The sequence below is a fragment of the Lytechinus pictus genome, chromosome 16 (genome assembly GCF_037042905.1).
Source record: "Lytechinus pictus isolate F3 Inbred chromosome 16, Lp3.0, whole genome shotgun sequence".
Taxonomy (NCBI): domain Eukaryota; kingdom Metazoa; phylum Echinodermata; class Echinoidea; order Temnopleuroida; family Toxopneustidae; genus Lytechinus; species Lytechinus pictus.
In genome coordinates, this window is record NC_087260.1 from 12,145,688 (window position 1) to 12,206,635 (window position 60,948).

Here is a 60,948-nt window from a genome sequence, read left to right on the forward strand (position 1 = left end):
CGGGTATCTTACTAGCTAAATTTGGGCCAATCTCTACAAAAAAGTTATTAAAGTGGTCGGAAATTTCTTGTACATTATCAATAATTCTGTTATCGATTTGTATCTTAGATACATAATTTTTTCTTTTCATGTTTATTCAATACTTCATTTATAATTTTCCATGTATTTCTTGCGTCTCTTTTACATTTCGTGAACTGGCAAGAAAAATAATTCTTTTTTTCTCTTCGTAATAGCCCTGTCAGTGTGTTTTGGTAATTTAAATATCTTGATTTATTATTCACTGTTGGCTTTGCTTTATATTTCAGAAAAAGATTATGCTTCCTATTTATACATCTGAGTAAGCTAGTTGTAATCCATGGAGATCTGGGGCTTCTTTTCCTACTACGCTGATTAGATTGTCTTACCGGGAGACATTCATCAAATAAATTAGTCAATTTATCCATAAAATCGTCAAAACAATTATTTACTTCAATCATATCATAAATATCAACCCAGTCTAAGTCTATTTTTGAATGTGTTAATATTGCCCTCAGAAAAAAAATCGTGTGTATATTTTAGAAGGTTGTTGAGTCTGTTGTAGAATTTGGAAATTTGCAAACATTGGGAAGTGATCCGTGATATCAGAGATGACCACTCCAGCGTGTGGAATGGGATGACTATTGGTAAATATGTTGTCTATTAGAGTGGATGAGTGTTCCGAAATACGAGTTGGTTAAGATATAAGTGGAATAAATGATGACGTAAGGAATGTTCCATAGAACTCCTGAACAAAGGAATCAGAATCATATTTCAGTAGATTAAAAAAAAACAAAAAAAACTTTCAATGTAAGAAATTTGGTGACATCAGGTGGGTGTTTCATGAAAGTTGTCAGTGCTATTTAAGTAAAATCCTTGCTTTTGATTGGCTGAAAAGCACTGGCCTCTGACTGTTACTATGGTAACTGTCGGAGAAAGACAACTTGTTAGTGCTGACAACTTTCATGAAACGGTACCCAGTTGGTGTTTCTAGAGTCGCCACACCAAGATGTGTTAAAAATTACACCCTACAGATTGAACAAAACACCACAGAGTGTAAAAGTAACAACCAAAGGTGTTGCTAAAATATCTCTGGTGTTTACAAACACTGTATAAATTTAACACTGGAGTCAAATAACTGATGATGATGATGTTGATGGTGATGATGAAGAAGATACTACTATACTACTACTGCTGCTGCTGCTGCTACTACTACTTCTACTACTACTACTACTACTACTACTACTACTACTGCTGCTGCTGCTGCAGCTACTATACTACTACTTCTCATGGGCGGAAATCCCAGGGGGGACAGGGGGACGTGTCCTCCCTACCAAAAATAGTAGGGGGGACACAATATCAAATGTCCCCCTACTATTTTTGGTCTCTTATGATGGAGAAAAATACATCACTTCAAAATCGAAATAATACATGTATTTTGGACTAAATGACCTTATATTTTGGGTGAAAACCCTTGTCTTTTTTTTTGCTTGTCAATTTTTTGGGGGGTTAAAATTACCTTACATTTTTTATGACAACTTTTTTTTTTGGCTTGTCCCCCCTACCTTTGGGTACAGATTTCCGCCCATGCTACTACTACTACTACTACTACTACTACTACTACTACTACTACTACTACTACTACTACTACTACTACTACTTCTACTACTACTTCTACCATGAAAAGTGCCGCGTGGCAACTGCACCAGTCGAGAACAATATCTCATTCAGACAGTCATAACAATATCAACCTGACTTGTAGCGTTAACCAGTGAACTCAGATAATTGAAAGGCAAAGAACTGTAAAAAAAATAATCTGGAGCGAATGAATACGGACTAAATTTCCATGGTCTTTCATAAAATTAACAAAATTTATCATTTTGATATGCACGAGTGTGATTTTTAGTAACAGGACAGTCTGCGCATGCGTCAAACGCCTCTATGCGTGTAAAAGCATGATAAGAGGAAGATATTTTTTCTCTCAACTTTTTCGGAATTATAAAAATTCATTTCTGGATTCGACGGTGCACTGTACCTGCCAACGGCCTCGAAGTTGTAACGAGTATCATTTCGTTAAATTTATTATTTTTTGGCAATATTTCTGCATGATCATTGTTTAGAATGTAAACAATTCCTTTTCTGTTTTGTTGACATTAATCATCAGCTCGGATACACGATGTCTCTTCTTTATCGAATATCCGCTTTCATCTTCATATCTGCATTATCTCCGTATGATGGTCTTTGCAGTATTAGTGAGTATATCCCTTTTTATGACAAAAATATCAGAATAAGTTTAATCAACCTAACCGTGATGTGAATTTAAGAATAAAACAAAATTGAGAATCGTCACCTACAAAATGTATAGAGATGCTATGTAGAAATGAATTTTCGTCTCTTCTTTCCAAGGCGTACAGGGAATAATTTCCCCTATGCCAAAAGTTGTTAAGGTCAAAATAATCTATCAACGTGTATTTGGAAAAATATATTTTTTGTTGGTATTTACATTTTTATTAATAACCATGATAATTGTGATTGCATTAATTTTAGTGTGAGATTAGATTAATTAGGCACACTTGAATGGTGATAAATTCAAAAACTTCTTCCGTTATGTAAACTTTTTTCCCCAATGACTGGTGAAAATCATATTTCAAAATTGCCCTATTTTAATGTTTGTCAGTAGCTGCAGGATGTTCCAAGAAGGGATGGTTAAAAAATAAATGCAAAAAACACCTCGGCATTTGGAAGGAGGCCTGGTAAACATTGCAGAGGCAAAAGTGGCAAAGGCAAATGTGGCTGCTTTAAGAGCAGAGGCAAAAAATGGTAGAGGCAAAATGGCGGTCTAAGTAGAACTGACAGAAGTGAAAATAGCACCTTACACTCACAGGCAAACACATTTTCATTGCAAACCCCTGTGTATAATAGGTAAATCCTTAGAAAAGGAAGGAATCTTTTATTTATGAGTGCTAGGAGGGGTTCATATCATTTAAACTATAGATATAATGTTACTCCTGCCGTGTTGACACCGAGATTTTTAAAGTAAAATGAGAAAAAAATTAAAAGAAATTATGTTAAAAATGCTTTAATATTTTCTTATAATAGTACAATTTATTTTCTATAGATTTGTCAGGATTTGTAAGGAAAAGCTCACCTGGAAAAGAAAAATCAGAGGCAGGCAGTATATTTCTAATGGGGACAAAGTAGCTCCTAAGTGAATTCGTATGGAAGAAAACAAAACGAACAGCTGCACAACATTTGCCATTAAAAACACATCTTGACTTCTTGTTTTCATTTTTAATTTCTTTGTTATCTAAACAGGGGCAGTCGATCGCCCACCTCTATAGCTCCGCCCCTAAACATAACGATTTTGTTTTTGAAAATGGAAGAAAATGAATGTTTATTTGAGTTTAAAATTGAAAAAAAGAAAGAATAATGTTGAAGAGGTAGAAAATCGGGACACATGTCAATGGCAGTCGCTTTGAATTCGTATTAGAATAAATAAAGTGCTTCAGATCCTGGTCGATAATTAAATCTTGGGAAATCTGTATAATCACGCATTATTTTCGCCCATCTGCTCGAAGATAATGGGAAAAGAGGACAAAATATATTTTCATATCCCATTCGATAAATTACAATGCGCCATTAATGTTGTTCTATACAGCACATCTATTGTTAAAATTGAAAAGAGAGTGATAATCTAATTATTATTCTGATTAGGGAAGTAGAGCGATTGTAAGCCGCCATATCACATCGTCATCGATATCGGTTTGACTCATCAAAACTTTATACAACAAGCCTTTACTTTTTATTTTTTTTAACAATCGGAATATTCAAAGACCGTACTGCTTTGTTAAGCGGTTATTTTTGTTTCTCACATCCCCATCAATATAATAGGCACGTTAATTACATAGTGATAAATATTGCCATATATTATTATAACAACAATTAAAATAACTTCTAGCAGATAAACATGTATATGAAATTTGCAATTGAGTCATTACAACCCAAAATCGGTGCCCTGTCTTATACGTAACAGTATATGAGTTGTTATCTACGGAAGATATGAAAATACCAATAGTTCAGATTGGATAATATCACTTTGGATTCATCTTATCGATAAAAAGCAAAACAAAAAATTATAATGATGCTAAAAATCATTTAACAGATAGTTAAATGGCGTATAGAAATATTAATATAATTCATGATTATATATACTTATTTCTTTTGTATTGTCATATTGTATACATTGTACATTCATATGTATTGATTTGTATGGTTATCCTTATATCTGTGTAATGATTTCTATGTTGATAAATGGAGTTTAGTCGAGATGGAAATAATTCAACTTGGAACTTGAATAGTTGTAAGATGACATTTGTGTCAAAATTCCTACAATAAGGGGCAGGGGCATTTCTGAAGAAAAAAAAAGAATACGAAGAATAAGGAAGAGAAGAGGAAGAAGGAGGTGGAGGAGGAAGAGAAGAAGAAGAGAATAATAATAATTATAGAATAAGACAAGAAGAAAAATAAGAAGCAAAATAGGAAACAATAATAAGAAGTAGTAGCAGTAGAATGAGGAGCAGGAGCAGAAGAAGAAAAGAAGAAGAAGAATAAATAGAAATAAATTAAGAAGAAGAAACTAAAATAAAAATAATTTGAATAAAATTACTTTCAAAACATGTAATTATAAAGGAAGACTTCCTTCATCAAGTTTGGCAAAAATACTTTGCTACCGAAGCAAAATAATGCAATTAATATACCCAAATAATGACGAATATGTGTGTAAAATTAATAAAAAGTGAGACCGAGTTCCATCCGAGTACTTAAAAAAAAAATGCTTGCTTGAAAAACTGAATATTACGGGGAATAAATTTCTGAACACCGTAATTGATAGATGGCATCAATATCGTAGGCCTTGAAATCATACCAACACAGGCATGTAAACTAATAAATCATTACATGACTATGCACTGTGTGAAAATCAAGGGCGGAAATCTCACCCCAAATGTAGGGGGGACCAGAGGTGGAAAATTTGGAAAGTAAAAAAAAAAGGTTATCACCCCAAATGTAAGGTCATTTCGACTAAAATAAATTTGACAAGCAAAAAAAAAAGGTTACCACCCCAGGTCATCTCGTCCAAAATACATGTTTTATTTTAATTTTGAATGATGAATTTCTTTCCGTCATAAAAGACCAAAAATAGTAGGGGACATTTGATATTGTGCCCCCTACTATTTTGGGTAAGGGGGCGCGTCTCCCCGGTTCCCCTGGGATTTCCGCCCATGGTGAACATAAATAAGGTTATTAGAACACGGCAATTACATATCTTGTCTGTGTATTGAGAAGCATTCCACTATCTATGTCAGTTCAGATACTACATAAATTGGCCTTTCACACAGTTAAACGACCACTCTCTAAAGCACACCGCACACGCACTTACACACTTTTCCCAACCCACACACTCATACGTAATTATGAACTAAAATGCCTCAGCCACACCAACGAAGTCAACTACAAACCGACCAATGATATCCCATTGGAAATAACGTAATAACTATGATCGGTCTTGGGTTGGTTTCGTTGGTGTCACTGAGCTCGGGAACGAGGCCCGAGACTGAAGCATGATAGGTGTGAATGACAAACGCTTGGTCTGGTTTTCAATTACATTAAGTAATCGAAATGATTGAAATGAATTACATTGCACGTGAGATGCGATTTGCACCAATGAAATTAAAAGGCCTTGCAGAAGTCCAGGAATATGCCTAAGGTGTGGGAGGACGAGTCAATTAAATTGACAACTTTCTCAATAAAAGACATTAAAGCTTGAACAGTACAATGCTTATCTCTAAAACCAAACTGGAAGTTAAAAACGATATCGTATTTTTTTTTCGGAAAAAATTCATTCTGGTAAAAATTAATTTCTCCAACATTTTTGAAAAGTTGATAAAGAGGATATCGGCCGATGATTACCAAGTTCGAGTTTATCACCTTTTGTATTAAAGGTATAATTGTGCTAATTTCATAGTGTTGGGAAATTTACCATGCGTCAATGACATATTAAATATGTGGACCAGTGGCTCTACAATAAATGGAATGATGGATTTCAATATAACATTATTAATTCCATCATAACCAAAACTTTTTTGTTTTCTAAATCAGTGACAAAATCAACGACCTCTTGCTTGTTCGTAGGAAGGAAGGAGATGGAGTTAGGATTGAAAGGGCCTAAACAATCGGTATAGCTTATCGTAGATGGATGAATATTTTGAGCAAGATTGTCGCCAATCGAGCAAAAATAATTATTGAAAATGTTTGCTATATCGTTTTCAGTCTTCGACAATTTTATCATTAAATCTAACTTTCTGTACCTCAGATATTTTACTACTCATGCATATTCATCGCTTGTGTGATTTAATACTTTCCAAGTATTTTGCATGTCGTGTTTAAATATTTTCAAACGGTAAACAAAAAGGTTTTTCTTTTTTCTTAGCGAATAATTATAGTCAATGAATTTATACAAGATGTATATTTTACTTTTAATGTCTCTTGTAACTCAGTCACAGTTCCTCTATGGCGAATCGAAAACAGCCGTTTTATTCATTTTTATTTAAACCACCGATATGCAGCTGGTACAAAAAAATAAATGTTAAAACGGCTGTTTCGACTCGCCGTATGGCCACCGTAGGGGAAATGTGACTAAGGTATTGCTTTGTATTTATAAAATAGATCATTCTTTCGATTAATCGAGCGTAAAATAGACTTGGAGATCCACGAGAGCTTGGGATTTTTTATGAATTCTTTTAAAGCCTTTGTTTCGGCATATTAATGTTTAACTTATTGTTTAAAATGTATAAAAGGTGTCATATGCGCTATCGGCGTCTTCATCATTATTTGGATGACCAATTAGTATTCTCAAGGTTAAGATCAATTCGCGCCAAACTCTCAGCATTGACCTTCTATTTATAATTTAAGGAAGAAAATTGTTATTAGTATGTACATTGACCCAGCGCCAACGGGTAATTAATTGCAATGGATAATGATCAGTAATGTCCGAAAGTATGATATATTTATCAGAATGTGGAATAACATTTTTTTTTAATATTGTCAATTGAGGTAGCAGATTGATTAGTAACACGCGTTGGTTTAAAACAAGTGGCGAGCAAGAGGCAGATAAAATTAAAAAAATTCTTGAGAAAATTGTTATGTTCATGGTTCAGCAAGTCTATATTAAAGTCTCCCATCAGGAAAAAGTCTTTATTGTCAAAATTGATATCTCTTGGACAAATACTGTAAGGATTCTTTCACGTTTGTGCTGGGAGATCTGTAAACAATACCAGCAATTATATTCTCATGACCAACAAGCATGATTTCAATAAAGAGGTATTCGACAACATTGTTATGAAGGAAATTTCGTCTAAAATGTTTAGGTTTTAAGATTCGTTGATATAAAAAGCCACACCACCACCCGATCTATCTTGCCTGTATTTTGTTGATGAACTCATAATCACATCGAACGGGTAGGTTAGAATCATGATAATTAAGCCAAGTTTCTGTGAGGCCGATCAAAGAGAAAGGGTTAGACATGGGGTATCTATAAGTGAAAGAAAGTAATCAAAATACCTATTTAATTTTCTGATATTCAAATTATGAATGGAAAATGCATTGTTTTGAAAATCTTTTGAAATATTAGAAAGTTGGTTAATAGTAATATAGTTGGTAATGCTACGTCAACGAAAATCAAATTCCAAATTTGCGGATGAAATGTTATTGGTATTCGTGATCAGATTATAATTTGCAGAGGTTTGAGATGTATGATCACTATGTGTATGTAAGAAAAAAAATTGTCGTCACTGAGCCCTTGGAATGGTAAGGACTGCCTATTGCATGAGTTAGACAAAACCTTTTTCTCATTATTTTTACAATAAATAAGTGTTTGGTGCCGCAATATCGTAAAATAGCCTTAAAAACGGACATATACTGAAGCTTTTCAACATGCAGTCATCGGAGTAAAATCGCGTGAATGAACGCTCGAGCATATTAATATATAATAGAACCGAAACTAGACAATGGCGAGCCATGATTGCGTGGCTCCGATGAGTGCATGTCGAAAAGCTTCGGTATGTCCGTTTTAAGGCCATTTTACAATTTTTACGATGTCTAATCATATTTTGTAACTTTAAATATCCACGCTCATATCGAAAAAAAATTATCGAGTGAATGCGCATTATTCAGTCATGGCAGATTCATATTCATAAGTAAATAATTGAGGCTAATGAAATAACGCCAAATATCAGAAGAAAAATATATAAAAGCAATCATAACATTTAAATACTCAAATACATGTAAGTCATGATTGTAGGGTATGATTTCAAACGGCTCTTAAAGTGTAAAATTAAAAATTGTCACCATACGCCTAAATCATCTAAAATCTATAACATGTGTAATACCAATCACATCTAGATACATGTATTGTCAGTGGTATACATAAAACAACGTTGATATGGTAAATCGGCATGACAATATCCACCTGTAGCAATGTATTAAGGACGATGCATTATATATATTATATTATTATATAGTCTGGGTCCTTATTTTTCATCAGAAATCGTGCCCAGTTCAGTTGTCATCGAATAATAGACGAAAAAAATTAATTTAGATATGGAACATGATGACATTGAGAAATAAATTAAGCGATCTCTGTTATCTAAAAGCCAATTCTAGCAAATATATTAATGATTATTTCTATAAAAAATCAACATATTTATGGTGGTCATGATGGTCAAGATGACCCACATAGTAACCACAGAGTTCCTCGGCTATGCAAGTATGTCATTTATAGTAAATGTTTCAGAAAACTTAGATGATTTGAGGTTCCTTTTCTGTTGCAGAAAAAGGTAAATTATCTTGTACTTAGCACAGCCTTTAACTTGTCCGATACACACTAACAAATAGGGGTGCAAGAAAGGTGCAACTTTGCGGAAAAAGATACAGAGCGACTATTCGAGCATAGTTGCACCTTTCACTCGCCACCGCGCCTGCGCAGGCCCGCAGCGGGTGGTTAGGGTGCAAGTTTGGACCTCGCGTATAGGTTCCTGTCATACTTCATCCTTATCAAAATGCTCTCAAAGTTGAACCTGCTTGGCAATGAAAACAAATACTTTTTCTTGTATGTGTGTGTGTGTGTGTGAGAATGTGCGTCTTGTTTACGTGTAATGACAATAAAACTATATTTCTACTGGCGCCATTGCTCCTAAATAGTGTCGTATATAGTTAGAAATAAATCACTCTGAAAAAGTTTGTTTTAATATATATTGTTTTAGATATAGAAATGTAAAGCAATTGGTCAACTTCCTGCTTCTCTCGTAACAGTGTTCTTTAGAAATATTAAATCCTGGGTATTGTTTCGGACAGGCCCACAGATCACTTTGTAAAAGGTTGCACATCCTGTTTGCTTTTTAAACATTTTTTGCCCTTTCGTTTCCAATCCAGCTTTTTTCAAGCAAAAACTTAAAAGTCAGGGAAAGGGTTATATAAAGCGTAAGAATGAAATGAGAGTTTTTAAATCAATGAAAGGCAAATAGCAGTGATGCAGGGAAACTAGGTCTAAAATTAATCCAGTTCGCTGATATGAGGTCGAAAATTGACGAAAAGAAAAATCTGTTTTTTCTGTAGAAGGAGGGAGGAAGACAAACACAATTTCCACTGCGAAGAAATTGGTGAACAAGTCCCACTTGGAACTGAAGACCAGCACGGGATGAGCGAGTCATTGCCTTGGTTCGGGCCTTTCCACTCTTTCTTCAAGAGAGAACGAGCCGGCTGATTAAGAATTCTGAAAACTTATCAAATATTCATTAAAAATGTAAAACTAGTAAACAGGGAAAACTGGCGAAATTCGCCGGTCTGTTTCTGGCCCCCAAAAGCAATTTACTTCGGGAGAAAGAAACGACTAAAAAGATGTCGGCAGCTTCTCCAACCAGTTCAGGTTAATGTAGAAAATAAAATGTAAATTGAATAGAAGATAACTTGATGTGAAATGTCTAAAGCAATATAGTTTCAATGGAAAAAAAATGAATACTGATTGATGTCTATAAATATTTCTTGAAGCCTTTAAAATATTGCTTGATAATTTCTTTTTAAAGTACTTTACCGCTTCTTCTCCAATGACCAATGCTTCACAAAAGAACTTAGAGAAAGTAAATACGCAAGGCATACACTAAATCTTAAAATAATATTGTAAATAGTCATCAAATAATAGTTATAAAAAATAAGTTGATAATTTTGTGAAATAGCAAATCCATTAAATTCATTTAATATTCGTCGGCGATTCCCCGTCTTGTTATATCCTGTCATTAAATATTACGAAAAATTCTTCAAAGAAACTTTAACAATTACATTATCAAACTATTTAAAAAAGAACCGATGCCCAAGAAACGAAAGGAATGACGCACAAAATGTTACAAGGAATTTTTTTTTCTCATTCAGATAAATGACTTGTTTTTATTTTGAAAAAGAAATCTCGCGGAAATGTAAAAATCTTGGGAACAAAAATAATGATATTTCTGCAGCCATTATTATCCTGACGTGATCCAAAAAGCTAGTTACCAAAAGTGACTCTAAATGACAGCCTTCATTTTCTTCTCACAGACGAAGGCCTAATGAGGATGGTGTTGTGAGGCAAAAAAATAAAAATAAAAATATCTCTAATGTCAAGTCAATACGTAAGTCAAGCGTAAGAAATCTTATTCACCCAAACTTTTTTTAATGCCTGCCAGGAAGGAAGAAGCAGTAATAAGCAATTTATTGTGCCTTCTGTCCTTTCAAAAGAACCATGAGGATTTCTTAAGATGTTCGTTGACGATGAAAACCGGATGGATTTTACGAGAATTCATGCATGATAATGTAGCTTAATTACACTTCAACCATATCGTTTTTTCTCAAAAGCAGACGAACTTTATGATAAATCTGGCTTAATCATTAATTTTATGTTTTCATTGTTTACTAGAATATTATTTTGTTATTGGACGTTTCTATCTAAAATATCTATATACTTCAATTGTTGCTGTAGACTGATGTTTCCATTACATATTTCACTGTTTATGTTTATATATTATGTTTTTTACTCTGCAAATCTTTCTCAATTCAGCCACTGGCTGCGATGAAGTGATAATAAAACCTTCAATTTAATTCAATTCAAGAATTCAGTATGCATATTCAAACCTTTTCAATTTGGTTAGATTTCACATCATATTATGCATAAGCCCAAATCGATATTGTAATACAACCATCCAGCGTATTTTTCCTGAAAGAAAACAATAGAAACACATACAAAATACCTTATTCAACCTTTATTCTGCATTTTAAAACTGGTATCAAACACGTCGTATTTCTTATAGATTTCAAAGACGCCGTAGGTTGTACCGTATACAATAATACTTAATTGAATCGGGTCTTCATTTTTGCAGACATCGAGACTTAAAACTCAATTCCGGTATGGTTTTTTCAACTCCGGAATGAATTTTGAAAGAAAACATTTGTCTCTCCGGCAACAATGGTAGCGATCTATGGGTTACTGAACCCAAAGGAAAGCGTGAACTGCTGTAAAGGTCTATAAACGATAAATCCTATTACAAACAGGAGGAAAATTACCATATTGGCGCCGCCTTGAACCCTAAGCCAAGTACGTTTTATATTGATTTCTTGGTGTAGTTCATACGAAAAAGTACCAAAGGAATAAAATGAATGAGATTCAATTTCATATTTCGTCTTTCGACAATCAATTTCATATATCTTCATATTTTCAAAGTTCTGCGAAATGCATAATAGGAAAGATCAGTAAATAGACACAATTCAATTAGTGTATTCCCTATCCAATTATTGGTTGAAAGCCGAAACTAAATAGGAATCTCATCTAATAAATGTCAGAAAAGGTGAACTTAAAAGAGATATCACTTAACTTAACAGTATAAGTATTTAAAGGAGAATCCAGCCTTGGCCATAAAATGTTGTGTTGGGAAGGAGAAAAATTAATTAAACAGAAGGGTGAAAGTTTGAAAGAAATCGGACAAGCAATAAGAAAGTTATAGCTGCTTTAAAATTGAGATCACTAATACTATGTAGATTTCAAATTGGCAACTGAGTAAGTAAATTATGACAAGGGGCAAGGACAAATTTCCCATAGGCCATGTACTTTATTATCAGGGATTTGTAGTTTTCTCCTAAGTACCCATTCCCCTGGGGCAGTAATCTAAATATAACCCAGGTAGTATATTGTTTTATGTCCTCATGAAAGAAAAATATAATTTGAAATAAAAACTTTTTGGAAAAATGACAATTTAGCCATAATATGTATTTGAGTACATGGAAGAGTAGTCCTTGCCTTACATCACTATGACATCCCATATGCGACCAATTTGAAGTCTCCATGGGTATAGTGATTACCAATATTTACAACTTTTAAAAATCAATAACTTTCTTGTTGTTTGTCCAATATTGTTCAAACTTTCACCTATCAACTTGTCTGATTTTTTTTCCCCATATAATAACAAGTTTTTATTTGGGTTGGATTCCCCTTTAAATCGTCTTTACGATATGCGATTGGACAGTTTTAATACCGATATATTCCTTTCCATAATTGTTGTTCTTGGGGGACAACTTTAAAGCTATAAATGTATAATGATAATCCCCTTTTTGTGTTTTACTTGTAGATCTAAATTAATTTGTTTTATTTTGAGATCTTGTAATTGTATGTACATGCTATTGATTTCTATGTATACACGGGAGTTCTGAATAGGGGCCATTGACTGAAGTACGTACGTACATATACCTACTACAGACCAAGACACACATTATTTTGTAAATTTCTTCATTATTTACCTTTACTTGGCTACGACTGCTGCAACGGGCAACTCTGTTACAATTATTTCAATACAGAAAAAGCAAACAATGCACAGCTCATGCCATGCTGATATTTTTACTTTTGTCTCAGGTGAAAGAATCGTGGACATCGATGTACCAATCAACAGGTCTGTGTACATCACATCCCCAGACTACCCAGACAACTATACCACAAACATCCGTCTTACATGGCTGATCAGCGTTGCAGAGGGCCAAAGTGTAGTCTTGTTTTTCAGCCATTTTGACCTGGAACCAGCCTACGACTACATCAAGATCGGTTTCGGAAATGTTTCAGGACTCGAAGAGACTCGGTTGATCACAGTCTCTGGGGATTCAATTCCTTCGGATATCAATACCCGGCATCGGACAGCATGGATGGAATTTGTATCCGATTCCGCTTCCGGTTTTTCCGGATTCTCAATTGAAGTCTTTGGCAAAGGTATTTTGAATTTTTCGTATAACATTAACTATACAGGAATAACCGTCTTTTTTGCAGACTTATTTAAAAAAATTTTACTTCCCCAGTGTAGGCCCTATAGCCAACTTAGTTCAGCAGAACTAACAATTTTATAGACTGCGGAAGCTTTTGGTCTAAAAAGTGACCTTCTATTCTAACCATTAAAAAAAACCAATTGCTATATAAAATTATCGTTTGCTGTTTCAGCACTCGTGATATGCACGTTCCGGTAAATTGTGACTGAAACAACTGAGGAATTATAATTAGGGTTTACAAACCTGGATCGGCTGAATAACCTTCAAAATCGTGTTAAATTATTGGGATTTCGATTGACTTTCATTTCCAAGCAGAATGATCATGAAAATTAGATACGATGACCGAAATACAACGATTGTTTGATCAGCGGGCAGGACGTCAAGGACAAGTCATTCCAACCTGTCCGAATTTTGTAGTAAGTTACCATAGAAATTCATTACACCTATGCCTGCAAATCGGCTAGAAAGTACACATTCAATATTATTTCTAGATATCATTCTTTAAAGGTTTCAATGGCTTCCGAGATTTCATGAAACACACTGTCTTTTTTCCCATTTGGATAATGTGCGGGGTCTTTCTAACTCACCAAATCTTCATCTCATCTTTTCCCTCAGCATGTTCTGACCATTCTTAATACATCGATCACATTTGCTCTACGGCGGTCGTAGGGCGAGTCGAAAACAGTCGTTTTAACATTTTATGTACGAGCTACATATAGGTGGTTTGTATAAAAATGAATAAAACGGCTGTTTTCGACTCGCCGTACGGCCACCGTAGAGCAAATGTGACCTAGGTATTAGTAACACTTTATTCTAAATAATATCTTATTTTGTTTGCCGTCCTGAGCAACTGCGTTTGGTGAACATTGCATTCTACTTTGATTCGTGGCTTTTCATAATGTTATGTTTGAATACTATAAATCACCTTTATGAATCCTAACAAAGACTTTCATTGATAGGAATATGTGGTGGGTCGGATGGCACGGAGGTTGGGAGATTTAATCAACAGTTATAAGCTATAAGGAATAGGTTATATAGCTAGCAAATATTATTTAGAATTGATTCCGAATATTAGGAATCGTCCTTTGATTAATGAAGAGTAGGCAAATCACGTGATGGAACATAGTGTCACCCATCAATCTGAGAAGTGCTCTGTGTCTCTTTGTCCTATCTCGGCGGACAAAAAAGTGCGTTGAACCATGCACCAACAATTGTGACCATGTCACCATCGCAGGGGCGGATCCAGGATGGGGGCACATTTTCCTGAGGAAAAAATTGACAACCAAAAAAAACCCCAAAATAAAGGTTTTCAATAAAAAAAATAAGGACATTTCGTCCACGAAACAATTTGACAAGCAAAAAAAGAAATCTTTACTTTCAAAGGGGGTGAGCACACTTGTGTGCCCCTCAAAGGGGGGGGGGGGCGGCTTTGCTCCCCCTGGATCCGCCAGTGCAACATCGTATACATTGATTTAATGTGCATTTATACACACGAGTCCACGACACGTGTATGTATGCCTTATTTGAGTTTTTCTTTTTATTTAGCGAGATAAATATTACCCTTTTGCCTTTAAAGTTAAAGTTTCTGATGCGTAGCTCTAATCTAGTAAATCACACCCAGGCGATGATATGAAAATTATTCAAAATATGATTACTCTCTCATCATATTCACTTCGATAATGAATATCATACACCCTATTTGTCCAAAGAGGTACATTTATATTAAGGAATTACATGACAGTGATATGTATCACCTGGTTCGAAAGTAATCTTTTGCCTTAAGTCCATTTCAACAAGAAGTTCATTTTAATCAATGGAAGAATATCAACGAAGGATGACCTTGGAAATTTCATCGAAATCGGATAAAAATAATGAAAGCTATATGGCATCGTAAAGTTTAGTTTATTTTTACACAACAGTAACATGTTCATCCTTGAGCTTTACCACATGAAAGATGTAATGATATCACAGACTCACTATCTATTCATTTCATGGTGTGTTTACTAGAGTTGGTGATGACTTCCATGAGAAATCGAACACATTTTGACATTATCGATGACATAGAAATATTTGGTATTTATATAAAAAATAAAAATAAGGGGAAAACAATATAATTTGTATAGGGTGTATTTTGCCATTTTGGGTTCCTCAATTCCATACTGCCCTTGATGCGTTACGTCACTATTTGTTGAAAATACGTTATAGTTGGAATTGTCTTACCTTTCTTAATTTGCATCCGATTTTGATGATATCAAAAATATTTGCTTGCTTGCTGTTTCTATACTTTATTCAGCTTAACTTGTTGTTGGGATAGACTTGACCTTTTATCTATTTCCCATGCAAGGACTTTCTCCTTTCCTACACTCGACCAATTGGAACTTAAACATGACCTTTTCTCCATTTCCATCTCTTCTAGTGGAGATGGTAGATTTTCTTCCCGAAGACATACGGAATCAAACAGATGGACGTTTGTTTTTACAATCACCCAACTACCCAGACCATTATCTACCCAATACTCTGGTTTCCTATATCATCGAAGCGCCAGAAAATTATTACATTCTCGTCCGTGTGTTGACACTTGATACTCAAAGGGGGTAAGTATTTTGTATATTATAGGAATAGGAATAGAGGAGATAACATCCATTTAATTATAATAATAAAAGCCGGAATCATAAAGCGCCTTTGTCTGAGGATACAGAGCGCTGCTATCATTACCCGGACTTTAGCTGCGTTGCCTATATAGGCGCTCAAGCATTCGAGGAAATTCCTTCCTACCGCGGGTACTCATTCACATCACCTAGGCTGAGTGAGTGCAGCATAACGTCTTGATGTAGGAAATCACGCCATGGCTGGTAATCGAACCCACGTCCCTCATTCTAAAAGACGAGAGTCGTAACGACTAGACCACGACGTCCCAACATTTAGTATTTGGTACTTTAAATAGCCATGTTACTGGACATAATGTGATGTTCTTTAAATCTTATTTCGGCATTGCTGAAATCAGTGATTGTGTCGAAACCTACAACGTACACAAATATCAACCAATTCAAAGTTGATTACTATTTCGCTTTCCCCTTCTTACAGATAGTTATGATTCTTAAAATACTCAAAATTACGGAGTCACAAATGGGAGAGTGTACATTGATCTTAAAGAACTAATCATGACTAGTTGACGAAAGAGTTGCAATTAAATACAACTCCGAAATTCAATCGTAATTTGATTTTTGATCAATCAAATCTCCTATGTGAGACTTGTATCTGATTTCTTTAGTTGTGTCTAAACCATACCGTTTATCCATTAGGTTCATAGTTAGCCTATTGGCCTATATTGATATGATAGTCAATGATAGGCCTATTTGACCTTCTAACTACAATTTGATATACTAGTATACAATATTTGATTTTAGTGTACTGTTAAGTGTTATTTGGTGACTTCGGAATGTTAATATTATGCAGTGGTGGCACACATCTGAAACATGACTTCAAGTCACCAAAACATCAATAACTTGAGGTGATATTAATGTTAATTAATATCACTTCATTATGAATAATAAATGCGCCTATTTTATGTTTTATACTCTTAATTCATAATCCCAAAGCGACTTTTCGCCTCGTATGAATGCTTTTTGTAATTCTGATTCTTGGTAATGGTATCATCATCAGTTAATGGCACAGACGTCTTCGAATTACAGTATCTTTTCATCTGTCTGTAATACTATTGTTTTTCGTTTAAAATGATAAAGGTTCGACATCCTATACATCGGCGAGGGGAAGGAGGTAGGTCGACGGGATACGATCCGGGAGACGCTGACCGGAGATAAACGACACATAACAGCTTACCATGAGTCTGAATCAAGATGGCTCTGGATATTGTTTGTCAGTGACTACACCAATGTTCTATCGGGATACACCATGCATATATCATTCGTCACACGTAATTAGTTGTCTCTGCTAATCTTGCGTATATTTTCCTATGTATAATGATATGTTGATATTCTAGGCCTCTGATTGGATAAAGCGCAGGCGTGCACATGCCTGCTGGGTGATATGGTGAAATTATCGCACGTTTAACAGCGCGCAAAAATGCACGTATACATGTATGAACGCAGTGCGCGCACATGCTTGGTACATGTATCCATTTCCCGTTTTTGTTCTTTTTAGTAATTGTGCTTACTTATTCAAAATCGCAAAGTGCGATGGAATAAAAAACAAGTGCACACATAGAAAACAAGTGTCGCGAAGAATGGATATAGCATTTACATTTATTTGAATGCAGGATATAAGAGCAATGTCGATTAAATGCCTTGCTCACGGACTTTCAAAATTAATGTCTAGTCAGACGGTATCAAGATGACACTTCGATATTTTCCAATCATGACAAACTGTGTTTTCTTGTAATAGCTAATTATCGACTATCACTGGACGAACCGATGCTCTTTCATCCTCCCATTGTTTACACATCCACCTGGAGATTTTACTTATCAGCCAACTGGACCTTCGAGGGACCCAGGGACTCCGTCTTCAGAATTCGATTCATAGACATGAACTTCCACATGGGGCTGCAGTACTTCGTGGTTGGAATCGGCCTGGATCTCTTTGATCTGGAGGCCTGGAGGTTCGGAATAAGCGGCCACGAAGAGCCCCTGGACATGATATCAGATTCCCACCGAATGACTATTCTAGTTGCTAGTTATACCGATGCGGTGAACGGTAGTATTTTGGCTGAGGTCACGGCAATTCCTAAACCTGGTAATATATATATATTTTTCAATTCAAATGGAAATGGACAATACATTACTACTTCTACTACTACTACTACGACTACAACTACTACTACTACTACTACTATACAACTATACTACTAGGTTACTGTAATTACCTTCCATTATTCAGTTTCAAATTATAACTCATATTAACGATTTTTCTTAAATCTTACTAGCTCTAATACATTTTTTTTGTGAACTATTGTAAATTATATATGAATATATATATAATATCAAATTATATATGAATATATATATATAATATCATTATAGAAATATATGAATTATAATTAGTATATGAAACTTTGTAAACACTTGTTTTTTAGCCGTTTGCTGCCGCATGTGTATTGTTGTTACTGAAATAAATAAACCATTAATATACTACTACTAATACTACCACCACTTCTAATACTACTACTACTATTACTAAAACCGATACTACTACTACTGCCACTACTAGTAGTAGTAGTAGTAGTAGTAATGGCATTTTTACATAATAGCGACCTGTAAAGGCTTTAATATTAACAGAAATGAAATCATACATCATAAATCTGAAACTGTGGAAATAGGTTAATTCTACCCTTAAAAGTCAACAACATTAATTAATTATGGATGACCAATCCACAAGAAATTAAAAGCTTGGTTAAAAACCTTTGCCTTAAGCGGGTTTTGAAGAGTTTATGGTTATTAATATATCGCAATTGTTTCTATTCTTGTATGTTTGATAAAAATGTTGCTTAAACGTAAATATTAATGCAGGATTCGTATTATTGCTATTTCAGAGAACATTGCTCCCGTCTTCGTACCGGCCGAAGAATCAGTGATCCTCACCTCCTCGCATTACCCTCATTCGTACCCTAACAACTATCAACAAGTCTGGTACGTTGCAGCTCCAAAGGGCTACGTCATCCGCAACCGCTTTCTGGATTTCGATATGCCTTATGACAACGATCGCCTTACAGTGGGAAATGGTCTTTCTTACTATCAAGGTAATGGCAATAACAAAGGCCCGTGTTCTGAACTCGGGTGTAAATTCTGTGGTTCAACTACGGAAAGCCAATTGTGACATAAATCTCTAGAGCAGTAGGTGTATATGTTGAATTGTTAGCTCATCAGATACTTTACACAGTAAAGACGCTGTTAAAGATTTTATACAAAGCTGTTTACTATATGAACCTTACAGTATTTGTTTAACCGATTAAAACAATCATGTTTAATTTGTTGAAGATTAGATATTGAAAATTAAACTTTGTTGCTTAAGATTTGAACACTTGTTTAAAATGTTTAAACAATTACTGTAAGGTTCATATAGTAAACTGCGTTGTATATTTTTTTTACTGTGTAATATCTAATACTTGTCAGGCCTGTAGGGCATATTAACTGAAATGATATGTAGTTTCTTCTCCATTAATACACGAGCAAAGAGCACAGTTAAAATAATAATAACATTGATGATAATAATAATGATTATAATAATAACTTGTTATCTTACATGTTTCCTTGTTCTGTCATACCCGGCGAATGAAATCAATAAATCAACCACCCAATTAACCCATCAAGAGAATGTCGGAAGGGATCTCTTGTGATATATAATATTTAGAAAAAAAATAATGAACGTTAAACTCAGGTAGAAAAGCCAAATTAAACGTTTTAAGCGATTCATGAGAGTGTATGGTGTGGCAGATTGATATTATTTTAATGAAGGTATCTGTTTATAATTATCGATCTACATAATATACTTATATGTTCCATTTTTTTAATCATTGTTGAGGAGAAATTTAAGTGTCTTTTCATCTCATTTAATATTCCTTTTCATATAATACTTTAAAACATGATATATGTTGTGTCTTTCTTTAATTAAATATACTCGCATCATTTGTAATAAACATTCACTTTACTACTCCACATTATAACGCTTTTGATAGGTATGAAACCATCAGAGAAAAGCCTAATTATCTAGGCGCCGCGGGATGGAGATGCCCTTTGATACCGAATCTGATACCAATAATCTAAAATGCTTTGACTTGATCATACATGGATGTAATAAAATTTATTAGCAAAAGTTGTTTTTTAATCACTAATTGATAGCACGTTGTCTGGGAGCATATTTAGCTTTTTTTAAACATTGGTACAGAATCAATTAATTACTGACATACCAAAGTGCAAGGCCATATTGATATGATAGCATTCTTTTTTCATTTATCATCTGCAAAAAAAAAAAAAAAAAAAAAAAATGAACAGGTTATAACCAAATATATTGATTGGGGAGCACCGAGCGTTGCACACTTTTTATTCATTAGGGATCAAAAAGATGAATAAATAGTTTTATTGTAATGGATCGCGTGTTTAACATAGATTTAAAGAATATATCACAGATAGAGGTCTAATTAAAAAGAATTGAAGTACAAACCCTTTATCAGACCAATCACGTTAGGTTACTTTTCCTTCCTGTCTTTCCCACCGAATTTCAAATGCTCACTTCAATAAGGAGTGGTCTGACACCCTATAAAATTTACTCTATATGTCTGATGGCACTTGCATGAATGTGTGAGTGGGTGTGTGTGTGTATGTATGTGTGTATGCAAGTGTGTGTGGGGTGTACATAGGGGTGTATTCATAGGTTGTTCGTGTTTGCAAGCGCGCGTGTGTGTGATTTAAATACATTTGGATGCTAATGAAATATATGGGACGTATATTATATCCTTTGCTACATGATTGTATATGCACCCCTTTGTATACCATAAAACTTCTACATCTACCGAAGATCCATATCAATTTATCATAGAGGAGGTGTGCGGGTATGTACGAGGGTGTGTGTGCGTGTAAAGATTTTGAGTGTGTGTGTGTGTTTTAAGAACCTTTTCATGTGTGTGGAAGGGATGCTTGTGTGTGGGGGTGTGTGTGTATGTGTGTGTGGGTGAGAGAGAGAGAGAGGATGTTTGTGTGTGTGCATTAAAAACCTTTTTTTATTTTAATGAATAATATGGTTTTTATACATCTATTAGTGCACATCCGTTCTCAACCCACATATCTCGCACAAACGTGTATTTATATACCATACTACTTCTATTAAAGATCCATGTCATTTTATAATAATGTTTGTGAGTGCGGGTGGGATGTGTTTGTGTGTTGTGTTTGTACCTTCAATCTCTTTTATGTTAATAACTAAGCATTCATAAATCCCCTGGTACATATCCGTTAGCATGTGAGCCCTTGTACACCATACTACTTCTACATCTAACACAAATCCTCTCATTTACAAAAAAAGTATTTGTGTGTCTGTAAGTGTGGGGTGTTTATGTGTGTGTGTGTTGCCGTGCTTTCCGGATGCTAATGAAATATAAGGTATTTATACATTCCTTAGTACATGTACATATCCAATTTCAACTCATTAAAATGCACACACGTAAACATGCATATGATATACTACCTTTAATACATTTACCCTGCCATTTTACATGAGTGTTTGTGTGTGTATGTACGTTGGGTACTTGTGCTCGTTGATGCTAACGAATAATAAGGAAAAGTAATAGTATCCCCTCTTTTGAAGGTCACGGTTTCAATCACGTTAAGACAATACTTATCTCGCTAGATGTCACCTCTTTGTTTTGGAAGATGGTAACGGTTTAGGAAGATGGAATGGTCAAATTTCATCAGATACTCTTCCAGTATTTACAAGTACCACCAATGCCATGTATGTGTTCGTTGGAACCGATCCCAGTGATTCGGGACGAGGGTTTAAGATGGAACTGACAGCTATAACAAGTAAGTACTGCCCACATGAACCCAAAGTTTAAGTACAAGTCTAAGTCAAGGTTCAGTAAGGCTATGATGACTTATAAAAGTAAGTATAAGTATAAATACGAATATAAATATAAGTACATGTACAAGTCGAAGTATGATTTCAGCGAGAATATTAAGCATAATGCGTTTAGGAATAATTACATGTATAGATAAAACCCATGTATAAACACGTATAAGAATAAGGGGAAAATATAATTAAAATTTATTGATAATACACTCTAAAAACATTGGGTAAAAATGCTCCATTAGGGTAATTATGTGTCCAACCAACATTAGGCATTTATTTTTGATATTTTTATTAATCCAGTGTGATGAAAATTTTGCACATTCTTAAGTAATTGCTGCTTATTTTTAATCTTACTGGGCAATATGCTTCTCGCATAGGGTAAAATAATGCCCCAACTTGGTTGGACACATAATTACCCTCATGGAGCATTTTTACAGCGTAGGCACAAGTTTAAGTACTTGAGCGTAAGTATATTATTAACAAAGAGAGTCTCTTCTACTTTATATGTTCCATCATGCAACTTTTCAGATATAATCCTATAAGCATTGGTACAATGATAACAATAAAGCATAAGCATATCGCCTTTTAGAAATCCAAGTATAACCATAAACATAATATACGAATCAGTATACATACCTTAATTGAGTTCCGCAAACACAGACTGATTAATTTAAACTATTTTCAATTCAACTGTGGGAAAAAAAATTGTCCACAAAATTAGAGTATACATTTTTTCTCTTTTTTCCCCTTTTCAAAAAAAACCTCCAAGAACCAATTATTTTGGAAGAGCCCGACGTCTACACGTTGACCTCTCCAAACTACCCCATGCCGTATGAGAACAACGCCTTCATCCTCTGGCATATAACGGTTCCTTCGGGTTTTGGCGTTCTTCTCCATTTCATCGAGTTCGACCTCGTCGACGAGGGCGACATCCTCGTCGTAGGTAATGGGCCATTTCCCAACGACACAGACAGTGTCGTCCAGGCGATCAACGGCCGTGTCATACCGTCCGACTTTACGGTTTGGTCGGAGAGAGCATGGATTCGGTTTACCACTGATGGGAATGGAATCGCATATGGATTTAAGCTTGAACTGCGAACCGCCCTGGGAGATGGTGAGTGCGGCGTCATCAGCAAAAATAATAAAGAATTTTTTTTAAACCTTAAAGACACTTGTAATTTTCTGTCAGGCGCCTGTTGCATGATATTTGGCGGAATCAGAATGCTTAAATCTGGTTTTGGTAGGACATTAGATGAAGTTAGGAGGTGAAAGTGTTTTGGTGAAAATGTTTTTCCATTCTGTTGTCCTGCTTGAGCCCGAATGCGTTTCTTATGTTACGGAAAGCATACTAAATATCATTTTTCTTCTTCTTTTTGTTTTTCTTCTTCTTTCTTTTCTTCTTCTTCCTCTTCTTTTTTTTTCTTTTTCTTCTTCTTTTTCTTCTCTTTCTTCTTCTTCTTCTTCTTTCGGGTCACTACACAAGTCCTGCCCATGCAGTGGAGGGTACAAGATCTAGCTTTGGGGTTGGAAATAATGCATTTCTCTGGGAGGAGAGGGCAGACCAAGAGGTGTTGCACCGTCTGGTCCTCGTACATACCGTACATTATGGCACGCCTTTATCGGTTTTCTAAATCTTATTTCTTTAAAAATCACTTTGATGTAACCAAATCTCGTAAACATACATAAATTGCCTTCATCATCATGATGTTAAACAGGACATTGTCTGATACCCATGGGTCTTGAAGGTGGTTGGATTGATGATTCTAGTCTAACTGCGTCATCTCAGAAAGACAACCAACATGGTCCTAGCCAAGCTAGGTTACATGGACTGTCATCATGGATACCTGACCCTGATAAAAGCGATTCGATCCTCCAGGTATCACCTTTATCTAAAACCTAAATGATTCATAAAATTTAAGTTAAGAGTGAAGATTAAGCAAGTAGATGAGATTGTATATTACTCTATATTTCGAGGTTAAGAGTTCGTTTCCAATCGTCGCTTGTCTCACCGGATAAAGAGGTCAGAGTAAATCATAATAAGTATGCACGGATAATTCTTTAAAAATAGTTCTCCCTGTATCAACAGCTATCCCCAGGAAAGAAGAAAATTTCCAAATTACAATTATTTAATTGAAACCATAATAACGATCAGTCAAAATATTTTCATTATAGATGGAAATAGCAATTCATTAAATATAAGTACATTAATCAATATTTTAATACGAAACACAGTGAGAGAGAGAGAGAGAGAGAGAGATGCCAAGGCATACAAGAAAATTAAAAAAAAGGCTAATAGTTCCATCGAATCGATATCTGTATTCTTCATCTTTAAAATCCATCATCATTTTAAAAACATAGGTGTATTAGTCTATCGATTATCTTTTGCGTTTCGTACTTACAGGTAATATTTGGCCAAGCATCCTACGCCACTGGCCTTCTTATCCAGGGAGGGCCAGAAAGCCAGGGAACTTGGATCTCATCTCTCATTGTCGGATTCGATGACCTAACCGAAATCGTAATATATATATATTTTCAATTAATTTCCCTTTATTTCTGGGTAATGCATACATATTGTTTATCTATTTTGTAATTGCGCTTCGCGAGCTGCCCGGTATGCTCTCTGTGAGAGAGTGGGGATGGATTCGAAAGAAGTGAAAAAGGAATATTCAAACAAAATAAAACAACAGTACAAATATTTCGATATCTGAAAAAAAAAGTTAATTCAACCTCAGGAAACGATGCAACCAAAACAAATTAATAACTTTGTCCTATATTCAATTGCTCATTTTATAAATAGAAACAAATGAGTTGATTTATTAAAATCCCACAATAGTTATAGGGAAGACACCTCTTTTCAATGATTATACACATTATGTGGCGTTCATGCTAACAACATACGACCTTCGTTGTCAGTTAAAATGATTATGGAATATACGCGTCCCACGTATGCCAATATTCTCTAGGATTTTCATTTATACATTCAACCCTTCGCTTATACGAGGTTTCTCTTCAATCCATGTCAGAAAAGCTAACAATGTTTCCGATACAGATTTTATCATGATTATCGTTCATTTCTATATTTGACTGTTTAAATGATGTGCAATTGTTATTTAATGTTATTAATCGTTTTATTCCATAATTTTCTATGACTATGTACTAGATTTCACGTTGTGCATTTGCTGGTGAGAATAAGAAAGAAAATCATGCGGGGGGGGGGGGGGGGTGGCAAGCTTCTTCCTTTTCAATATTTTAGTTACCTCTCTCTCATCAGTTGCAACCATAATGACGTAAGGGAAAACACCGACAAATATTTGTAAAAGTATGGAGTATTAAAAATGATAAAGAACTTCTCTTTTTCAATATTTTAGTAACCTCTCTCTCATCTTTTGCAATCATAATGTCGTAAAGGAAAACACTGACAAATATTTCGTAAGGTATTGAGTATTGGAAATTATAAAGAGTCAAACTGTTCTTGTATTCTTAGTGGGAGTAAAACGCTGCTTTACTTGATATTTCTAAAGAAATATGATCATCCCTGTCTTTTCCGTGAATTCTTCCATCATCTCACTGTCAGATTTGACCTCGAATTTGCACTACGATTCTTTGGCTTTAATGATTGTGCAAAAGTGCGTGCAATATCCCTCCATTTATAGACCTATTCTTCTAATAACCATTGTGTCGACCAAATTATGCTGAATTATATTTTAATGGCACATTAATGATAAAATCTTGAATTAACTCCTCAGAGACGTCAAAAGGAGTGGAATCCGAGAGACATTTCAATGGTTCTATTTAATCGTCCTCGTTTAAGTGAATACTTAAGAATTCAACCTGTCTCAAAGAGCGCAGAACTGATCTCTCTTCGCTTGGAAGTACTTGGTTGCAAGAATGGTAAATAAAGTTTAATTATCAATACTGCTTTTTGCGATTAATGACACCAACCCAGTTTCTTCACAATGACTTGAAAAATGATTTTCAATTCATTAATGTGTTCTTATGAAATATTTTGTTAATCTGTTTAGAAACCAAACATCATGAAGCACATAGGACATTTTATTAAGTCATCAAGCAATGTATTAGATTGTATATTTCATAAGCATTTCATTAAAAGTTCTTGAAATAAGTTAAATGTACAATGTGATATAAATACTGCTTCGGAATTCAATTTGAAAAAAAAAACCGAGAATGATAAAGAAACGAAAAATTTTAGACATTGCTTTATTTTTCAAAAATAAATATTTGGGGCAAAATAATTATTTTCAAAGTTCCAATGATTCAAGTACAGAAACTGCAGGCTGTCATACATAATCATCTCGCTGTAATTCTGACTACTCTATTTCACTCACTTCTTTGATTATTTTCATCAAGAAAAAAAAAATCGCTAAATATTTAAGTATTTCAACAAGAGCATCTTTGACTTTCAAATATATGTTTCAAAGTGCAAAAATGGAAGCACATCTAACCATTTCTAATAAAGCTCTCAACAGCCATATTTGTGTTTTAGATATGAGATTCTATTTAAATTACATGAATAATTATATACAATTTGACATATGCCATGTTTATTGACAATAGAATTGCGAACAATATTGTGAAATCTTTACAGACTGCCATTTTGATTTGGGCGTGTCATCTGGACACCTACCATCCTCCAATATACGGGTCCCATACCATTTCAACCAATCAGGAGTTCAGAGCGACGACGTCAGAATGAAACCATCCAATCACTACCCGCCAAATGAATGGCTAGGTCAATTACCCGAGGACGATGAGAACTTTATCGAAGTGATTTTCCAAGAAGACTTTTTGGTCCGTAACGCTATTATCCAACAGTGCAATGGATCTAAAATCATATCATTCAGTGTTGATGCTTTCCAAGGCAATGTCACAATTTCGGCCGATTTTGTAAGTTTAAGATTATTGCTTTTCATCGTATCGCCAAAAACCAGTTTTGCAAAGAACCTGGTGATTCATTCAAATCAGTTTTATTGTTATACCTCGTTCCTACTTTCGCGACTCGCCCCACGATTGAAACGGTGATCTTAATCGTGTAATAATCGTCGTGATTCTATCAGATCAGTGGTGGCAATCGTACTGATCGCAGACAAAATTGAATGGTTAAAAAATTCTCAGGATCAGTTATGGAAGGCGAATCGTGGCACTCTTAACGGCTCGCACGACAGTGTGAACGAGGTATATAATACAATACAAGCTTAAGAATGGCCGTATCAAATTAATGAAATGACACCATCCAGCTTGAACATCTAGCGTTCTGTATACGTGAAATCAGCTTAAAACATGAAGAATTCAGTAGTGCTGAGGACCTGTTGTTTAAAAGGAAAGACTCGACAAAAGATTGCGTAATCGAAATGTTCCTTAGATCTTCTGCTATTTTCCCTTTAACAAGTTTCCTTTATCAAATGACCATTCAAAAGCCCCCCCCCCCAAAAAAAAAAAAAAAAAACATATACCAGCAGAATAATATCGTATGAAAACCGCGAACATTCCAAAAATATTATTTACAAATTTTAACATTCATTTGACAAAATACTACATTTGTAATCCCTAATGTTCCTTAAGCCTAATAAGAAAGGAAATGTCTTCTCCCCCCAATTCATTAGATTTTTTTTAACATTTGAAACAAAACGTCCACTCAATATCTCACCTTTTTTTAACCCTAGGATATTTCGGACTGTTTTTCTTCAGCCTGTAAAGTCTCGACAAGATGGACTGAAAGTGCCGACCAATATAAGATCATCCCAACGAGATGGGAAGGGGATTTATGCTTTCGATTTGAACTTCTCGGTTGTACTAGCGTAGGTAAGCTTGTTATCTGGGACCCGTTACATAAGGAGTAACAACGGTTTCAAAAATGCAATTTGTATATTTATTGCTCGAAATGAATTCTAAAATAGAAAAAAAAATCTTGAAATTCTTTCCCATTGGTACAGCTACTGTGGTAAAAGGGGCTCCGCAGCCCCGTCCGCAGCCAATCAAGACCGATTTTTCTACGGTATATGGAAGTCGTTATGGCAAAGTTGCAATGGTTGTAACTCTTTATAAAAACGGACCAATGAATAAAGTGTTCTTTTCATCACCTAATCAGGAGGGTAATATTATTGTCAGGGGTTGTGCGATAAGATTTCATGAATGAAAGATTTGATTTATCAATGGCTATGTACCAGGTGATTTATTCATTTTATTATCTTTAATGCTTACATAGTTATCCTGGTTATCGTTCCATTATTATTGGAAATAATACTATCCAGAAGTTACCTAGTTTACCTTGATATACTTACCATGTTCACTTTGCAATCTTTCCCCTTGATTGATTTATAGGGATATATGTGCTTTGTCATGAAGGGCGATTGACAATATATTTTCTATGTTCTTGAATCCTTCATGTGTCGTGGAAGTGAAAGCCTCTTATTCTGTATTTACGTACGTGTAATTTTATTCTTATTGTATATTCCTATTTTAATCGGACACGAAACAACATTTCGTATCAATTGATTAATATTTGCAGACTGTTCCACCTCGTATTGTAATCTTGGTAATCATGGCAAAGGGAGCTGTTCGTCGGGTTCCCTCTCGAAGAGTGTTCAGGAATTCACTCGAAATCTCTCCGTATCACTTCCTCCTCGCGCACAGTGCCAGGCCAATATCACCGCACCAATGGATGCCTATGTCTCTTTCATCTTTGATGGCTTTGACGTAAGTACCAACCGAATGAATTATGTCATGCATGCATTTGGTGTAAGGCGGGAAAATGAATCCATTCACGAGTTCACATCATGGACTTGTTGCGCTGTTCAGGATGCAAATGAAAGTGATAGTTTACTCCAGAGTGCCCCCTGCCTCCTAACAGAGTTTGACGACCCCCCAGCCTTTCAAGAATGTTTGGACTGTTGATTTTTGAAACGTTGATGATGACTTTTTATGACTTGTTTTAGTTTTAGTTGTCAGACGAGATTTTCCAGTTGCGCCACTGCTGCAAAGTTTTGAAAATCTATAATACATGTATGGACAGTATATCAACAAACCAAATAAATTTGCATTGATTTTTTTTAAATAACAAGTTAATTGTGATTATTTATGGTATCTTTAGGACGTGAAAGATATCAAGAAAATCTCAGACGGGGTTCTGATATTACATGACCCGGAAACACAATCAAAGACAAATTTTGACCTCGCCCAGGTTCCTCCGGTTGACATTTCCACCTCGTCCCATCTCAACCTGAAAATTCTATCAGGTCTCTTGACCGCTACATCCGATGTCATTGCTTCTTTTGGATATGTAGGTAAGTTTGTAATGCTAAGGATATTTCTTTCACTCTAATCAATTGTTGCCATATATAAGTTAAAATAAACATTCCAAAGGCGCGGAATCATCGAAACAAATGAAGTCTGTGTGAAACTGTCAAACAAAGAGTCGTTAAGTTCTGGGGAGCGTTTCATCAACATTTCTGTCTGATAGATTGTCAGATCTGACATCTTTCCTAGATTATGTTTGGCTGAGAGGCACTTTTACTATAGTAACTGTCGGATAAAGCAGGAATTGTTGGATGGAACGTCCGACAATTCCTTTCATGAAACGCTTCCCTGAAGTGCTCCAGATTGTTAAAGTTAGTTTTGCAAAGAGATCATAGGCGAGAGTTGTATAGTCTAGACGAGATGCAGTATGCCCCTTGAAATTAGTTATAAGCGAAAACTATTGGACCATTTCAAGAGTACTTTTGGGGCAAAATAATTTAAACATAATAATGACGGGATACATCAATTTGAATATGGAAAGTCATTGAAAGGTGTGGTCTATTTTTTAGACGATCAGGGTCGTCAGAACTCACTCCCTTGGTCATATGCTCTTTATCTTGCAGATAAACCAGGCTGCAAGGGAAAAGAAACTGACACTGTCCACTTATGCACAGAGAGCACTGGTCTTTTCTTCTCACCAAACTACTTCGACCTTTACCCTCCAAACCTCGACCGTTCCTGGGAGATCAGTACCCGGCCTTGGTCCCAAATCATCCTCCGTTTCATCGAATTCGACGTCGCTTCCCTCGATGAGCGCTGCCAAGAGGACTTTGTGGTTGTCACTGACGTATCGAATTCGGCAATCATCGGGCGCTTCTGCAGTCAGGCACCTCCGTCGGGCGACTACATGTCTTCTTTAAACAGGATGCGTCTTTCTTTTCACTCTGATGGCATTGAAGGTGGCGCGGGATTCTTGGCAGAATATGATACAGGGCATCTGATACCTGATGTGTTCTCGGCATCTAATTTTACCAGTAAGTACTAAATGCATTCATGGTATGAAATGTAGGTATACGTTATGTGTTAATTGTCTTAATGAAACAAATGTAATGTAACCACAGTTAAAGACTTACAAACTTTATGAATAGATGTGTCATCCTAAAAAAGGAAAACAATGTGTTTTCAGCAAAAGTCTTTTAACAAGTTCTTCAATCTTTCTTTGGAAAAAAAGTTGTGTATCCTTAACACATCAAATAGTGTTCGTCCATAGACGAGAGAGTCCAATAAAAGTTACAGGTGTGTATTTATTTATGGCTGACAACATTGCTCTACTTATATTGTGCATGTTGTAGGATTTCAGAAAACATTTCAACCAAACGTTCCGACACAATATCTGGACCAATTATAGCCGAGGCAAACTAAAGCATGCTTGAGTAAGACTAGCCTAGATTTCGGCGTAACATCGTCTACTAGGTACCAGTGACAATTACAAGGTAATGTTAACATGACGTGGTAGATATTGAGTTCTCATTTTTTACGATTATAATATCAGATGAAACTTGTCAGACGGGTTGGGACTACTTCCGGCGATCCTGCTATAAGCTCTTTGTCAGCTCTGTCGTCATAACATGGAACGAGGCAGAGGCAGAATGTGAAACCATAGAGGACGCACACTTGATCAGTATTCACGATAAGGATGAGATGACGATGCTGCACTATATGATCTCAACTCAATGGCAGACTGTAGATACAAAGACGTACATAGGCAAGTTTGATTATTTCTGAAAAATACCAATCTGGGCTAACAGTCCACGTTTCCACAGAACGTGTTAGTCAATTTTGTTGTGACCTTGAATGATATCAAGTTTTCTGTTTCGTAAAAAGTGACCATTACAGTAACTTCCATTGTGGCGACTACCATTGTTATGGGGCCCAGACATGCCAGTAGGAATTCAAGAATAAGGTTTCCATGTTTCTCACTTTTATCTCACAATACCTAGGGATTTCGCCAATTATTTTCAGTTCTCTAAACCATTTCTGCTTATACTAAACAATAGCCCTCAAAAGGGTATTATTATACATATTGTATATCTTACTGGTTCGAATTGGTACGAAAAGAGTTATGCTGTACCATACGATAGACTAATAATAAACACACATTTTAACCAACAGTCTTGCTTATAATCACACTTTCTTCTTTATTAATCTTTGACACAGGCCTCGGACATAGGGACCAAAGAGGGGTATTCAAATGGACTGATGAAACACCCATGTCTTATACTGATTGGTATATTCCCCAATAGTAAGTTCTTATCATAAATTGAACGCTCATGAAGTAAAATAATTACCAGATATAAGCACTTTTTCATTATTTGGACCTTTATTGTACACACATGCACGCACACACGCGGTATAGTGCAAACACACCCACACACCTATACATATACGCAATAAATGAAATAAATTTTTATTTACCTAAGAAATTGATTTTTTTTTATTCGGCAGTATTGTCCTTATGTTTTAATTTCACATAGTAATAATGCTGACATTTATTATAACTTATTTGTTTCTATACGGTTAAAAAAACTTGATATCAGCCGACAATGTCCTTAAAACAAAAGATTCACAATAATATATAAAAACAATAAAACATATTTATCCCTTTAAAAATAATGGTAATATTTCATTACACGCAAATATATACATGTATCCACATACACACACATTGCCTCCCATACAATATACACACACATAAAATACAGCATATCAATGTGCTTAAAACACCATGGGAAATACGTTTGATATGCCTCTGATAAGTGAAGACAGATTTAATGAGATTTAAGTACTTAAGTACTTATGTATCATATGTGAGGGTGTGGGTGAGTGGGTGGATGTGATTGTGAGCGTATTTTTATTGTAATGTAACATGTTCAAGCACGTGATCTTTGTCATGTTTTTCATATTTTAGGGGACAGTTTAGCAAGATTTTTAACTTCCATTTTAGTCTCCAATTTCATCATCAGATTACATCTTAATTGTTACTTTGTATATATACTTATGACTTTATGATCGAAATAAATTGAATTGAACTAAACTTAAACTGAACATGTGATCCAAAAGTTAATCACGTGGTTAGACATAGCTTGCTCTATAGTAATCAGTCAAGACAAAGGTTTCCTTACCTTTCTGTGTTCTCTTTCGCCGAGTTGAGTGGAAGAAATACACAATTTGTTGATATTTTTACTTTATAAAGCAATGAAGAAGGAGAAAAACAACCAGACGGCGGAATGTTAGAAGCATGTACAATGCTAGTCTTTGATCCAGCCACATCGACGGATCTTTCGACAGATCTTTGGCATGATGTTGCCTGTGCTTCTCCTGAAACGAGGCAGTTTGTTTGCAAAACCCAAGCTACAGGTAGGTATTGCTTTTTGTTGGTTAAGCAATATGAAATAAAATACCATGTCACCTTATTATCTTTTTCATATTGAAAGGATACACAATATAAAAATATTCCATATATTTATGTATATTGGTAATAACATTATTATATGAGAAGTTATATTTTTTAGATAAATTCAATGGCGACAATAGTCAAATTTTACTAATCGCCACTCAAACCAACACAACAAGAAGATTATTCTTTTCAGTTATTACTTAACTTCAAGTATTGCTCAAGCGGTGATAATTTGTTACCATATCCCTTTGCGTGCGACGGGCTTCCACAGAAGCCCAGCGAGTCGTTCACTTAGCTACGACGGGCTTCTACAGAAGCCGAGCTGTGTTTGGTTTAATTCAATGAAGTTTTTCAGCTTTTTCGTAATTGTTATGTACTAAAACCTCTGCCACTATTTCCTTTATAAACCTATTTCAATAACAGATTGAAAAAAATATACAGCTACGTGGGGAAAAATCCCGAAAATAGGAAATCATTTCAACTTAACCCGATTTTTTCGTTGGAGTCTGACGGGGAGGATAAATTTTGTGACGAGCACGTACGCGCGCGCACAAGGCCTGATCACGTGATTTGTTCTGATCACGTGATTTGGTTCATATCGTTGTTCTGATAGATATACGCTAACATCTTTTCTGCAAGATCGTCACGCAATAAGCTACGCGTTTATTCACCATTTTCGTCTTATTTGTTTAATCAAGAAGATATCACTCTAGATAGAATGATATCTCCTTGGTTTCATCGATCGATTGTATTTTCAGAAAAACAAAAAGCTTGTAATGTCTTAGTACTTTGAGCTGATCTCGGTGCACTTTTGAACTTTTCCCCTCCCCATCATCCCCCTTCTTATTATTTTTGTCTACTATTCTGAAAAAAAAAGAGAAAAGAAAGCAGTTAAGCACACCATTCATCTTCTGCTCTTTTCAAAAGGGAAACGTCCATGTAGTTCATGATATCTGGGCGGCCACTCAAACAAATTCCTTCCGAAAAGAGCAGGATACAGATGGTCAACGCCCCAAACAAAAGGAAGATTAGTGTTTATCGGCAGGATGACCCATTGAATGCTTTTCGTACTTAGCAATACAAAAAGCTTTTATGAATCCTTTTTTTTTCGACCAACATACCGTATCTAAAAAAAAAAATTGTCTCATTTACCGACAACACAGGTGCTTATGACATCAGTGATTCATATTGCATAAAAGCGCTACCCCTGGGTGATGATGCATATAAGGATGAACGAAGAATCATTTAGGGAAATTATACAAAAAATATGTTCAGATGTCACGAAGAACGAGAGAGAATGAGAGACAGAGATAAAAGGGGGAATAGACAAGTGCGCTTTTGCTAAATCTACCTAAACGAATAACAACATGACTTTATTTTTTGGTTAGATTACTTAAAAAAAAAATCCCACAACGTTTGTTTGTCGCAACTCGGTCCCCAGACCCTTGCCAAACTGATGACTTTTTATCATTGTTGTTGTTTGACCTTCCCCCCCCCCCCCCCCGATGGAAATGTTCTGACCCACACTCTAATATTGCTTGTTTGTCTCCTCTCTCCGATTTTCTGTTTTTAATTGCGAGTGACGCGGTAGAAAAGATAAGAATAAAGACCGTCCTGGCCACTTTTTTCCCCGTTACGACCAAAAAATAAATAAATCGCATTTGGGGCGCTTACCATGGTTAGCATCTAAACCAAAATATTTGGAAAAAGATGTTATACAGGGACAGCAATGTTTTTTTTATGGTGCAGGGGTTGAGCTGTTGGACGGGGGTGAAGCGGCAAAAAAAAAATCACAATTTGTTAATTCATGTCATTTTACAGAATGAATTTATAATAGGTTAGGTTTTAGAAGCTCTTCATCTTATTTCCTTTTCTCTCCCAGATGAAAGCTTTTGCTTTGAAAAGTTGCCGGAATCATAATCACTTCAAATGATAATACCAATAATGAACTAAAAGTTTCCTCGCGCGAAATGGAGGAAATAGAATGATACAGGATGATAATTTGTTTGTCTGGCGTGTCACCCGATAGAACCCTCTCAATCCTACAAACTTTGATTCATGTGTGACCTACACCCCCCCCCCCCCGAAAAAAAAAAAATGTTGATACCGACCCAAATTTTATTGATTTTCCTACTTTTTCGCCAATTTATTTCTTCTTTTTTTTTTTACCGGCGAATAGCGTGGTAGAAAAGATTCATAGAGGAAAACAAATTGTTTCCGTTACTGCAAACAAACATTTTGGGCGCTTACCCTGGTTAGCATCAAAACCAAAATATCTGATTTTTAAAAATAAAAATCAGGGGCCACTGAGCGTTTTTGATAATGGAGGGGTTGAGCTGAATGTGGGAGGGAGTGGACCGGCCAAAAAAACAATCATAAATTTATATAGACTTCGGATTTTTTTGTACATGTTTGCTGAAAGGGGTGAGGACTGAAACTTCCTACCAACTCCGCTACCTCTGTAGGTTAGGTTTTGAACGATTAAAACGATAGTGACAAAAATTAATTGTAACTATTGTGAATGCTTTTTTAATGATTTATTTATTACTTTGTTTTCGGCTGTGAAATCAAGAAGACAATATAACAAAACGAAGGAGATAATCGAATAAAACGAAAGAACAAATAAAAAAAACACTTATGACTACGGATGCTATAATTTATTCAAGAAAAATTACTTTCTCTTACTTTTAGTAATTGCTATCATGGCTCTTTTTGAGGGAATAGGAAGATAAAGAAAGAAACGTAGAAAGTGACAAGAAGAGAGTTGGGAGGTATGATTTCAGACTTACAATTTTAGTCACTTTTATTCGTTTAACACTTTGAAATAATTTCAGGATATTACAAATCGAATACCGGTGCGCAAACTTCAGGAACAAAATCATTTTATTATTATAATAGCTGCGTGGAAAATCGAATTAAATGAGACTGAGACATATAATTTATGAACAAATCTAAAAAAGAAAATTTCTTTTAGTGAAAGATTGAGGCCTCTGTCTTGCCATAACCCTAAGCCCTAAGTTCACAAAAAATAGTTTAGTTGTGCATTTTTATACGATGATGATGATGATCATCATCATATTGTCTTTTGCGAAAGATATCTACCCATGTTATCAATATAGAAAATGGAAGATGATATAGAATTTATTGTGAAATGACAGTGACAATAGTAATTTTAAAAGGTTTTTCGAGACATTATTTGAGAAACTGGGGGAAAACCCCCCAAAATTTTCGACATGATCACCACGATGCAATAAAACGAGAGGCCCACAAATCAAACCATCTCCGATACAAGTTGGCAAAAACGAGGCATTCTCTCGGAACCGTTTCCGATGAAGAGAGAGAGGGGAGGGGAGACGTTAGATGTAATGTAAAACGACAGGTACTGAGAAGAAAAAATCAGAACGGATTGAGGGGGATGGGGGCGGGTATATACCTCGTAATCCAAATCGGGATATAGAAAGACGATAGATATAAGGGAATGAAAGCGGTAGATAATACATTCGGTTACAGGTTAGAAACCAGAGAAAGGGAAAACGAGGAAATCCCTAATTGGTACCGTTTTATAAATACATTATACACGTACATTTTATATTGCCAAATGCGCAATAATTTAAACAAATTTACCATCCGCCAGTCAAATAGAAGGATTTCAGTAGCTTTCAAGTGTCATTGAAAATTTGTAAACAGATTTTATATAAAACGGGCCCCTGGTAAATTTTTGAACCCCCCCCCCGCTTTCTCTCGTTCTCTCATCCGATATTGCTCTTATTTTTGTCTTCTATTTCAAAGGAAACAAACAGAAAAAAAAGGAATTTAGAACACCGTTTATCCTCTGCTCTTTTGAAAATGAAAACGTCCATGCAGTTCTTGGTCTCGGCACTCCCCAAACAAAAAAAAGTCATGGCGGACGCTCAAACAAATTCCTTATGAAAGAGCATGGGGAAAAATGGCCAACGCCCTGAATTAAAGGAAGATTAGTATATCCACCTAAAAAAAACACGTTTGTTTGACGTGTCCCGACAAACCCCTCTCAATCTTACACCTACCCCTCCCCCTAAAAATGTTATTAATTTTTTTCGCCAGTTTCTTTCTTCTTTTTTTGGGTCTTTTGTTTTTCTGGCGAACAGCGTAGCAGAAAAGGATCCATATAAACAAAACAAAAAAGACAGGTTGACCTTATATATATTTTTTTTGGGGGGGGCGCTTACCCTGGTGAGAATCAACACCCAAATGTTTGAAAAGATGTATAAATAAATTTAATTAAGATGCTACAATTTCAATAGATAAAAATAATTTACTTTCTCTCATTGTGACGAACAGTAATCGGTAGCATGGTTATTTTGGAGGGAAAAGGGAGATAGAAAAATGAAACGTAGAACGAGACGAGGAGAGCGTTGGGAGGTATGATTTCAGATCCACTATTTGAGTCACATTTACCCCCTTCGCTCTTTGAAATTGCAACAGGAAAACAAATCGAAGACTGGTATGCAATCTTCAGGAACAAAATTATTTTTTTATTACAAACTATAATTCATGAAAAGAAGAAACCAAAGGCGATTTTAGTGAAACATTGAGGCCATCGTCTTGAAGCCCAGAAGCCAAAAATCACAACATAGTTTCGGACTTTCGTTGCGCAGCATCATCATCGTACTTGCAAGGGAATATTCACCCTTTTTTATTCATTCTGGAAAATAAAGGTATTTGGTATGCTGTGATTTCACCCAAAACGGATTATCGTCGTAATTATATACTTTGCAAATGATCTGTATACAAGGGGGTAAAGAGACCATTCATGAGTAGCGTGACAATAGGCAATGAAAAAAAGCACCAGAGCAGACAACAAAGCGGTATCGATCGAACCCGACTTGTCCGCGCGTGCTGATTGCCCTTACGCATTTTTGTACACAGTGCCTATTGACTTGGGAAAAAGCGAAGATTTGACAAAATAACACGAAATTTTCCTCGTAAATATCTTAACTATTCTGTTGATTTGAGAAGCGAAACCTTTAGTTTTAGAAAGAAAAATGTCTGATCTTTCATCTTTACATTTACTAAAAATCCTGAAAATACTTCAGTTTGGCGCAATTAGCAATAGATTAGGAAAACACCGCCACAGATCCAAATAGCAGCAATGTACAAAAACGGCTCCGCCGCAGGGAGAGGTATCCGGTTTTGCGGGCCCGCACGCAAAGGGATATTGATACTTGTCATATGAATTAGAAAAACACAGTTATTTTTTTCAGGAAGATCCCACATAGCTGTAGGCATATTTTTATTTGTTTTATCGAATTTCCATGTATGCTTATAAATATTGGCGATCTGAATTAAAAAAAAAACTTAGTCATGGAAATAAAAGATTGAATACATAAAACGCATGTGGCGCTGCATGGGGGCAGGAATGATCGCTCCTATGTTTTTTCTTTGAATAATAATCCACTTCTAACTTCATACTCCATACTCAACACTTGCTTCTCAATTCAATTCATCCATTTCTGTTTGTATATATTTCTAAAGGTTCGCAGTGGAATTCAACAGTTCATATCTACAAGCCAGGTAAACTTATGTTTCGAGCATAATAATATCTAAATTACGTTGTATTATCGTCTATAATAGATATGAGTTTAGTACATTATCATATCGGAAAAAGGAATTGTGCGTTTTTATAAAATTTGACTAGAAATGTTGAATTTTTGCATTATTGGTTAAAGCATCTTTTGGATAAAGTTATCAAACGCCATTTGGACAGAATTCATCTTAAAAAGTGGCACATTTCGAAAACGACGGGTTTTTCAATAAAAACACAAAATTCAATGGTTTTAGTCGTGTCATTATTTTCGTTGATCGTAGAAGAAAATGGTGTAAAATTTACCATTTCACTTTTTATAGGACACCCGATCAACCCTTCAGTTTATCCTGAGAATGTGATATCCCTTGTGATATACATCTTCTTATACTTCTCGGTTGATATTGTTATTGAGGTTTTTGTTTCCTTTTTTCCCCTCTGTCTTATAATACCCATTTATTTTCATAAGCAATTACATGATACATTTCTAGATCCAAATATCCACATTTTTCTACCACCCTACGGTATCTAAAACACTCAAGAAATATTTAAAATGTTCATTACATCTTTCTGATACTCAGATTTTATTGGACAATGCGATCCCGGACTATTCCATTGTAGCTCAGGGGAATGCATACGTGACGTCTTTGTATGTGATGGTGCCAAAGATTGCAAAGACTTCAGCGACGAAAATGACTGCTTTGCAGGTATGAGTGGTTTGGTCATTTCAATCATTTTATTAAATCAGATTAAAAAAATATCAAGATCTTAAAACGGTTGCAGAAAAACTGATGGACAATGAAACCTCTGATGGTTTCAGTTACGTGGTCCGAGGTATTTGCTGATGCCGCACAAACAAAGTAGTGAAATAATGCAGAATTGATCGAGGGTAAAAACATTAGCGAGTGAGCAAAAAAGATATAGACATTAAGAAAATGAATTATGTAAGATATTTTTTTATAGATTTGATTTAAATTGCTCTCTTGATGAGAGTGAACTTGTAATCTAGCAACAATAAATGATCAAAAGCGGTCGGATCCTCTTGCAAATTCAATGAAAACTATATATTATAATAGATACTCAAAATAGATTAGCTAATATATTAAGCATTTTCTTTTATCTATTTCACATTAGTTGTGATAAAAAAACACGAAAATTACAATTATTTATTCGTTTTTAAAAACGTTTTTGGCGGATAAAAGTCATATTTTACACACTACCTAAAAATACGAGATTAAATCAGGATATTGATGACGGTAACAGCGAATGGCTGAAATATAAAGTTCTTGGACAACTGTTCAGAATTGAATATTAATGTTATTATTTCGCATATTTCTTCCATTCGTCTATAACCAGGTTGCGATGAAAACCAATATGAATGTCACGATGAGTTATGTATATCGATTTCGTTTGTCTGTGACACCATTTCTGATTGTGATGATAATTCGGATGAAATTAACTGCGGTAAGTACACTTCTAATTTTGCAGTCAAATGAGATGAAAATTGAAATCGTCACTTTTATTGTCATCATAATTGTTGTGAGAATTGATTGTGAACATTTTGTGATACCATTAACCATTCTACCATTAACATATAGTCCGGGGGCTGGGGGAGTTTATTCAGCTGATCGGGTACATAAGGTTTGATGGTCCCAACATCTTGGCATGATATCAGTGGTCAATAAAATATGTTGCTGCCGGGTCATATCCTGTACAGAAGGCCCAGAGGACCCCATTTTTGTCGGCCTTCTCGCATTTTTAATGAAAATCAATTATTTTTATATTTTCGCACAAACAAATGAAAAATATTAAATAAATGCGCATTTAAAAATGATTTAGATAGTATAAATCGATTGCAGTCGTTTTCTGGACAGTCCGGTTAATATTTTTTGATAAATATTTTTTAGGGAAAAATTTGCATATGCATTAATATCTTTCTGTTTTGTCATTAATATCAACAATAAATGAAAAAATATCAGCATTCTACACGAAAGAGGATATATTAACGAGAACATTGGTATGCTTCATGACAGTATTAATGTCTTAACTTGGTTAGATATAGGGAAAATACCCCCAGATGTATTCCCCGAATTTGCGATAAAATGACACCAAAAGAGCAACCTCCGTTACTACTCACACTAGTAATACCGACTACAATGCGCTAGCTGGCTTGCCTTTCAAAAGAGTACAGTAGACTCAATCGGTCTTGCCTCGCCTTTGTTGGTGTGACTAGCACGCATAAATGCATGTAATTAGCGTCGCGTTTATAGAAAAGAGTATATTACATATATGGGTATGAGGGCAAAAGACGTTTTTTACATATTAAAGCAACTTTTAGGTTAATGAAACCTCTTGGAAAAGTTAGAGGAGGCATTACTCTGCATGTCGCAAGCAATTACATTCGGGCACCTTAACACATAGTCCCGCAAGAGCCTGTCGAAAGTACCCCTAAGCTTATCCGAAGCTTGACTATTAAAATATCTTGCCTTTTGGAGCCCTCAATATGGCAAAATGATGCTTCGGATAGGTAAAAATCAAAATTTATTTTCTTGAAATCACTTAGAGACGGAAGAGTAGGCTTTTCTCTATCAGCTAAATTAAAGAACTGAATGCATATCAAAGCCTACCCTCTCAGGGGGCTGCCCCAAGTCACCCAGCCCCTTTTTCGTATTTTGCCCATTTCTTGGAAAATTCAACATTTTGGAGCCACATTAATGAAAAAGGTGATTTTACTATGTAGTGGAGCCACTTTTATTGTTTTAAACCACTTGGAGACAAAAGAGTAGACACTCCTCTATCTGCTACATATAAAGAATTGCTGGAAAATCGAAGCCACTCCCGTCAGTGGGTTGCCGAAGACACCATCCCCTTTTTCCGTATTTTGCAAATTTATGGAAAAATCTGCAAATTTGGAGCCCCCACTGAGGCTAAAGGGTTTTTCTGCTAAAAAGCAATCCATTTTCATTGTCTTAAAACCACATGGAGACAAAAGAGTTGCCTTTCCTCTATCAGTTACATATAAAGAAGTGCTGGTACAGCAAAGCCTACCCATGTCATGGGATCCTGAAATTACCCACCCCTTTTCTCTTAGATTACCTCTTTATTAGAAAATCTGCGAATTTGGAGCCCACATTGAGGCAAAAAGATGTTTCTCCTATATAGCAAACCACTTTCATTGCCTTAACACCACTTGGATAAAAAAAGTGGTATTTTTTTAATCTGCTTCATACAACGAAGTGCTGGCACATCGAAGCCTACCCCCTCAGGGGGCGGCTGAAGTCACACAACCCCCAATTTCGCATTTTAACAATTTATCGGAAAATCCGTCAATTTGGAGCCCCAATTGAGGCAAAAAGGAGTTTCTGCTATACATCAATCCATTTCATTGCCTAAATCCACATGGAGACAAAAGAGTTGCCTTTCCTCTATATGCTACATTATAACGACGTGCTGGCACATCGAAGCCTTACCCCGTCAGGGCACGGCTAAAGTCACCCAATCCCTATTTTGTATATTGCCCATTTCTAGGAAAATTCGCCAATTTGGAGCCTCATTGAGACAAACTGCGTTTCTGCTTTGCAGGAAGTCACTTTTATTGTTTTGTAACTCATGGGAGACAAAAAGGTAGGATTTTCTCCATCAACTTCATTTAAAGACGTGCTCGCACACAGAAGCCTACCCCCGTCAGAGGCTGCCGAATCCCCCCACCTTTTCGCCTATTTTCCCACTTTATCAGTTTATTGAATAATTCGCAGTTTTTGACCCCCTCGTTCAGGCAAAATAGTATTCCTGCTATATAATGAAGCCAATTTAGTTTTTTTGAAGCAACTTAAAGATGAAATAATAGGCTTCCTTATATCAGCTACATGCACAAAACGTGCTGGTGCATCGAAGCTACGCAATTCAGGGTCTGCTGAAGTCACCCCACCTTTTTGCCTATTTTCCCTCTTTATTGGAAAATTCGCATTGTTTAGCCCCATTGATGCAAAAAAGGTATTTCTGCTATGAAGTAAAACCACTTTTATTATTTTAACTCCCCTGGGCTTGGGGATGAAAGAGTAGGCTTTTTAAATAAAGAAGGGCTGGCACATCGACGCCTACCCTCTTCAGGGGCTGCCGTAAATAAAGTCACCCCATCCTGTTTGTCCATTTTGTCTAATTATTAGAAATTTCGTAATTTGGAGTCACCATTGAGGCAAAGGGCGTTTCTGATATAATAGTAAAGCCATTTTATTTTTTGAACCACCTGGAAATGAAAAAGAAGGCTTTATATATATATATTTATATATCAGCTACATATAAAAAAGTTCTGGCACATCGACGCCTACCCTCTTCAGTGGCTTCAAATTGGCAGATTTTTCCATAAATTGGCAAAATACGGAAAGGGGGCGGAGGGAATTCAACAGGGGGACTGAGGGGGTAGGCTTCGATGTGCCAGCACTTCATTATTATGATAGCAGATAGAGACAATACTAGTTTTTGTATCCAAGTGGTTTTAAGACAATGAAAGCGGTTCGCTATATAGGAGAAACATCTTTTTGCCTCAATGTGGGCTCAAAATTTGCAGATTTTCTAATAAAAAGGTAAAATACGGAAAAGAGGTGGGTGATTTCGGGAGCCCCTAACGGGTGTAGGCTTTGCTGTTCCAGCACTTCTATATATGTAACTGATAAAGGAAAGGCAACTCTTTCGTCTCCATGTGGTTTGAAGACAATGAAAATGAATTGCTATTTTAGCAGAAACACCCTTTAGCCTCAGTGGGGGCTTAAAGTTTCCAGATTTTCTAATAAAAAAGTAAAATACGGAAAATGGGTGGGTGATTTCAGGAGCCCTTGATGGGGGAAGGCTTTGGGGTGCGAGCGCGTCTTCAAATGAAGCTGCATGATAGAGAAAATCCTACCTTTTCGTCTCCCAGGAATTACAAAGCAATGAAAGTGACTTTTCTGCAAAGCAGAAACGTCGTTTGTCATGTTTGCCTCAATGGGGCTCCAAAATGGCGAATTTTCCTAGAAATGGGCAAAATATGAAATAGGGGTTGGGTGACTTCAGCTGCCCCCTGAGGGGGTAGGCTTCAATGTGCCAGCACTTCGTTATAATGTAACAGATGTAGAAAATAATACTTATTTGCATCCAAGTGGTTTTAAGACAATGAAAGTGGTTTGCTTTTTAGCAGAAACACCCTTTAGCCTCAGTGGGGGCTCCAAATTTGCAGATTTTTTCCATAAATTTGCAAAATACGGAAAAAGGGGATAGTGTCTTCGGCAACCCACTGACGGAGGTGGCTTCGATTTTCCAGCAATTCTTTATATGTAGCAGATAAAAAAGTGTCTACTCTTTTGTCTCCAAGTGGTTTAAAACAATAAAAGTGGCTCCACTACATAGTAGAACCACTTTTTTCATTAATGTGGCTCCAAAATGTTGAATTTTCCAAGAAATGGGCAAAATACGAAAAAGGGGCTAGGTGACTTGGGGCAGCCCCCTGAGAGGGTAGGCTTTAATGTACCCTCACTTCTTTAAATGAAGCTGATAGAGAAAAGCTTACCCTTCCGTCTCTAATTGATTTCAAGAAAATAAATGTTGTTTTTTACCTATCCGAAGCATCATTTTGCCACATTGAGGGCTCCAAAAGTCAAGATATTTTAGTAGTCAAGCCTCGGATAAGGGTGGGGAACCCTCGACAGGCTCTTGCGGGACTATGTTTTAAGGTGCCCGAATGTAATTGCTTGCGACATGCAGAGCAATGCCTCCTCTATCTTTTCCAAGAGGTTTCATTAGCATAAAAGTTGCTTTAATATGTAAAAAACGCCTTTTGCCCTTATACCTATAATATACACTTTTCTAACACGACGCTAATTACATGCATTTGGGCGTGCTAGTCACACCAACAAAGGCGAGGCAAGACCGATTGGCCCGTATTCTGAAGTCGGGTTTAACTAAAACTCAGGTTTAAAGTTGTGGTTTAAGTATGGACAGCCAATTTTTACATAAATCACTAACAGTAGAGATACATGTATCATATTTTAGCTCATTTGGCTCTCAAATCATTCATAATTTTCTAGGAAGTATAAATAGATGATTGTCTTCACCATCGATGAATCAGGAAAGAGCACAGTAAACATAAGAAACACACAACTTGATACAAATTTGTACACGTTTGGCTTCCCATAACTTTAGCACAGAGTTAGACCATGGTCTAAATTAAATCTGCCTTCGGAATACGGGCCATTGAGTCTATTGTACTCTTTTGAAAGGCAAGCCAGCGAGCGCATTGTAGTCGGTATCAATAGTGTGAGTGTGACTAGTGACGGAGGTTGATTGATTTTCATGAAAAATCCAAGATGGCCGACAAAAATGGGGTCTTCTGGGCCTTCCGTACAGTATATGACCCGACAGCAACATATTTTCTTGACCACTGATATCATGCCCACATGTTGGGACCATCAAACTTTATGTACCCGATCAGCTGAATAAACTCCCCCTAGCCCCCGGAATAATAAAGACATTAAAAACTTGTCACTTCTCTCTGTTTAAGTTACTTCTTTCTGTTTGTTAAAGTAATAGCAAACTGTACTTCTAACGGATATATATATTATTTGATTTATGTTTAATCATATATCACAGTTGTGTAGACGTTGCAAGGTAACTTTTGTTTCCTTGACGAACGACGGATTCAAGAACATAGAAAATGTATTATCAAATTGCCTTCATGACAAAGCACAACCAAGAGGTCTTTGTCGAACATTGGTAAATTAATACAGCAGTTTCGTCCTAGACTCTGGACTAATGATAATATCTGCAATGTTTCGTCAGCTACGAAACTTAGGACAAAGCTGCTGTTCCTGTTCGATGAAGGCCTCCCAGCTGTCTTTGTCATTTGACGCGCATCATCAATATGTTCTTAAATCCGTTGCAGTTGCAAAAACTCCCTATTTTTATGGTAACTTTACCGTCCAATCTTATAAAAGAGGGTTCTTAGAGGGTTCTGCACTCTTGTCTCGTATTGGAAAGCTTCACATGTTCCCTAAAACAGCGCATCTCAACCAATGGACCGCGAAGCTGTATCAGGTGGGTCGCAAGAACCTCCAGAAGGAGAAAAAATAGGGGAAAACTATAGTATATTTCACAGAATTATTGTCCGAACATGTTATGCTCGATCAGTCTACGTGGGTCAAGCAATTAAACTTTGATGAGAACCTCAGGTGTATGCATATTGTGTATGTAGTTAATTGTCGCCCATTTACCGGTCATTTGCGAATGCAGATTAGTTCTCAATCTGTTTGTTTCGAATGTGCTTCACATTTTGTGTTCAAATTTCACGAAACATTTTTTCAACAAAATGGACGTTTTCTTTAAATTTTGGTAGGTGGGCCTCGACAAAAATCTGAGAGTCAAAGTGGCCCTCGATTGAAAAAAAAAAGGTTGAGAAGCGCTGGCTGCCCTAAAATGATCTCAATGACTTTAAACAGCCACTTTTGACCGTTTTCATGTTCTTTATAAGACCATATAAGTTTCTTGAGCACATTAAGAACCTTTTTGGCAACCCGTTTGCTCGAGGGTTCCAAATACGCGACAAAAACGTTCAAATTCACACCCTTTTTTCTAAGAGTGTACCACATTGGCAACCTTCATGTAACGGAGCACTGAAATAAAAGCTAAATAAAACTGGATAAAGGAATTCTTTCATTGCTAACGCGATAGGTTAATGTTGATTCGTACCTTATCCAGTGTATCCGCGGTGTTCGGAGTCGGAGTTTACATGTGACAGCGGTCAATGCATAGACTCTCTCCAGAGATGTGATTTTATTCCTCATTGCTACGACTCTTCGGATGAGGTTGAATGTGGTAAGTAACTTTGAGAAACATTTTTAAGTAGCCTAACAGGGGGTCGTTTCATGAAGCTGTTCGTAAGTTAAGAGCGACTTTAAAGAACGACTGACGAACCCTTCTAACGCGCTAAACCATCGCCAATTCAATATACCATTTCCCACAAGAAAGGATCACCAGTCGTTCTTAAAGTCGTTCTTAACTGACGAACGGCTTTATGAAACACCCACCCGGTTCGATTTCCTTGTCCTATCCAGAAAGTAAACTTGACTTTAACTATGAAAAGCAAGGAGCGCCATTATCTGTTATTAAGAGGGGGAATACTCGTGTTTTTCAAACAAAAGTAAGCATCGAAGGCGATCGATATGAAATATTTCGTTTAGTGTTTATTCCATGGATTTTCTTCTATGTGTGTGTGAGTGTGTGTGTGCGTGCGTGTGTAATTCGCTGTTTCTGTGTATTTTAATGCTCCTCGTAGCTATTTGTATTTCCATGTACTTACCAAACAGCTAACTTATAAGGATTTTTTTCTTGTCGTTTTTAAACAATTTTGTTCATTGTTCCTTTCAGAACTTGACCAGTTTGTGATTCTTGACCAATTTGTGATTATTATAATTTTTTGCCATAGTTCTGGAGCTATCATTATCAGCATTCCAATGTTTTGATGGGTCTTTGTTTCCAAGCAAAGTTAGATGTGATGGAATGGTCGATTGCATCGGCAAAACAATAGAGGATGAAGATCGATGTGGTAAGATGGCGCAGATCAGATTTTGGCTAATTATTCGAATATGTTTATGAAGGCAACTTTGAATCAATTTCCTGCAAAATTACTTTCCAACAGATTTCCCGAAATAAAACAAAATTGTAAATTCTATCTTTCTGCAAGGTTAGCTATGATTTCAATATATATATATATCTATATATATATTTGTTATTGTGTTTTTGTAAATGATTCCAAATAGTGTTCATTGAGCTCATTTTGTCATAAGAAACTTGTATTTTCATCGCGATGATAGTAATATTCCATAAGGATTATAAGCCGCAGGATTTGGTTTGAAATCTCTAGGATTACATTAACTGAGTCACACAGAGAGAGAGTAAGATAGAGATAAAGAGATCATTGAGCAATACATCATGGCAACGTGTGATCAACTTATACATGTTTATGAACAGGTTTCGAAGCTTTTGCACGCATTTTAGGTTAAATATGTCGCTGAATATTCTGTATACTTTCCCCCTTATTCTTTTTATTAAATGAAGGTTACCTCAATAGTGATTTTGCTTGTGACTCTGAGACTGAACTTACTTGTGATAATGGCGCATGCGCACCACTGGCCTCCATCTGTATGTATGAACTCGATGAAGTTGGTTTCCTCAATAGCTGCCGTGACGTCACAAATTTGAAAGAATGTGGTAAGAAATTCGATTTTTCAGGGGGGGGGGTGGCGGGGAGAGACTAAATGCGAAATTTGAGATTTTTTTTGGTCAGTATTTTGTGAGTTCCTAGCAGCTTTTCCGGAAACTGTCCGTTTTCCATATTTAACTTAATGTTAACATTAGTTTAATAATAAATGAATGATGAATACATACATGTTCATCGCTTTTTCGTGGATTCTTTAATTTTAAGATTGTCTCAATTATCATTTATTTTTGCTCCTTTTCTATACTCGTTTTATCGCTACTCTAGCAATAAAACAAAGCTGCGAATCCGTAGCTTCAAAGTAATAAATAACTAAATAAGGCAACATGTGTTTGAGAGCACGCGAATTTGTTCCATTAAAGATAATGCAAGTAACGTTAGGGAGAATGCTTTCTAACATCTCAGCCTATTGTTCGAATTCCCCTTAGCAAATAATCATTTCGCCCTAACAAAATGTCGTAACGGGTAAACCTATTCATATTAATTGAATCAGTCCTATCGTCATGATCGTAAGAAATCTTTTTTATGTATGTTCGTTATATCCTAGGGAATCACACTTGTCCATCTTGGACAATGAAGTGTCCAGACTCTTACTGTATTCCTCTAAGATACCGATGTGATGGGAAGTTGGATTGCCCAACAGGGTCTGATGAACAAGATTGTGGTATGACCTTTTACATTATTGTTGCCGTTGTAAATGTCTATCATTATCATCATTACTTTTATCATTATTACCATTATTATTATTATTGTGCTTGATTTCATAAAATTTATTTTGTTATAATAATGATAACAATAATGATATATTATTACTGTTATTATTATAATTATCATTATTATTATTATTATCATCATTATTATCATTATTGTTATTACTATTACTACTATTGTCGATATTATTCACCATCATCTTTATAATTATCATTACTATTCATGTCATCTAAGATTTTTTTCCAGCGATGTAAAGACTGCCATCCAGATCGCCAAGGAAGGAAATAGCAATATGGTTTAATCGCCTTATTTTGGTTAAGCCTACCATAACTATTTTTTTCATCGGGTTATTTCAAATGGAACCAGAATTTCTAAGGGCAGAGTCCTCGAAAGAGTAAAATATGTCAACTTTTTTTCTATTATAACCCCCCCCCCCCTTCACAAAATTTGTGACTTTCCTGTCGGGTTTTTTTTTTCAGGGGAAGAGGGTGGGCGTAGATGATCACTGCAATCACACTCCATCCCTTGACGGGAGGGGGAGCAGAAAATTACTTATTCATTCCTTTTCTTCCTACATGGATGCACCAATGCTCCTTCCTCCTAAGAATTTTAATATGCTTAGTTTTTGATATTGTCTTATTTCGCATTAGATACTTATGAATGTCCACCTGGTTCTTACCGTTGCCATGGTAGCACAGTATGTATCAGTCCTAATCATGTCTGTGATGACGTAATACACTGTCCTGGTCATGATGATGAAATATTATGTGGTAAATAGATAAAATATTTCATTTTTCATTCCTATATTTGAATTTATCTCACATAAGTACATACCAAAATTTCTGTAGAGTATGTGGTGTTTAGGTTCAAGTTTTACCTTAATGACAAAATGAGATCATTGCAGTGCAACTATAAAGGAGAGGATTCGCTTAAAATTCGCTTCATATACTAATAGGCATAATAATCGTAATTATTATTATCATTTAATATCATCCATCCACTATTGGTATTTATATCACTATCATAAGAAAAATTAATAGTGGCTTAAGAAGAGGAAGTGGTATTAGTGCAGAAGTATTAAAATGAAAGAATGTCAGTATTGTAGCAGTAAAGTGGTAGAAGTAGAAGAAGAAGGAGAAGAAGAAGAAGAAGGAGAAGAAGAAGTAGTAGAAGTAGTAGTAGTAGTACTAAGTAGTATTAGTAGTAATAGTAGAAGTAGTAGTAGTAGTAGTAGTAGAAATAATGGTCGATGTAGTGGTAATTGAAAAAGAAGAAGTAGTAGTAGAAGTAGAACTAGTAGTAGTAGAAGAAGGAGAAGTAATGTTTTTCCCCATTTCGTGTATTTAAGTTATTGATTTTGAACAAAGAATTCTTTACCTGTTTTTCTGTATCACATAGATGGATGCCTCGAAGGATGCTCATGTACCGGTCTTTCCTTTACCTGTCACGTCGGATCATTACAATTTACATCCCTTCCGAGGAACCTCCGAAAACTGTAAAGAGCTATTATCAACGAACGTAGAGGGTGTCGCTGCCCTCTACGTTAATTGGCTATTATTCTAATATTTTACAACAATGCTACAGTCATACCAATAAAACCAAGTTCAAATCGACCAATGTTACAACATTGGAAATGACATTAAGGCTTTGGTCGGTGAGAGGTTTGTCTCGCCGTGTGTGACTGTTTTACTTGGGTATAGAAAGTACACTCTAAAAAACAAATCAGTCAAAAATGACTAGTCAATAGGGTCAGCTGGGTAAAATATCTTTTGAAATGTCTACACACACGTTGTTTTATTTACAATTAATTAGGTAGCACCTGCAAGTCCCTACCAGTTACTAACAAAACATTTATAACTTTTATATAGGATAATTTTGATATCCCTTTTGAACAAAACTCCTGTATTTCATCTTTTTGAAAAGGGTTCTTACGAATCAAAATGTGACCACTAAAATAATTATATTTTTATCAATAAACAGTCATTTTATCTAAACCTATTATTCTTCCGCTGTGCTTGCCATTTTAGACATATAATGCAACCCTTTTACATAAGTTCTTGTTGATTCACCTTTCTTTAATTGACATAATTTCGAACTCATTTAGGTCGCTTGGTTGTGAAAATGAAATCGCATGTGTAAGTGGAGATACAATGGTTGCCTCGGAAGTGAATACGACTGATGAACGCACTACAATCGTACCATCTTTGTTACCGTTCTTAATAGAACTGTAAGTATCAACAGTACTAACTAATATCAATACGGAATGCAACTGGGGATCATACTCCTACTTTATCTAATAGTACTACTACTTGCGTATAAATGGGGGCTGGGGACTGAGGGAACTGGACCCACAAAAGTTCCACGACCAGGAATAGACGAAATGAAAGGGCAAAGGATAAGGGATGAACTGTAATATTAATATCCAAACATTACGTCAGAATCTTTTACAATTTTTTTGTGGAAAGCCAGATTTTTTGCTCAACCGCTAACTCGCTTCGCCTTCCCAAAATGTTTACATCTCCCGAGGGAGTTCCTTCTTCCTTTAAATTGTAAAATACATTTAAACGTCAAATTGTAACACAACGCGACCGGTGTATTTGCTTGCAATATCATTAATCAGATTAAAATACTTTGTCAATTTCTGCGAATATAGAGAATCATTCATGCCAATTACATTTTTCAAGATCTATTTTTCACAATGTTTTACTAAAGTTCTTCCTTTCCTATTGTCCTTATACAGATCTCTTAAAAATTCTAGAATTTCAGATATTGCAAAAGGATCATTTTCAGAAAGTTCAAACGTCTTGTATTTGTAAGTATGCCAGCTACTATATGGGCATTCATGTTACAAGTCAGATCTTGCCACTTGATATTGGCGCTTTATAATCATTAGTATGAATGATAATAATAATAATATAAAGTATTTATAAAGCGCCAAATCCACATTGATTATGTGCTCAAGGCGCTGAAATATACTTGGTATATTATTATGAATGAGAATATTCGTTTAAAAACAAATAAAATCTAGTGGATCTCACTTGTTTCTGTCTCTCAACAGAGTGATTGAAGGAGTTACTTTATATTTATGATTATTGATTTGCTGCATAGTGTTCACTCTTTGTTTATACTTTTTCTCAATTCCTTATTGCATTTCCATTAAACATAAAATAAAGTAATGAAAGTAAGTAAATCACATACAAATTAAAGGACTGACTTTCTTTTTGAAAAGGCATGCAGTATAACCAAAAGTTTATGAAAATATACTTTCCAAACAGAGATACCAGAATTCGTTTGAATTTTGTGAAAATAAACAATAGGGATTTTTCGCTTCCAAGATGCAAGAAAACAGTAAATGTATTTAAAATGCACGTCAACTGACAGCTGGGAGGTCTTTGTGAATGGTGAACTGAAACAGCAGATTTGTATTATTGCTGAAGAAAAAAGTCCAAATATGCCGCTCTCATTTACCGATTTCCGACAAAAACGTCTTGGTTGTTAATTATCAGCATGTAGGCAATTTGACAATACATTTTCTATGTTCACGAGTCCGCCGTTCATCGTGGAAGCTTAAAACTACTTAATGACTAGCTACTGAATGATAATAATTCCAACAACTCAGAAACCTTACAACAACCAACCTTTTCGTTTGAAATCAACCAAACCAAATATCTATCCAACTTAATGGATTTTATTCGAAGCTACTGATATAAATTTGGTGTACTAGATTCCATGCAAGTAAAATTTCTATAATAATTTGTTTAGGTAACCAAGTCAAATTTCAATCATGATACATGTACTTTATTTAATGATACCAACATCAAATGTTAGTCAAAATTATTTATTATCGATATCCCCGGAATAAAACATTTAATTTTAATTTACTTTGATTCTGTTTTTATTTATTGTCAGGGATCTTGCTTTTAATAACATTCATGCGTTACACCTCGGCGTATTTGGAGGATTACAACGATTAGTTACTCTGTAAGTTTCCTTCAATCTTACTTCAAATCATACTTGATTGTGTGCCAAATCATGCTAGTGATTGTGTATGTATTTTTGGATTTTATTTTACTTTATTATGCGAATTTATAAACCTAAGATTTCCAGCTATATACTTAATACTGCGTAAAATCCAAATGATGTCACTGTTAAACTGTGATCCATAATACTATCCCATGACTCAAACAGCAAGGAAAACATTGCAACAAATTTTCGTAATGGAAATATATGCCATCTTTATCCGGGCAAGTCTCATTTTGATATTTAACTCTTATTTCCAAAAAGGTGGTAATTCCTTTTTTGGATCACGCGTTAACAGGACTTTAGACAAGTAATCATCACAGAAGAACGAATACGACGGCTAGCTCTGTATTAGTTTCCATAAATTAAAGACACCTTAAATAAATTATTGTAAAAATTATACATCAAATTATTTTTTTAATAACAGATTTTCATTAAATTCTCCATTTATTTCTTTTTTTTTTCCAGGAATCTTTCTAACAACCCTTTGCAGATGATTGAAATGGGAACCTTTGATAATCTTTCAACCCTTCTAGAGTTGTAAGCATTTTTTTATCACACAATGTAGAAGTAAGGAAGGGTTGCCTAAATATGTTATAGTGACTTGAATGTACGTGGGAGAGTGTGTGCGAGGGTATGTGTGGGTGTGTGTATGTTGGTGGGACATGAGGCTGGTTCTTTAAGCTTTATAAGGAAAGGATCTTTGTCATATGATTTGGATTGTAATTCAAGTGTTGACCATTTGTGCGTGTATGTGTGTTTGTGTGTCAGAGAGTGAGAAGGTGTGGGTGCCTATGTGTGTGGTGTGTGTGTGCGTTGTATGCGTGTATGTGTGGAAGGGAGGGGTGGGTGTCAATATTCCAGTTTTTTTAAGAGATGAGGTGTCACTGTATTGATTTTGAATTTGTGTGTGTGTGTGTACGCACGTGTGTGCGTGGGAACCATAGCAAATGCCTACTTTAAAATCTTAATTTATAAATTTATTTGTTCTTCATGTTTACAGGTAGAAAAAATTATTTATGTACAAGAAATGTTTGGTAAAGTTCAACTGCAAGGAAAGGTCGGGTATTTGTCCTATTTTTTAAAAATTATTATTAGGCCTTCTCTTCCCTCGGAGACTGTGTCCTTAACTTTCAAGATTAATATAACTGATTTTCGTTTTTGCTATCGGCATGAAAATTGTTTAAAAAGTAATTTATGTTTCAATTTGCGAATCAAATAACACATTTAAGAAGGGCATGTGCATGTGTTTTTTAGGGGGTATTCAGAAATTATGTGAATATTTATATATTTGAATATTCACGAACCTGATAAAAAATATGAAATAATAATGGAAAGTTGCCACAAGTATAACCTACTTCTTTGCTAGAGGTATAGGGAAAATCTATTTAAACTTAAACGACGCATGGCGTGTTTTCCTTCGACAACAAATGTATTCAAACTGTGTTGTACTCGACCAACGTTAGGTGAGTGGGTTTCTCACAGGTTTTCTTGAATGCACTGAGCGCTGTGATATTATTGGCAGCTCGAGCTAAAACGGGGTATCAATATTTACCGAATTGTATGTTACAAGATAAGAAATTAATATTTCTAGATCTACTCACCAACACCAGTTCCGGATATGATCCAAAATAAGAACTTGTTTTTACAAATTCAGAAAAGGCTCGTTGAAAGTTCGGAGCAAATATCCTCCGTATTATTAACCGAGCGAAGGGATCGGTGAGGGTGCGACGGATCGCGACAAGAGCTCTAGTTGAACCGCGGATGATGCCGGTTATCACTGCGAATGTGAAGTCCAAAGTTATTGCACAAATCACATCAATAAGATAAAACTTGTATCGTCATTTCGTCCGCGAAAAAGAACAAAATGAAGATTATCTATGGTATACAGTAAACAAATAAAGTGGTCCACAGGGAAGCCCCCAGACGTTAAATCCAAAGTAGAAACGTAAAGGTGTAAATCCAAATATATATTAAAAAAAAATCCGAGTAAATCCAAAGGTGGTTCAAGTATAACCACGAGGTTGGGCGACTTTCTCCTATGTGCGACTACGAAGTTGACTCCTCGAGATCACGAGAAGACATGAGGCTGAAAAATTTTCTAGTGTAAATGTTCTATAGATCAAGCAACGCCTTGTAATAAAATGATTGGTTAAACAAAAGTTTGCTAACCACAAACCAAAGCTGCCATTCGTCAGTAGCTTGTAAACAAAACCTTGATTGGTTGTTCAGAAAATCGACAAGGCGTGAAAGCTTTGGAATGCGCGTACATGTAAATTACCACAAAGCAGGAAATGTCTGTACGCTTGGAAGTATGCGAACACGTTAAAGATGAATGCACATTACAAAAATGTAATTCTGTGCGATATATGAAAACTGCGAAGTTCCTACAAAATTGGTTTTGTGCATCTGGCAAAATGCGCTATATAAATAAAATTAAAATATTAATGGTTTTTTAGGCTCATAACCTCATGAATAAATTTTTGAATTTGTTGATTTTCTCCTTTTCAGGGATATTCGAAGCACGTTAATATTTGAAGCAGATGACGCCAGTTTGAGTGCGTTCTCTGGCTTACACAACATAGAAACGCTGTAAGTCTAAACACTTTAACATGAACTAGTTTAAAATCATAAGGCGATGCATGCATATATGATACATTATTAATACAAAATGGAATAAAATGTATTGAAAGTAGGAATGCAGCAGGTAGATGATGATCTATTCAGTTTAAGAAAAAATATGCGAATTGGGGTTAAATTGTTAGATATTCTTTCTGTCCTAGTTTGGATGGAAACTCATCCCAAAGTTCCATTGGTAGTCTCCTTTGTGATCACGCCAAATATTTTCTAGCCTATGCAGAAAAAAAAGACGGGAAGCCAAGTGGAATTTGACGTACTATTACTTTGACAGGGAAATATGCTTTAATGGGAGGCTGAAATGGAACAACTAGAAATATCAGGGGTGAAAGATGTTTAAATATATTTTATGAGGCTCAAACAATATAAACATTTGTCAGTTTGATCGCATTATTTAGGTTTAAATCTTATGCATGCATTGTGTTGCTCCTTGACTTTCGACTTTCAAACAAAAATCCAGAGAAAAGATGAATATTGTTAATATGAAGTTGAAAAATGCAATGGATATTTTTGTAACTTACGCAGGTATGCTGACAAATATCTTCTGTGCTGCCTGGCTGGATTAGGGGATTCCCCCAACTGCAATGCACCACGTGACCAGTTTTCATCTTGCGAAGATCTCATGGCGAACAACATCCTTCGAATCTTCATCTGGATTCTCGGAACCAGTGCTTTCATTGGCAACATCGTCGTCATTGGCTACAGACTGGTCGATTCCGGATGGGGGCGATATACGACAGTTCAATCCAGTCTGATCACGAACCTAGCCGTCTCGGACTTCTTGATGGGTCTGTACATGATTACCATAGCGTCAGCCGATGTCTACTACCATGGCGAGTATGCTGCCCATGCTGATGACTGGCAGAGTAGTGTCCTCTGCAAGCTTGCTGGAATCACTTCCGTTGTTTCCAGCGAGGCTTCGGTGTTTCTGATCATGGTCATCAGCGTGGATAGGTGTTTTCACGTGGTGCTGCCTTTCAAACCCGAATTCCACCTTTCGGTCCGCGGTACCCGGGTTGTCGGACTGGTTTTCTGGGTAACTGCAGCCTTTCTCGGTATCCTCCCAACTCTTATCCCGTCTTTCGTCGAGGGTCAGTTCTATGGTCAATCCGGCGTCTGTCTGGCTTTGCCGTTGACTGTGGATCGTCCTGCAGGATGGCATTACTCCATCTCCTTGTTCATCGGTCTCAACTTTGCCGCGTTCCTGGTGACTCTCATAAGTTACATAGCCATCTATTGCACATTCCAGCTGTCGAAGCAGCGTATAGCCGGGATGAAGAACACGTCAAAGGAGGATATGCGATTGGCTGAAAACCTAAAGTTGGCATCTAAGATGGCGCTGGTTGTTGGTACAGATCTGGTCTGTTGGTTACCGATCATCATCATGGGCTTGATGTCCGCGAGTGGAACTTTGACCATTTCTGCTCAGGTGAGTAGACCTTAGTTCTGGGCCCTGTTTTACAAAACTAGTTATTGAATATTTGCAATAACAGTTAAAAGCTACTGAAATCCTTCAATCTGATTGGCTGATTATAAATTTGTTATAGAAATTGTGCATTTCTTATTACAATAAGTATTTTTAAACGGAACCCTGATCAGATCATCAGAGGCAAATAACATAACGGAAATGAACGTTATCATCAATACATAAAAAATAGGTAGACCTAGCTATTGACAAGGGGTGTATGCAAGAGTGTTATTCAGTATGACAGTGTTTTAACTGATTAGGGTATATTTACTTTACATGTATATGCAAGAGTATTATTCAATATGACAATCGTTTAACTGATTGGTGTATATAGACTTTTCAGGTATATAATGCAATAGTGTTATTCAGTGTTACAGTCTTTGAACTGATTGGTGTATATTTACTTGACAGGCATAAGATTGTTATTGAGTATGTCAGTCTTTTAGATGATTGGAGTATGCATACTTTTCAGGTATACGTGGGAGATTTATTCAATATGACAGTCTTTTATCCATTTGGTGTATATATATATATATATATATATATATATATATATATATATATATATATATATATATATATTCAGGTATATGCGAAAGTGTTATTAAAGATTACACTCTTTTAAACTAATTGGTGTATCTTCTTTACAGGTATATGCATGGACAGCAGTGTTCGTGCTCCCAGTCAATTCATCCCTCAATCCATACCTCTACACCCTCGCATCAATACGCCAAAGGAGACGTAAGTCCGCGGCTAGTCGAAGTATGAAATATGAAGACAAGACCATGGGTAAGTACGACCCCCCCCCCCACTCCCTCTCTGTCTTTCTCTCTTCCCCTCTCTCTTTCTCTTTCTCTCTACAGACGTTCACTTCTTACCATTGGGGAGTTTTCGGACCCACGACGCAATAGAAAATCTATTGTCAAAAAGCCTCTCATGACAAAGCTGTTTTTGTCGAAATCAGTGCATCAAAACAGCAGTTTCGTCCGAGATTCTGGACAAATGACAAAGTTGCAATTTCTCGTCAGCCCCGAAACTTGACAAAGACCTCTCAGCTGTTCATTGTGTTTTGACAGGCATTTTCAATAGATTTTCTGTGTTGTAGAATCCGTCTCCGTCGAAATTGCGAAAACTCACTATTCTTCCTTTAGCCTTATGCTAAAGTAGGCCTACGTCACAAGAACGAACTTGACTCCTAACCGACCAAAGCTGTTACGTTATTTCGATTGGCATAATCTTTCGGTTTAGATTCGGTTTCTTTGGTGCGACTGTTCAGCCAGTTCTCATCCAGGATTTGCTCTCACACTTAATACTATATTCAATGGTTCATCGCTCTTTTACAGAAGGTAGTATCTTTGACGACACCTCAATCATATCTGCATTCACGTCCTTGCCCGACCCTTCACCAGAACGGCTTGGGGAATGGATGAAACTTAACAGACGCCCTCTCGGACGCTTAGAAGCCAATGCGATTCAACGTGACGTCACAAAAGCAGTGGAAAGATTGAAGGAATCGGGGCTGTGGAATGACGTCACACTCAACATGAACCGAATTGCAGTCCAAACAGTCAGTTATATTTTAATTATTTCTTATTCATTTTCCCCCAATTTATTAATTTCTGTACATGTTACAGTGAAGTATTATCACTCGATTACTAATATTTGTTGTATTTTCATTTCGAAATGAAAATTCCACCCAATTCATCTTTTGGCTGCTATGAGCTTTTTTAATAAAAAAAAATCATTTTCAAATCAAATGAATAGGGCCTGTCGGGAACTGGCTGAAAATCCCCAAGGGTAATTTTAAGATAAATAAATACTAGGAATATACCAATTTATGCATTTTGAAAAATTTCATTGATGTGCACAAAATCTGCACATTTTTAGAAATGAAATGTTTAGAATTATTCAAACTTACATTGATTTTTACATTAATAAATCGTTATAAATCTGGTCGTGCTATGCACCCTTTTTCTCTTTTTTTCCGTCAATCAATGCTAAAGATAAAGTAACTCATTTAACGGGGGATTCATGTTTATTTTGTGAAGATAATTCGCAGAACACATCAATGTTTTTTTTTATTTTTGTACACCAGAATTACAACAGCTTCACCTCTTGGTCCCGGTATATAGACTCGACAAAAAGATTAGTAGTAATAATGAAAGTTATTCACTCGTATTCTATTACAAAGAAAAAAGTATATATATTTCATTCTTGTTAACCAAGTATAAATTTGATAAAAGAAAATATCGTTTTTACCCCTTTCCTTAGGATAGTGGTGGAAGAATCGTACACGCCTTTATTGTGCTCGACTCACCTTTGACCTTTCTTGAATCACGTGATGATGATCAGGTGACCAACTTGAGCAATGACGAAAACACCGACATCGTCCTCAATATGATTGCGCGGGTAAATACATCAAAGTGAAATTGAATACGATTATGTATATGAAAAAAAATATCGTAATTTTGAAGAGATTCTTTCCTATATTCAGTCGCTGCAACTTGGTGAAGATTCAAATTTCATTTGTAACATGTGTGTAAGATTTTATTTAACTTTGCCTCAAACAAATCAATGTAGAAATTAGAAAAAAATAATTGTAACTAAGTGAATATGTAATCAACTGAAAATGAAAGAAAGAAACAACAAATTTCTAAGTAGAAGTGCTGCAAATTTATTCCATTGTGTTAAAATTTCAATTTAAATAAATATTTAGGAAGACATGATTTATTTTAATCTAGTCATCTATTTTGCACTGTACATGTATTTCTATGGAATCGATAATGCATCAGGGTCACCTTAACATTTCATGACAATGTATTGAAACATAAAATTGAAAAAAAGGCATTCTGGAACGATAGTTTGGTTTATTTTCAGTATGATCCATTAAGCATATACTTATTATGACCAAGGGTTTTTACATAAAACCCGAGAGAATATTTAACAAAGGAAATAATTATTTAAGAAAATAATGGGTTTTGAATGAGTATTTTGATAGCTCCCCGTTGTCAGCTAGTCCAGTCTGATCTCTCTGATCATGTAAATCACGGTGATTTCGCAATTGCAAGCGGGTGGATTCGAGAACACAGTGAATATATTAAAAATGCCCTTCAAATGACAAAGAACAGCTGGGAGGTCTTTGTCGAAAATCGGTGAACCGGAACAGCAGTTTCGTTTCTGAGCTGACGAAAAATTGCAACTATGCCGTTTGTCCAGAATCAAGGAATGAACTTCTGTGTGGATTCATCAATTTTCGACAAAGACTTCTTGGTTGTTCATTCTCATGAAGGGCGTTCGACAATAGATTTTCTATGTTCTTGAATCCAACGTGCATCGTGGAAGCGTAAACACCTTAGGATATGAAAGAGCGACGAACAGTTATTTCAAGAATGATGTTAAATGATTGGTAATGCTAACAATTTGGCATTTTAGTGAACAGACCCAATTGTGAAAATTCTAGTTTTGTTTTTTTGCCGCACAACATGTAGAGATAAATCAATCAAAAAGATATTAATGGTAGTCAAAATGGTATGATGTGGTTTATTTTCACAGTAAATATGAATCGTGATGTAGATAAAACTTACTTTAGATTAAGTATAGACTCGATATTACACCTTGCACAAAAGATCTTAAAGCGTAATATTGAACTAATCTAAGTTTACTATAATCATGTAAATAAATATTTGAGATTCTTGTACACTCTTTGGGTCATCGATTAATCTTTGATTTAATTTAATTTTTCATTATGGCAAAGGGTTACTGGTAAACCCAACTACAATATTAAGCCAACAAAAATAATGACATATAAAATGGCCAAAGTACGCTTCGAATCAAACCACAGAATGAAGTGAAGATAGAGGATATTATAATTTCAGGATATGTTTCTTTTATACCATAGACTGTAAAACAAAAAGACAGACTTACTTCATTCGCCTAAAGAACATTGAGATTGGATAGAAAGTCATCAACTATAGGTTTTGAGAGGATTATTGTATAATTATTGTTATTTAACAAAAAAGAGAGACATTTTAATTATTTCTGCTCTAAATACGAGAATGTGAACTAATTATCAAACTTTAGGGCCGCTACTGCACTGTGCAATAAGTCTGTATTAAATACCAATAAAATGTAAGCAAATACTTTGCATTCATTATTTTGTGTTTTCCCTCTGTTTCCTTGTTTGGGGCGCTGCAAGAAACTTGCGATCAGTTGCAAGTTTACTTGAAATTAATTGCGAACTGCCTCTCGAAACAAGCAGTGTAATCTGATTTGCTACCGTTACAATTGATTGCAAATATTTCCTTGCGACACCCCCCCCCCCCTTAGACTGTTCATGTGTTTTTATTTTAGAAAAATGAATTAATACCTGATTGAAACCTTGTCTACTATATGGCGATGTTCACCAGGGCCATTGGAACGATATTTTACTGGGGGTGCTGATGTAAATTAATAAAAAAGGTTTCACTACAGAATGAAGGTCAAATAGGACACGAGAAATTTGAAAAAAAAAGAAACAAAACAAACATTAAAAAATGTTTTATTACAAAATGAAGGTCATTTTGGTTACAGTTTTCCACTTTTTTACACACCTTTCAGAATATCTGGCGGTGTTGCCGATCGAG

The 60,948-nt window shown here is 35.7% G+C and overlaps 1 protein-coding gene across 1 annotated transcript; it reads left to right on the forward strand.

The window, feature by feature from the left end:
* The first annotated feature begins 13,003 nt into the window (after positions 1 to 13,003).
* LOC135157042 (uncharacterized) lies at positions 13,004 to 60,475 on the forward strand. The gene is made up of 36 exons (XM_064111447.1): positions 13,004 to 13,345; positions 15,815 to 15,992; positions 17,142 to 17,332; positions 17,800 to 18,147; positions 18,944 to 19,150; positions 21,777 to 21,926; positions 22,742 to 23,086; positions 23,688 to 23,848; positions 24,374 to 24,487; positions 25,719 to 25,863; positions 26,579 to 26,877; positions 27,654 to 27,792; positions 28,499 to 28,686; positions 29,081 to 29,273; positions 29,850 to 30,260; positions 30,779 to 30,991; positions 31,444 to 31,528; positions 32,480 to 32,643; positions 38,198 to 38,236; positions 38,828 to 38,953; positions 39,603 to 39,710; positions 45,972 to 46,088; positions 46,699 to 46,818; positions 47,331 to 47,483; positions 48,038 to 48,154; positions 48,852 to 48,971; positions 49,600 to 49,696; positions 50,306 to 50,428; positions 50,942 to 51,013; positions 52,111 to 52,182; positions 52,690 to 52,761; positions 54,733 to 54,813; positions 55,384 to 56,287; positions 56,977 to 57,115; positions 57,670 to 57,893; positions 58,598 to 60,475. Exons 1-36 carry the CDS (start codon positions 13,282 to 13,284, stop codon positions 58,751 to 58,753), a joined length of 6,435 nt encoding a protein of 2,144 aa, XP_063967517.1. The 5' UTR covers positions 13,004 to 13,281; the 3' UTR covers positions 58,754 to 60,475.
* The last annotated feature ends 473 nt before the right edge of the window (positions 60,476 to 60,948 follow it).

Coding starts and splice junctions, on each gene's coding strand:
- LOC135157042 (XM_064111447.1), top strand. CDS start 13,282: ATGGAATTTGTATCCGATTCCGCTTCCGGTTTTTCCGGATTCTCAATT. Junction 13,346..15,814: donor AATTGAAGTCTTTGGCAAAG/GTATTTTGAATT, acceptor CATCTCTTCTAG/TGGAGATGGTAGATTTTCTT. Junction 19,151..21,776: donor TGGTCTTTCTTACTATCAAG/GTAATGGCAATA, acceptor TTGTTTTGGAAG/ATGGTAACGGTTTAGGAAGA.